This window comes from Amborella trichopoda, chromosome 10 (assembly GCF_054954075.1).
Source record: "Amborella trichopoda isolate Santa Cruz 75 chromosome 10, AtrichopodaSantaCruz75HAP2 v2.0, whole genome shotgun sequence".
Classification (NCBI taxonomy): domain Eukaryota; kingdom Viridiplantae; phylum Streptophyta; class Magnoliopsida; order Amborellales; family Amborellaceae; genus Amborella; species Amborella trichopoda.
The window spans coordinates 30,156,154-30,228,242 of NC_142345.1; the positions used below are offsets into that span (position 1 = coordinate 30,156,154).

The following is a 72,089-nucleotide window of genomic DNA, read 5'->3' on the forward strand; positions in this document are numbered from 1 at the left end:
GCCAACTGTGTGCCCTCCAAGACTCTTTTTCTAAAACTTGTTCTTTGTTTTTTTTTTTTAGTAATTCAGTAGGGAAAGCAAATCCTTATCCGTTTTCAAATAGTTTACGAGTTTGGTTTTTAAAAGTGTTCATATAGTTTATGTATGAATCCGCCCATAAGTATGCGGTCGCTCTCTTTTAAATATTTGTACTTAATTCAGGTCAAGAAGCTACGATTTGAATCCAAAACTACAATAGAAAAAATAGGGATAGTATAGAATCCAAGCATCTTTTAATAGTTCAGATTGAAGTTAGTATCACCAAGGTTATATAAATTTATGTATATAAAATTTAGGGTATAAATGTATTTTATATGATATACCAAATAAAAATAGTACAAAACATGTTAAATAAAAAAAGTTGACTATAATACCTTTGAAATATTTCAAAGGTATTTTGGTTTTTCTTTTTGGTTCGAAGTATTTTGCTTTACTATTTAAAAATATATTTATACCTTAAATTTTAAATAAATATGGAATTTTAAATAAATATGAAATTTTAAATAAAAATAAAAATAAGATACAAAAACTCCTTTGTAACTGTTGCATGTGGACGGTTGCTTATGCATCCTTCTGCTTTCCACATGGGACATGTGACATTCCAAAAAAAAAAAAAAACGTAGCCTTGGTATCAAAAGCTATTAGACTGGGATGGAACTTATTTTTCGCCCCGATTATAAAATTTGAAGCTATAGAGTTGGAGCATTTTTTTGTAAAGATATATGAATACTATATCATAGTGGATATATTAATTTAGGGCTTAAATTATTATCATATTTTTACTTCCATAATTGTTGAGATCGAGATTATCAATTGTGAGTTCTCCAACCCTATAACATCAATATATAGGGAGATTTGAAGTGCGAATTCACTTTTTCATGTACCCTGGCCCTTATGTTAAACATTACACATACACCCAGTAGATAGCACATCTAGTTGGATCTCTTAACACTACTAATTTTAGTTGTTTTTAGAAATTGGATCGAGCTAACATTTTGAGGATGCTTGTCCTTCACTCACACTCATGCAGATAAAAAATAATTTCATCAAAAGTAATAAAATAACCAAAATACTTCTACAATATTATAACGGTAGTTTGGTCAATTTATTTCCAAAAATTTATCAAAATATATCTCAGTTTTCAACTATTTAACATTTTACACTTTTTCTATTTTTTGTTTGAACTTACACTTTTTCTAGTACTCCTCCTACCTACAATAGAATTAGAATCTAGTGACCACGTATGCACCTTGCCAATAAGCACTTGTTATGTGTAGTTGTGTGTTGAGGGCTTGGGATTGGTAGATAAGAATATTAAGTCAACTTTAATTGAGAAAAGAAAAATGGGCCACTTACTCCACGATTGTATTAAGGGAAAGCTTTCTAGGTTCCCCTACACCATTAAAGTTCTATGTTCCCCCTTATCGGACCGTTTATTTTTTAATGGAGGGCTAAGATTGTCTCAATCACAATGTCATATTTGTACACTATTTTATTTTTATTTTTTTTCTATAAATTGTTTTGACACTAAATTTTGGACGTCCATTCCTTTATTAAACTCGCACTAACGAAAAATATAAAAATATATATATTTTTGATAAAATAAAATGATCAAATACCCCTGAAAGTTTCAAGGGGTATTTTGGTTATTTTTTTTTTCAAAAAATTATTGTTAATCTTTTTTATAGGTGAGTGCCAATGAGAAGATGGCACGTAGCAAATTTCATATTCAAAAAAAAATATTAAAAAATTAAAAATAAAATACTTTAAGACATCGGATCTAAGATCAAACAGTGAGTGGCTCTCTTGATCAAAAATGGATGGCTGGATGATAAGGAGAACATAAAACTTCTATTGTGTAGGGGAACATAGAAAGCTTTCCCTTGTATTAATTAGCAATCAGTGAGTGACTCCCCTCCTAAATCACTATTTTCCTTTCTTTCGCCGATGGGTCATACTTTAAGCGTGGGTGCTTGTTAGATGCGTTCAAGGACAAATATATTTTGAAAAACGGTTTGATAGGGTTGTAGTGCTATTAAAATAAGTAAACCTCACCTTATAACTCATCGAAATTTGTAATTCAAGTATTGGAAAACCTTTTATATTGATCATCTCGGTTTGAATATTATTGCAGAGAAAAAAATTAGGATTTTAAGTTCAAAAAATAGTATATATTATCACAAATATTCTAGACCATCCATTTCACCTTAAAATTAAGTGTTTATAGATCTGTAATATCTATATTATTTTTTGAGTTTCGAATTTTATTGTTGGTGTTGGAAATTGATTTCAGAGCCTTCATGAAGATTTCCATTGCCGAAAGTGCTTTCCAAAAAGGATTTTGAGTGAGGTTTTATTTTTTTCTCAAAAAGCCTAAGCCTTATAGAAACTTCATCCACATATTTCTTTTGTCCTTTTTAGGGTCTAGTGTACACAAGTAGACATTTTAAATAAGGATAGGTTTCTAGCTTACTCATAAGTACATATGCAACCTGTTGAGTTTATGTGGCCTTTAAAGGCCTTATGAAAGCTTGTATGAGCATTTTATATAATGAAACATAAACTCAGTGGGAGTATGGTCCTGTTGTGGACCATTCTAGGCAAATGTGATTTGTCGATACTCGGACTAGGCTCGACATGCTAGACCAGTCGAGTTTGAAAAAACCCAAAGTACCTGAGCATAGGGATCTACCGAAAAGGGTTTAGTGGGTTAGCCCTTGATGAGGTCGGAGTATGCCCAGAAGAGAGCCTATGGACTGTGTGGCCCTTGTGTGTGATGAATAACCTTTAGAGACAAGGCTAAAACTTCGTCGTTATACCATCACATGACATGTACATAGATAGTCGTTTTAAGATTCACCAATAAGAGTGAAGCATGTACATATGCGAGAGATTACCCCTATGCATCATAGAGTCATGGTTGCATCATGGTCTAGAGGACCATAATTTTTGTCTCTAGGGGAGAACCTGAAATCCATAAAATGTTATTGTGTTCCCTAGTCTATTAGCTGACTTTGGTGGTCCAATCATGAGCCCCTGCAGTAGACCGTGGGTCATGGGAACTACTGGGTCGGTTTGAGAAAGTTAGGTGGATCGTGGTTCGCAGTTGAAGGTGGAGTGCTCCCATATATTGATAAATTCCTAGATCTAACGGATCAAATTCCTATAAAAAATTAATTAGTTTTTAATTAATTTTATGATATATGATTTGTTAGAATGTTTATTTGAATTTTTGTGAATCTTTTTATATTTTATTTTTTGTCATTTGGATTTATAAATTAATATAAATTCATTTTTTAATATTTTAAATAAAATATAAGATTTAAAAATTCTAAATATGAAATAAAATATTTTCTAAAAATATATGGCCTCCATAAAATATGGGGCCCAAAATTTAAAAACTATGTGGATTAATGGTAGGGCCACATGGCCATCAAAAAGGTCGCACGCCCCACCCATTCACATATTCTTCTTAGAAAGAATGTTTATCCTTTGTTTTTGCTTATCTTTTGAGATAGCCAACTTACATGATAAGGTTGAATATTTGAAATATTTAATAAATCTTTAAATCAACATTGCTTGATCCAATAAATAAATATTGGATATTCTAAAATAGAAAATAAGATATATATTTTCTTTATTTAAAGATTTGATGGGAATAGATCTAAAAAATGGAAGATAAAGCTCTAGCTCATCTCTTTGAATCTTGATGGTGGATCAAACAGATGGATGGCTCAAATCTCTCACCCCACAAGTCTCTTTAGATCGACGATCAAGATTTAACCATACAAATTAAGACAAACTCCAAAGGCATAGAAAATCTATAAAATGAGGTATCTCACTTCATAAAATGATGTACATATTATCTCCTCTCTCTTTAATAATTCTATCTGTCTACCAAAATTTAATTCTCTCTCTAGATTACCAAAGGGGAGGCACGCCCCAATTTTGAGGCACACCCAAGTTTTATCTTCTATCTCTCTCAAGTTTTTTCTACAAGGGTACGTCAAAATCCAATTTCTCTCGTTGTTTCTAGATGGCACGCCCAAGCTAAGGTTAGCTTGTGGTGGTCTGATTTTTTAGTAGCAAAGGGGAAGATCCCCTTGTTAGTAGATCTCTCAATCTCTCTTTTATCTATCTCTCATCTCTCAAAAGATCGAGCTAATGGGGTTTGAGCAAGATTAAGGCATTGAGGCCTTAGGTAGTTGGTTCTAGATCGAGATCTATATATCATTGAGAGGGTTTTGCTATACGTATGAGAATCAAGTGACCGATTATATATCCCGAACACCATCCCATCGGAAGAAAGAGACTCGGTGTGGGGTGTACTAAGCCCGGTTAAGGTAATCTCTGACACTCTTTTTTTGTTTCTTACCATATTTAATTATAATATGTTTATATTCTCAAGCATAAGAATTGTGGATATTTTCTTTGTTTAAAGAAAATTGGTTTAATGGCATCAAGGTTTTTAAGATCTTAGATTTGTTAGTTTTATTTTCTTTGAAGCAATAGTTATTGTAATAAAACTACTTGTAAGTGATTTTGCCAAACAAAAAGAAAAAAAAAAAAAAAAAAGGGGTGAAAAAAGAAAAGATAAAAAAAATATATTCATCGACAAGATCACGTTAGTCTTTCTTTCACAGGCTTCCTCTGAAATTTATCTTAAAGATGCATTTTTTATTCAATACTTTTGGGATTCATCATCTAAGTCAACTTGATCATAAATATGAAAAAAAAAAAAATGGAACTTTAAAATGTGCATGTTTTTTTAGAGATATTTTTGACACCATCCATATCTGATTTGACCCTTTCACACAGTATCCAACTTTATGTTCATCTTAAAGATGGACGTTGCCCTTGCACTTGCATACTCATAAAGGAATTTTTTTTAAATAATCAAAACAAGGAGTATTTAAAGACGTAGTTAAAGTATTGAAAATTCTTACAACGGCCTAAATAAATTCGTTGTTATGAAAATTAATAGCCGAAAAATAATGTGGATTGAGCAAATTTTATAATTATTTAAAATTTTTAAAAATAGAAAGGCCATACAATGTCTCAAAAATACAACACTTTTAAGATTTGAAATCCGTCCCCATATCCATACATCGAGGTGGAGAAGATGAATTGTCCAGTGTAAAAAATAACCCTTTTGCGTAGGTTTTTGGGATAGTTGTCCCTTTCCTTGACATACAAATACAGGTGGCAATGGACCCGATTTATCCGGGACTCGACAGGTATATCCAATCCCGAGTATAGGTATAAGTCCAAATTTTGAACTCAAAAAAGTCAAGTTTGGGTCCAAAACTTGTACCCAAATATTGGACCCGACCCGTTTCCACCCTACATACAAGTTTTTCTAGCCTTAAGAGACTTAATTGCCTTACGGCTTGTATTTTGACTTTATCTCACTTAACCGACTTTTGCAACTTCTCTTTATTTTTCAACACGTATATCTCTACGCTCCACCAATCCAAAGAAGGACAGAACCCCTCATCACTTAAAAAATCACATCGAGACAACGCCCATGCTTGGTCCGCCCACTTCTTATGACTGAAGCAATGGTTTAAAAACCGGATCGGTGACCCGGATCGGGCTTTTCAAAAACCGATCCGGATCGGCGAATCGGCGATCCGGATCGGAATCGGGTGAATCGGTCAGAATAAAGCTTCAAAAAAATCCGAAAAAATTATTAAAATTCATTATAAATATTAGTTTTTAGGAATTCAATAAAAAATGAGGGTACTCCATTAAGAATTTTCATGTTTTTGAATGAATATGCGAATATTGATATGTTCTTTCCCTGCATGAACCGCCATTCAGCATTTAATTTACAGTATTTCGTGCTCATCCCTACACTGTTGCTGTTGGGACTCGATATGTGAATAATATGGCTGGGATAGGGTGGCCTCAGAATCATCATCTCTCTCGTTTTCTCTTTGAATTATATGGATTAAAAAAAAAAAAAAACAAATTTTCAAAAAAATCGATCATGGATTAAAAAAAAAATCACAAATTTTCAAAAAATTCTATCATGGATTACAAAAAAAAATTCGATCATGGATTAAACAAAAAAAATCACAAATTTTCAAAAAATTCAATCATGGATTACATAAAATTCGATCATGGATTACATAAAATTCGATCATGGATTACATAAAATTCGATCATGGATTACAAAAAAAAACAAACAAAAAAAACAAAAAATTCAATCGTGGATTACAAAAAAAGAAAAAAATAGTTCGATCATGGATTACAAAAAATTCAATCATGGATTACAAAAAACTCTATCATGGGTTACAAAAAAAGCAAAAAACAAAAAATTCAATCATGGATTAAAAAAAAACAAACAAACATTTCGATCATGGATTACAAAAAAAAACAAACATTTCGATCATATATTACAAAACATTCGATCATGGATTACAAAAAATTCTATCATGGGTTACAAAAAAAAAAAAAAAAACAAAAAAATCGATCATGGATTACAAGAAAAGAAAACAAACATTTCAATCATGGATTACAAAAAAAAAACAAACATTTCGATCATATATTACAAAACATTCGATCATGGATTACAAAAAATTCTATCATGGGTTACAAAAAAAAAAAAAAAAAACAAAAAAATCGATCATGGATTACAAGAAAAGAAAACAAACATTTCGATCATGGATTACAAAAAATTCTATTATGGGTTACAAAAAACCAAAAAATTTGATCATGGATTACAAAAAAATCTATCATAGATTACCAAAAAAAAAAAAAAAAAAAAAAAAAAAAAAAAAAAAAAAAAAAAAAAAAAAAAAAAAAAAAAAAAAAAAAAAAAAAAAAATCCGTACGGAATCGCAGATTCACTATTCGGACTCGCCGATTCCGTATAGTGAATCGGCGATTCACTGTACAGAATCGTCCGGTTCTCTCTAGAACCGGACGATTTCCGATTTTGGGCGATCCGGTTCCTTTTTCACTATTTCCGAGTCGAACCGGGCGAGTCCGGTTCGACTCGGCGTTTTTTAAAACGCTGGACTGAAGTGTAAATAAGTCGCTCTCAAAGCCTGTAACTGCAAAGATCGTCGTCTCTCCCTCTCTCTTTCTCTCTCTAAGTCATTTTACTCTCTCCTACTTATGTGTGGGTCGAGTCTTTTTTTTTTCTTTTTTTTCTTTCTTCTCTTTTTTTTTTTCTTATTATTATTATTATTATTATTATTTTTAACATTACGTTCTATAATGGGTAGAAACTAAAATATGTGGGAGAGGCATTTTTTTTCTCTATACACCATTTTTATTAAGACCTAGCTGGATGTCTGACAAAGTGGTTAGTGCTTTGGCAAATCTAATCTAATACAAATATCAAAGTTATCAAGACTGGTTTTGACCAGCTAACTATGTTTAAACAATATTGGGCATTTTTTATATTATGTTTTATTTTTAAATTTTAAACGTGTCAGTCTTATTTTATTTTTTTTAAATCCAATTCATGGGTTCAATCGATAATTTTGATTTGACCAAATTTCTAACTAACAAAAAAATCCCATTTTGATAAATTACTGTAAATTCAAAAAATCTTTACCACACATCAACAAAACAAATTTTAGATGTCTTGATTGTCATCGTCAAAACCTTTTTCTAATTAATTGAGGTCGACTACACAAATCATGATCCGTCATTCTACCCTATTAAGGATCATACTTTTAATGATGCAATAAATCCGTACATCTTTTTTCACTACTATCAACCATATTTTTTTAGGCCTACTATATTAGATGTCCTAATATGTCAAATATCATAACTTCTCATTTATGCTCTCTATTCCTTACAAAAAGGTCGTTTTGTCTGGGCTGACCTAAAAATAACATACAGAACACATTTTTTTCTATTTCAGTTTGCTCTGAAAAGGATAAGAGAACAAGAAAATCATGCATGTGTATTAAAAGTTAACAATAAAAATATAAAGACTAAAGAAGATGAAAACAAATAAAAGTTGAGGAGGCATCTATTTTACGTGCGGGCCCACCTCGTTTATGTTACCATCTATCATACAGCCCGTTCCCTCTTGTTCTCGACGACTCTTTAATATTCGTTTAGGCATTTTCTTATAATTGTAACTACCAACTAGATCACGCCACGTTATACCCGTCGTTACGCCTCAAGCCATCGATTGAGGGGAAATAGTTTTTATATAACGTTGATGCCCAAAAAATTCATTCGAACAGGTTGTTTATGGAAACCATCAATTCGATCATCTCGACCACTATGTAAAAACATAGATTTCAAATCTTTAAAATAATACATATTATAATATATTATCTAGTCTCTTATTTTTAAGATTTTCAAATATTCATAAATCTTTTTGATTTATACTATTTTTTAAGTTTAATTTTTTTCTAATACCATCATAAAGATTTGTAATACTGTAATAATATAGTTTGGCACAATTTGAATGTGCGTCCTACTTTGATGGTTTAGAGCGTGGTCTTATACAAATCACACCCAAAGTAATAAGTTTAAGCCAAAAATTATAAGATCCCACGGGAGCATAATGTACCTTTATTCCCTCGGGTAAACCCTAGCTACCACTGTCGTAGTTATCAAAACTGGAGCAGATTGTGATTATGCAATTAACCAGGCCTTGCCCCATTGACTTAATGTAAAAAATTAGTTTGGTCGAGAACTTTCAAAAAATCAATGTTTGACCGGTATTTATTTTTGTTCTATATTGTATATTTTAAACTATTTTTCATATTTTTGCTTATATTTTTAAAAATTAGTCGAACTGATTTTTTACTGAAATAGAGCCCTTGAGGTTTGGTGTAATGCTTTATCTTGATAACACTTATCACTATTTTTAGGGTCCCCAAATTTTGGATCCTCACGAACTTTAAATAAATAAATTTCTTTTTTTAAAAAAAAAAGTACAAGTTATATATTTTCTAGAAAAGTCCTATTATACTCATTTTTTACCGTCAGATTTGAATGCTTAGTAACTCATAACCCTTTTCCCTATTTTCCTGAAAATACTCATATCGTGATTTAAGTTGGATTTCGATACGTTAATAAAAATCTTCTTCCATGGGTCTTTCAGCCAAAGGAGTGAATGTATAATGTGCTCCTCGAAGTACAATATTCACTGTCTTTATTCAATCACCGCTTTATTCTCATATTTGTTATCGTCTTCCCTTTGGAGCTTAGAGAACTTATTCGAGTCGTAGGAATCTCATAAAACGGACCCAACACCCAAGAAACGGTTGTGATGATCTAAGGGCTGGAATGCACACAAGAGTCTCATGATTAAAAAATTATTAATAATAATAGTGGGATGAAGCCCTGATGGCTTGGGTTTGACTAGGACATTAGCTATCAATCTCCTTTGATCATTTGTATTTTGAGAAATAGTTAATAATAATTGTGTTTTCAAGTGTTTAATGTGATCAGGAAGATTCAATGGGATTGGTTCGGAAGGTGTAGCAGTTACTCGACAAAGGAGAGACGAAGCCGTAGCCATCACCGTAACCTTGTTATTCATGATGATGACAGTATTGAAGCTGTTAAGGGCCATAACATATAACAGGGTGGGGAGAGCACGAAGGATGGAGGAGTCTATGAGACTTTAGCCAAAGGGGTACCACAAGAAATGTTTCTGACTGGCGAGGAGGCACAATTGCGGCATTACAACTCCACAAGGCCTTACTCGGATTTTTCGCCTCGTAAACCGTGATAGTGAAACACATCAGTACTATGATCCCCCTCGCTACTCTCATTACAACTAGCTACTGTTAGTTGGATTTTGTAACTTCATTAAGTGAATTAATGTCAAAGTATAATTGTCTTGCATATCTCCATAGTATTCAAATATTAATTTATATAAAAAGTTGTTTCAATTTTTTTTTTGTAAGATAAATGTATGTAATATGATAATATACACTTCATCTAAGTTTTTCTATTTTTTTTTATTTTTTTGGGGGTTTTTGACCAATTTTTTTAAAAAAATCTACTTGACCAGTTAGTCAGGTTAACCATCCCGATTCGTCCGATACTAGTTCAAACCGCTCTCAGCCTCATGACCGGTTAACCGTTCCGGTTTGATTTTGCAAACACTGGCTACGAAGCACAAGTTCAGAGGCTCCAACTTGCATAAATATGTTTTTTTGGGTCGACCAGACTGGGGAATAGTATAGGTTGGATGGCTCATATTCAATCCTATCATACATAATGGCGAGCATATATTGTCACTCTTTCCTTTTCAATATTTTTATTAAAGAAAAAGTTTATATATGGTTGCAACCTTAAAATGTAGGAGTAAAGATGCACCTCAAAAATCTATCGAAAAAGGTTGTTTTAATGTTGAAAAAACCTTATAACTGATCATCTCGACATCGAGATGAATGAATATGAAAAAAAAAAAAAAATTATAATTAGATATCAAAATAGATTTTCAGTTAAACTTAAGAATTCCTTACACCAAAAATATATATTACAATACAATTTAGAGGCGCGCTTTAATTGGATTGTTTAACGTTGCGACCTTATAAAAACCACACCCTTTTATTAATCATTTAAACTCGAAATTTTGTGGAGTGTTTTGAGAATTGCGCGGATGAATTTTTTTTAAAAAGTCACAACATGCCCCCACCAGTTATGGGCCGACCTACCTATGCTGTAGCATCGCATGTACCTTAGCATTGGCGGGCCGGTCCATTAAATCCACTTCCCGAGTTTGTGCTCACTTGTACGAGGACCAATGTTCGCAAACTCAAACCGGAACGGTTAACTAGTCATGAGGCTGGGAGTGGTTTGAACCGGACCCGAACTAACCGGAGCAATTAACCGGTCAAGTAGATTTTTTTTAAAAAAATAAAAGGGTCAAAATCCCCAAAAAAATTAATATATATATATATATATATATATATATATATATATATATATATATATATAAACTTAGATTAAGTATACGCCATCATATTACATACATTTATCTTATAAAAAAAATTGAAACAACTTTTTATTTAATTTAATATTTGAATATTATGAAAATATGTAAGACAATTTATAATTTCACATAAATTCGATAGGTGAAGTTATAAAGTCCAACTAACAATAGATGATGCAACAATATATTCTTCTATAGTGTTTTAATGTTGATATTGAAAAATGGTGTTTTAATGTTGAAAGACCTTTTAATACAGTTTAGAATTGGGTTTGAGAGCGTATTTTTTTGTAGCATGATGTTCCCAATTTTCGAAGGGTTGTGAGTTAAGGTAGTAAGAGAGCACCTCATTTACTTAGTAACTTGTTTATCAAAGTGTGGGTCAAGGTATTAAGTGCTGCTTCAAATGGCCAAATGACATAGTTCAAAAAATATAGCCAAGTGCTGCTTCAAATGCCCAAATGACATATTTTCAAAAAATATAGCCAAGTTGACTTTCAAATGGCCAAATCGATTTTGAAATGGCCAAACCTCATTTACTCAATAATCTTTTGAGTTAGGTTTTAACATGAAAAAAAAAAAATTTATAAGACGGCAACTTTAAAATGTAAAATTAAGATGCATATTTTTTTAAGAAAAAACAAATTAAGTTTTTATCCATTTGAACTTGTGGAAACATGAGAGATGAGTAAAACACTTTTTAATTTCTACCTCTTTTCTTCATAGAGGCTAATAAACAGATTTAAGAAATATGAAGTTTCAACAAATGATAGATAGCTTGTAACAAATAAAAAAACAAATTAGAAGAAAATGTCACAACTAAACAAGAAGTTGAGAACACAGACATCAGTAACACACAACAAAAATAACCTTAAAAAGAAATAATTTTTTTCTTAAATTCATCACAAAAAAATATTTTTATAAAAAAAATATAACATTAAAAACAATTCAACGCGCTCACCAAAAATATATAACATTAAAAAGAAACAAATATTTTTTTCTCATATTCATCCCAAAAAAACACTTTTTTGTAAAAAAATATATAACATTAAAAACAATCGAACAAGCTCACCAATATATATATATATATATATATATATATATATATATATATATATATATATATATATATATATATATATATATATAAAAGAAGAATATATTCTTTTTTCTCATATTCATCACAAATTACATATTTTTATAAAAACAAAATGTAATTTTATTAAAAACACAAATTTTTTTGAAGAACCCTAAAATTGAGCCAAAGAACACAAAAACTTTAGAGCTGAAATCAACCCCAAATCTTTCATTTTTTGAACAAATTGACATGGGGATATGATAGATACTTCAATTAAGATTCCAATGCCTCAAATTTCATGAAAATTTATTTATTATTGAGATTTTTGTTCAAAAAATTATGGATTTTTCACTTCACGAAAATTTCAGGAAAAAACGCAAGAAAAAAAATCGATATAAAAACATTTAATCAAAAGTAAATCAAAATAACTAGTTTATTTCATAGATAAGGCCTCTATGATCAAACTTCAGTGATCATTTCGATAAAAATCGATCAATTGATCGATCAAAAAATCAATTTGTTTGGATAAAAACAGTTCTTCGAGCATCAGTACTTCGGGCCAAAAAATCCTCAAATCTTCATCGTTTTGGAAAAATTGAAATATGTAAACGTTGAATCATTCAATAATCAATCAAAGCCCTCCATTTTTATGAAAATATATGAGGTATTAAAGCTGCATTTGATAGAAAGGCGGAAATTTCTAATTTTCAAAAATTCTCATTTCAATCCGTCAAGAACTCTTTGTTTTTCGACTTTTGATTCAATAATCGATGATCTTACGGTGTATAACATCAATATTTGATAAAAAAAACAAAAAAAAACAACAAAATGAAAGAAAAAAAAAAGCTGCAAAATCTTCTTTTATGAAAAATAACGGGCATATGTCAAATAGCCGTCATTATTTGATGTGTTAAACAGAGCTATAACGGACGAAAACAACGGTAAACCAAAACGGTTAAGAAAACCGGCCTGTTTTTTAGAAAAAATGCCTGTTCGATATTGGGATATAATAGGCTGGTTCCGTGGTCCACTTTATATATAGTCTCATGCCATGACTCATGGAAAGATTTTTCTTCGCGAAAATAATATTATTGAGGTAAACTTAAAAGGTTTACGCTAAAATTTGAGGCCTAGGTGGGTTTTTACCTGAGGGAGTAAATGGACAATCTACTCCTACGAAGCATAATATGTATTAGGAATATCTTCTTCCCTGCAATTTCCACCAACAAAACCGTTAAAACCTTCGAGCCATGACCACGACGGCCTGAAGCTCTAGACCACCATGTTCTCCCCTTCTCCCTTTTCGTGCTCCTATCTCCCATTTCCGGCCATCCACCACGAACCAGCAAAGACTGAACTATTTTTCGGGCAAAAGTTTGGCCGGGATTCTTCAGATTCTGGCCAAAATGGCACTGGTCCATCATCGCTAGCCATGAGACGTTCCGGTTTTCTCTCTACTGTAAACTCTGTGATAGAAGAGGAAGAGTGCAGGAAAGCTAGGGCAGAGGTTAATAGGAAGGGAGAGGAGGTTGAGAATGTTCTGATAAAAGGAGTTTCAGTTGGTGGCCATGAAACCTGTGCAGTGGTTCCTAGCATGAATGTGGCTTTTGATATTGGAAGGTGCCCTGCTAAAGCTGTGCACCAAGATTTTCTCTTTATCACTCATGCTCACCTTGATCACATTGTGAGTTTGTTGATTGTTTTACTGTGAGTTCCTTACTTTACTTTTATAGTATCTATGGTTACGTGTGAACTCCTACTTTCTTTTCTCAAAGCATGACCTATCTAGTGAAACTGAATGGTTTATGGTGGAGTCAAAGATTTCTCCATTATTTTTGTTTTCTACCCTTATTTTTAATGGGATTTTTAGTGAGAGTATGACTCTTCATAAAGCAGAATAGCGGAACATGATTTGTATAATCGACCCAAATAGTTGTGATAAGGCTATAATGATGGTGATTGAATTGTTTTTTGTTGTTCCATGGTGATACCCTGGTCATATCATAGTGAAAACTGGTGTCTGAGCATGCTTAAACTAATTGCAGGGTGGGATTCCGATGTATGTTGCAACTTGTGGTTTTTACGGCTTAAAACGACCTACAGTCGTTGTACCTCAATGTATTAAGGAAGACGTAGAGCAGCTTTTTGAGATTCATAGGATTATGAGTTTCCTTACTTGCGATTGCTTTGTTCCATTTGTTGAAAACTTTTATAGTGTCTATGGTTACTTGTGAACTTCTACTTTCTTTTCTCAAACCATGACCTATCAAGTGAAACTTCTGGTAGAGTCAAAGGTTTATCCATTATTTTTATTTTCTACCGTTACTTTTAATTGGATTCTTAGAGAGGGTATGACTCTTGATAGAGTAAAATAGCCGAACATGATTCGTATAACAGACCCAAATAATTGCGATAAAGCTATGATGATGGTGATTGGATTGTTTTTTTGTTGCTCCATGGTGATACCCTATTCGGATCATAGTGAAAACTGGTGTCTGAGCATGCTTAAACTTATTGCAGGGTGGGTTTAGAATGAGTATGTCTTTTTTATATTTGTTATAGCTGAAAAAATAATTAAAAACAGGTAAAATTTGTCACGGTGTTAAGAGATATATTTTGAATTTTTAGATCTATTGAGATATAAAAACCAAAAATAAAAAGTACGACGATATTTCCCCTGTATTAAACGAATTCATGTGATACACTCTTTCTTAAAATAGATTAGAGGGCAAGCGTAAAGGTGTAATAAAGATTAGCATGTATGCTATGCTCCTGCTAGGGCAAAAGTCATAGTTGCTCCTTGGGCATGGGCCAAACTTTAAGGGAAACAAAAAGTTTGGGGTCCGCTTTAGGATCAAGTTTCTTTTTTTAAATAGCTCAAGTACATAAATGCCTAGATCAAACAACCATCGGAAGACCATTGTGCTACCCTAGGGCATGATTTTCTACATGCTCAACAGTAGATACAAATTCTTTTTGTGTGTGTTTGGTTGGTCCCTAGCCGAGTCACATGACTTATGCTTGGGGTTGTAAAAGTACTTTTAATTTCTATTTTGCCCAAGAAGATATATGCATTTTGTATATATTCTTTGAGAAGAATTTACGTTGCCCAAATAGAACAAGCATCATCTTGAGAAAGTTGTTTACTGTTGCCATGACAATTTTCATTTGGACTCGAGTCTTAGAATGGTTTTAGGTACTTGTTACATGGAAACCGACCACAAGTATTAGTGTAGACAAGTATCAAAAATCTATCTTACTTTGGTCTAAAAATCCGATACGAGATGGTAGAGTGGAAACCAGTGTTTAAAAATTTGGTGCACCGATCTGAAATCGGGCGATTCGGATCGAGCATCATTCAGACCGTCTCGGATCTGACGAAAAAAGGGGATTTGGCTGTTTTTATGTAAAGAATTGCTTGATGATGTCATAAATTGATCAAAACTCAGATACATCAATATGGAATGAGGCGATCTGAATCGGGTATCGTTCAGAACATCCTAGACTCGGCGAAAAACAAGATTTGACCACTTTTATGTAGAGAATCGCTTGATGACATCATAAATCGAATAAAACTTGGACAAATCGATATGGAATCGGGCAATCCGAAATGGGTATCGTCCAAACCGTCTCGGATCAGATGAAAAAACACGATTTGGCCATTTTTATATAGAGAATCGCTTGAAGACATCATAAATTGATCAAAACTCGGACACATCGATCTTGAATCGAGCGATCCAAATCGGGTATCGTCCATACTGTCCCGAATTCAGTGAAAAAATGAGATTTGACAGTTTTTATGTAGAGAATCGCTTGATGATGTCATAAATTCATCAAATTGAGGCGATTGGGATTGTCTACCAAGCGTATGTTTATTTTGTAAAAATGATGGAGAGACCATCGACCATCTTTTCTTTCAATGCCTTTTTGCATAAAGCCTTTGGGATTGGATGAGTGCAATATCTTGCAGGCAGACTCATTGGCCAGATAGTATTTCCGACTTGATGCAACAGATTTGGACTCCACTTTTTTCGTCTCTGTGTATTGCTCTGTGGCGTTTGGTGGTTGTTGCTCATCTTTGGAAAGAGAGGAATTAGTGAACGTTTGAGGGAAGATCTAGGGACTTGGTTTTTCTTATCGATTGTATCAAAGGATCGTCCATTATGTGGCCTTTTGTTGTTTTCCCGATACTCTCTTTCCCCAAAGACCTTCTATTCCCGCATTTTAGAGAGATAATCTTTTTGTAAAAGCTTTGTACTCGTCTCAATTGCTCTTGGTTAAAGCCCCTTTTGGTTGGTTTAAGTTAAATTTTGATGGGAGTGTTTGAGGCAATGTTAACGGTTATAGTAGACTACTGCACGATAACTCGGAATCTACTTTATGGTCCTACCATGGTAGACTGCATTCCTATGAAATCAATGAGGCAGAGCTATGGGCGCTTAAAATGGGAGTAGATCGTTTATCCGAGAATCACTCTTAGGTGATTATTGAAGGAGATTCGGTTAACGTCATTAAATGGTGCTCTTAGCGGGACATTATGCCGTGGCATCTAAGTGGAGTCATGGATTCCATCTTGATGCCCTTAAGGTCTTGCAAGAATACCTTTGCACATGTTAAGAGAGGTTTCATCCGTGAAGCTGACTGTCTTGCCAAAGCGGCAACTACTCACGCCCTGGCTGCTCTTTGTGTTGTTTTTTTTTCCTTTTCTTTTGCACTTCTTATTGTAATTTTTATTATCTTAATGAAATAGATACCGCATAAATTTTTCAAAAAAAAAAAAAATTGGACACATCGATATGGAATCGGGCAATCCGAATCGGGTATGCTTGAGACCATCATTGTCCCAGATTCAAAAAAAAAACAGGATTTGGCCGTTTGATGTGGAGAATCGCTTGATTACGTCATAAATCAATCAAAACTCAAACACATACACATCACCAGTTTACAGACATACACAATTTCAATTTATCCTGATTCCGACGTCATCAAAATTGGATTTTATAGAAGATGGGGCACTTCTGAAATTTCTTATAAAATAAAAGGTAAATTGTAGACTAGTCCCATTTCTTCACGAACTTTCGCATCTCCGTCTCTCTCCCTCGCACACCCCAAATCCTTCGTGAGAATATGCATCTACTGCAAGAGCAAAAGACATGTATGGCTTTCATTGTTTTGCATTTGACCCCTCCCCCCATCTTTTATGAATTTTATTAACTTGGACATAGCGAATTCTAAATTATTAAGTTTATAATTAGTAATTATATTAATTATATGGATAATTAAATCTTATACATTATTTATTTATGTATTTATATTATAAATTATATAATATATTACTATTTATTATAATTATAAATTAGATTATTTAAGCTAAGTGATATTATAAGACAAATTTCAAATTTATTTTTATTTTTATAGTAAAATGATTATAAAATATAAATCAATAATTTCAATTTCAATATATAATATTATAGTTAGATAGGTTGTGATAGTTTTGGACAAATAAAGAGAATTAATAAATATTCAATGTGATTAATTTCACTTTATATGAGAAATTATTTTTTTAATCTTACAATATGGAAGTGCTTTCTAATATTTTTAAATTATTTTGATGCAATATTATATTATGATTAATAATTATACAGACATCTAGATAGGAAAACAACGTCTCAGTATTCATTTTTACAAAGTAATGAAAGTACATAATGCGTCACTCGTAATTTCTTTTAAAAACTAAAAGAATACTATTTTTAAAGATTTATGGTGATTTTTTGAAAAATTTTAAGACAAAAATTGCCGATTTAGCCAATTCCCCGAACCGATCTATCGATCCACCAATCTGCCACGGGTATGGGTGTAACCGATTCGAGCCACCGATCCGCTTTTTTAAACATTGGTGGAAACAATATACTAAATGAAGTCATATGTCATCAATCATTAACCCAAAACACCAAACAAAAGGTGAAGTTTTGTACTAAGATTACACGGAGGCTTAACTTTGATGCGGTAGTTATTATTTGAGAGCTTCTCGTAGGACATGGATGATAATTACTTTTGTCTTGAATAAATTATCTTATCTAAAATAAAGTTAGATAATATTATTCTATTAGATATTTGGTACTTTTGTATTATATATAAGATTAATTTACTATTTAGATTTTTTTGTGATTTCTAGTTATTTTTAACTATTTTTGATAAAAAATACTAAATTAATTTTTTTTAAAAAGACAAAAATAAATAAGTAGGCAAGAACCTTATATTTACAAGCACAAATGATTAGGACCATGAGTCCAAATGTCCACCTTGGGCGGCGTGCAGGTCCACTATGCTCATACTTTAAATCTCCAAGGGCATCTCTGGAAGCTTCGCTTTTTGTGTTTTTTTTTTTTGGACAATACGTGAAATTTTATTGATAAGGAAAAACAATTATAAGATAAGAGTTTACATCCTCACAAATAACCAAAGACTCGAGTTCAGCACCTTTGTTGGCCAGAGAATCATCCACTTCATTTCCTTCCCAATCGATGTATTGAAGAGAGACTCCCAAGGAAAAAGATAATCAATAATCTGTAATCATATCTGGTGAAGCAGCCACGGCACCCTCTACTCCCTCTTGCACCACATATGGTTACAGACCTTAATACTTTTTAGACCTTGTAATAGTGATGTCATCTCAGCTCGGTTAGCAGTATTAAAGTGAAATATATATTATCTATAGGTAAATAAAAAAAGTATATATTGTAATCTATATATTTGGAAAGAGTAGATACAATATATTGTATTTATGGTAAGTCTCAATAGAGTATAGGAATATGTGACTTTCTATTTTCTCATCAGTAATTGGTCTATTTAAGACAAGTATGTATATTCACATAATTAATGGACGCTAAGGCTCTTCAAATAAACCTGAGACTTTTCACAAGCAGTAACCACTCCACACGGCACCTCCACAAGACCCCGCATAAGCAAATAGAAAAGACCCATTCTAGTCCCACGTATACCTATCACACCTGGGTTACCAAGAGAGCATCCATCAAAGTTTAATATGAAGGAACCTTCTGCAGAAGATCCCAAATAGTCCTCGGATGACTCTTTGTACTTCTCACCCAAAACAAATTTGATATATTAACATGTATATTAATTTCAATACCCCACCCTTCTTTAATAATTGAGAACCAACACCATGATGTATGAAGTGTGCTGCTCAAGGAGATAGGATAAGAGGAACCTTTTGATTAATGTTGTGCGTCGATACTTGATGACGTGACTTCACTCTACCACCTTGTCATCCACTTATAAAGGAGTAGAGCAAATTACGTTCAGACACTATTGAAGAGGGTCAACAATATTGAGGAGGGTCAACAATATTGAGGAGGGTCAATTAGCATTTGATATCTCTTTTGGCCCAAATTAGGATCACCACCCCCCAACCCCCCTATCCGGCGAAACAAATACCGGACTGGGGCTCTTCTTTCCTCTCAAGTGAAGTCCATTTTTTTTCTTAAAAACGCCTCCAGCTCCCTTCCATTTGCCCTTCAACCGCAAAATGATGAGTGTGAGGGAAAATCATGGCCATGGCAATAGTTTACTGAAGCTGACTAAAACACCCAGAACTATACAAAGGTTTTAGTGAGAGAAATGAGGTTCAAGAAACTCCCCACAACTGCCGACCCCCAAAGAAGGATCCAAACACCCTCAAATTGAATGGACTTTACGATAAAGCACGGTGTATATATTTTAAAAAAAATTCTTTTTTTTTATACCGGCAAGATCATTTACAATGTTCAATTACAATTAAACCACTCTTAAAAAAAAACAAAAATAAAATCAGTTCTCAATTGCTACCTCTTCAAATATAGTTCTTTTATTCAACAAACAAAACTAGACTTTTATTGCTTTAGGAGAAAAGAAGATCAAAACGTAAATAAATATTTAAAAAGGTAAAATTGCTGGAGATTACCTCAACCGGGCTTAGTATACCCCTCGCTGAGTCTCCTCTTTCTAATGGTGCTTGGGATCTGTGATCGGTATGTTGATTTCCTACTATGACAAAAATTCACACAATGGCTTAATCTTGATCAAGCCTCCTAACTTGATTTTAGATGGATGAGAGATGTATATCAAGAGAGAGGGAGAGATCTACTAGCAAGGGGTTCATTCCTTTACCACCCACAAAAACCACCACCTAGGCTTAGGCGTGCCACCCAAAGAGAATTCCCCAAAGAGAAAAAGACAGGGGTGTGCCTCAAAATTGGGGCGTGCCTCCCTTTGGTAATCTTTCTAGAGAGAGCTAAATTTTGGGGTAGTGAGAGAGAAAATATATACGTAATTTGTTAAAAGTGGAGACCTCTTTTTATAGATTTTCTATGGCATAAATTTTACTTCAATCCGTAGGGTCAAATCTCAACCGTCAATCTAATGAGACTTATGGGGTGAAAGATTTAAGCCATCCATCTCTTTGATCCACCATCAAGATTCAAAGAGATGAGCTAGAGTCGTATCCTCTATTTTCTAAATCTATTCTCATCAAATAAAGAAAGCTTATATTTAAATATATCAAATCCTTAATTATTGAATCAAGATTGTCATTGAATAAAAAAAACTTATATTTTAATGTATCCCATCCTTAATTATTAGATCAACCAATCTTGATTTAAAGATTTAGTAAATATCTCAAATATTCAACCTTATGATGGCTATACCCAAAAGATAAGCCAACAACAAGAGTTAAATATTATTTCCAATAAGAATACGTGAATGGGTAGGGCGTGCCACCCGTGTGGGCCCCATTTAATCCATATGTATTTAAATTTTGGGCCCCATATTTTATGAAGGTCCCATATTTTTTTCGAAAATATTTTATTTCATATTTAGAATTTTTTAAATCTTATAATTTATTTAAAACATTGAAATTTTAATTTCTCTTAATTTATAAATCCAAATGACAAAAATAAAATATCATAATATTCACAAAAATTCAAATAAACATTCTAAAAATCAGATAGCATTAAATTAATTAAAATTAATTAATTTTGATAGGAATCAGATCCGTTAGATCTAGAAAATTATTAATACATGGGAGCACTTCATCTTCAACTATGAATCACAATCCGCCTAGCTTTCTCAAACTGACTCAGCAGTTCCCATGACCCACAGTCCACTATAGGGGTGCATGATTAGACCACCAAAGTCAATCAATAGACTAAGAGATGCAATCCTAGTTTATGGATTTTAGGTTCTCCCCTAGAGACAAAAATCATGGTCCTTCAGACCATGATGCAACCATGACTCTATGGTGCATAGGGGTAATATCTCGCACATGTACATGCTTCACCCTTATTGACGAATCTCAAAACGACTATCTATGTACATGTCGTGTGATGATATAACGATGATGTTTTAGCCATGTCTCTAAAAGCTATTCATTACACGCAAGGGCCACACAGTCCTTTGGTTCTCATCTGGGCATACTCCGACCTCATCAATGGATAACCCACTAAACCCTTCTCGGTAGATCTCTATATCTAGGTATCTTGGGTTTTTCCAAACCTCGGCTGGCCTAACTCATCGAGCCTAGTCCGAGCATCAGCAAATAATATTTGCCAAGTACGGTCCATAATAGGACTACACTCCCACTAAGTTTATGTTTCATTTATTAAATATGTTTTACACAGTCTATCATAAAATCTTTAAAAGCTACATAAACCCATGAAGGCGAAGAGAGGCACATACAATCTTCGTTTGGGAAATGGCTTCTCCTTTTCAAAGCAATGGATTTCATGGTTTCCAACTAAAAACTCCTTGAAATAGCAGAATAACCGCTCGATTTTTTTCCTGAAAATCCTTCCAACTAGAATCACCAGCTTTCACCGTTTAACCAAAGATTTCAGTGGTTTCCACCATTAATGCTGCAAATTTGCAAAAAAACTCACTGATTTCTTCCGAAAACGATCAAATACGCTTGATTTTCAGGCATCTGATTCCTTTGATTTCAACCCTAAAACCCCACCCATTTAAAGTAACTTCGCTCCAAATTCCTCTTGATATTATTTCACTGAGTATCAACTGGCTTCCCCGTAAAATAACTCCTTTTAAAGCCGAATATTGATAGACTTCAAGCTAAAACGCCATGGATTTCTTAAAATCATCAGCAATGCCTTTATCTTTCTCTCTCTAACCTTCTCTCTCTTCCCTTAAGGAACGACATGTGGGGGATGGTCCGCGTAATTTTGGAAAAAAAAACCAAATGGTAATGGACTCTTCTCAATGTTCTTAAGTAATTTGCTCAAAATAGGGGAAACCATAGCGCATGTACCAAAACATATTTGTATATAATGAGGGAAAATATTCCTATACTTTTTATTTTTAGTTTTTATTTCACAATAGACCCAAAATTTTAAAAGATATATTGAGGCATAAAACTTGTTAGATTTTATTTCTTCTAACCCCCTAACTAATTTAAACTTGTTTTTTTAAGCTAAACAAATCTAAAAATACAGGTCTTTCCTAAAAGCCATCCTCTTAAACTTCTAGAGAAAGAAGTCTTCATGGAGGTGAGAGGTTATCGGGAGGAGAGAGAGAGAGGTGTTTGGAGAAACACAGGAGGAGAGAGAGTGAGAGAGACTCAAGAATAGAGAGAAAAGGAGAAATTTGGGATATATAAGTAAGAGAGAAAAAAGATTGGGTTTAAAAATAACATGTCTTTTTTACATTTGTTTAGGTTAAAAAATAGATTTAAAGTGGTCAGGGGGTTAGAAGATATTTTTTTAAACTTTGGGTTTATCAAGAAATGAAACTTAAAAAATACGAGACATAGAGGTATTTTTCCAATAAATAAATATAAAAATAAGTCTAACTTTAGATCAAAGTAATAAATACTTTTGATTCTTTTGGACACTGAATGCTTGATTTAGGTTTAATGTAACTATCTAGGTGGCTGTCACCCTAAAGACCATTGTAAGAGCAACTTCAATTGCTCGTTTGGGCACGTGGATTTTAGGTCATGGGTTTTTAATGTCATGGATATTACATGAAATTTATCGTTTCGTTTGCTCAATGGCTAAGATATTAAAATTCTATGAAAATTAAATCTTAAAAAATTACCTAACTTTTCCATGACTTTATTTCCATGCTAAAACCTATTTTTTGAATTTCTAAGGCCCATGGGATTTCACTTGTCGGTCCCCCTCAACTCTTAACATAGGGCAAATTGGTAGGTATGAAAATTTTAGAGTGAGAAAGTACCTAAGTTTTTCTAAAGAGAAATACTATCTCAAGAATTTTAGAGAGAGAAACTATTTCAAATTTTAACTTTAGAGAGAGAAAGTATGTTAAAGTTATAGAGAGAGAAACTATATTAAAATTTTGAGAGAGAGTACCCATTTTTTTTGAGAGATAGATTATCTCAAAATATTTAGATGAAGAAAGTACATGAAAATTTTTAGAGACAAAAATTCTCATATTTTTAGATAGAGCGACTATCTCAAATTTAAAGTTTTAGAGAGAAAGCATATTAAAATTTTAGAGAGATTGTATTAAAATTTAGAGAGTACCTAAAAATTTTGAGATATAGAAACTATCTCAAATTTTATGGAGAGAGAACTATTTCAAATCTTAAACGTTAGAGTAAGAAAATTTATTAAAATTTTAGAGATAAAAACTATATCAAATTTTATAGAGAGAAACTACCTAAAATTTTTTAGGGATAAATATCTCGAAGTTTTCAGAGAGAGAAACTATATCAATTTTTTTAGAGAGATAAATATCTCAAAGTTTTTAAAGAAATAAATTATATCAATTTTAAGTTTTAGAGAGAGAAACTACATTAAGTTTTAGAGATAAACACTACTTGAAAAATTTATCGAGAGAGAAACTATCTCAAAAATTTTAGAGAGATAAATTTCTCAAAGTTTTCAGAGAGAGAAACTATCTCAAGTTTTATGTCTTAGAGAGAGAAAGTATCTTAAATTTTAGAAAGAGAAATTTTATCAAGTTTTAGAGAAAGTACCTGAAATTTTTAAATAGAGAAATTATATCAAAATTCAGAAAAAAAAGAAAGAAAAATTACAAAAAACCCCCAAAATACACTATTTATGCTACTTAGCCCCATCCAAACCTTTTTTCTCACTTTTTTCTCAATAATATACTTTCTATGTAAATACTCCCCCAACAAAAAAAGTTCCTTTGTTTTTTAAGGAAATACACATCCCGTAAAAATAAAAAAAAAATTGGCGCTGATTATCGGACCCAAGTAGCATATTGCCGGAGCGCAATATGCAACTGTCGAAGCTCACTTTCTAGAACATATACTACCAGAGCGTCTTCAGATACTGTCGGAGCGCTGTGACTCTAGGACAAGTACGGTCCGAGCGCCCTATTCAGCTTTCGAAGCGCCTCGTCTCCAGAACAAGCACCGCCGGAGCGCGTTTTGCAAATGCCGGAGCAATGTTGTCTCCAGACATGCACTGCCGGAGCGCATGTGTCTCAAGTGCCGGAGCACCTTATGCAACTGCTGGAGCACTATGGCTCCAAAGCATGTATTGTCGGAATGCCCTTTGAGACTGACATAGGGCATTGTCTCTAGAACGTGTATTGTTGGAGCGCATGTCTTCAGTACCGGAGCGCCCTATGCAACTGCCGGAGCGCTGGGGCTCCAAAGCATGTATTGCCAGAGCGCCCTTTGAGACTGCCAGAGTGCATTTCTGTAAAACAAAATGGGCACTTTTTACAGGGCGGGTATTTTCGTAAAAAAAAAAAAGAACTTTTTTTGGTTGGAGGGGGGAGGAGGGGGTATTTACATGGAAAGTATACTTTTTGGAAAAAAGTGAGAAAATAAGTTGGGTTGGGGGTAAGTTGCATGGTCAGTGTATTTTTGGGGGTTTTTTTTGTAATTTTTCCAAAAAAAATACCTAAAAATTTCTAGAGATAGAAACTCTCTCAACATTTTTAAAGAGATAAACTATATGAAATCTTAAGTTTTACAGTGAGAGAAAGGTATTTTAAAAATTTTGGAGAGACAAACTATAATAAATTTTAGAAAGAAACTGCCAGAAAATTTTTAGATAGAGAAATATCTCAAATTATTAAGAGAAAGAAACTATCTCAAATTTTAATTAGAGAGAAAACATATTAAAATTTTAGAGATAGAAATTATATCAAATTTTAGAGAGTGAAACTACCTAAAATGTTTTAGAGAAAAACTATCTCAAAATTTTTAGAGAGAGAAACTACATCAAATTTTAAATAGAGAAAGTACGTGAAACTTTAAAAGAGATAAACTATCTCAAAATTTTTATAGAGAGAAATTATCTCAAATTTTAAATTTTAGAGAGAAAAATAATATTAAAATTTTAGAGAGATAAATTATATCAAATTGAGTTAATTACTTACGGACCCTAAAAAAGTACAGAAAATACAAGATACCCCCTTTTTAGGCAAAAATTACTAGAAAGGTCGGTCAACGCGCGCCTTTTTTTATTTTCAAGTTTGCCCCTGTGGTCCGAGGTTGAAATTCTCAGACCGCTTAATTCTTTAAAATTTTAAGTTGTGGTCCGAGGTTGAAATTATCGGACCGCTTTTATTTTTTAAAAACTGTGGTTCGAGGTTGAAATTCTCGGACCGCTTTATTTTTTCAAAACTGCGGTCCGAGGTTGAAATTCTCGTACCGCTTTATTTTTTCAAAAACTTTAGTTGCGATCCGAAGTTTAAATTCTCGAATCACTTCATTTTTCCAACGTTAAGTTGCGGTCCAAGGTTCAAATTCTCGCACCGCTTTTTTTTTCTTTTCAAAAGTCAATAGCGGTCCGAGGTTCAAATTAGAGGACCACTTTTGTTTAAAAAAACCTACCGTCAAGTATGTTCTCACATATGTATGTATGTGGAATCCATGTCATTCTTTCTGATAATTTGAGTAAAGCTTGGATTTGTATGTACGTGGATGCATGCATGTCATTTTTTGAATGTACGAGGATGTATATACATGTGGATGTATATGCATGTCAAATTCTCGGATCTCTTCCATGAGTGAGAATAAGACTTAGATTTGTAGGAACCAATGGTTTAAAAAACGGATCGGTGACCCGGATCGGGCTTCCAAAAAACCTATCCGGATCGGCGAATCGGCGATCCGGATCGGGAATCGGGTGAATCGGTCAGAATAAAGCTTAAAAAAAATTCGAAAAAATTATTAAAATTCATTATAAATATTGTTTTTTAGGAATTCAATAAAAAATGAGGGTACTCCATTAAGAATTTTCATGTTTTTGAATGAATATGCGAATATTGAAATGTTCTTTCCCTGCATGAACCGCCATTCAGCATTTAATTTACAGTATTTCGTGCTCATCCCTACACTGTTGTTGTTGGGACTCGATATGTGAATAATATGGCTGGGATAGGGTGGCCTCAGAATCATCATCTCTCTCATTTTCTCTTTGAATAATATGGATTAAAAAAAAAAAAAACAAATTTTCAAAAAAATCGATCATGGATTAAAAAAAAAATCACAAATTTTCAAAAAATTCTATCATGGATTACAAAAAAAATTCGATCATGGATTAAAAAAAAAAAATCACAAATTTTCAAAAAATTCAATCATGGATTACATAAAATTCGATCATGGATTACATAAAATTTGATCATGGATTACATAAAATTCGATCATGGATTACAAAAACAAACAAACAAAAAAAAACAAAAAATTCAATCGTGGATTACAAAAAAAGAAAAAAACAGTTCGATCATGGATTACAAAAAATTCAATCATGGATTACAAAAAACTCTATCATGGGTTACAAAAAAAGCAAAAACAAAAAATTCAATTATGGATTACAAAAAAAAAAACAAACATTTCGATCATGGATTACAAAAAAAAAACAAACATTTCGATCATGTATTACAAAACATACGATCATGGATTACAAAAAATTCTATCATGAGTTACAAAAAAAAAAAAAAAAAACAAAAAAATCGATCATGGATTACAAGAAAAGAAAACAAACATTTCGATCATGGATTACAAAAAATTCTATTATGGGTTACAAAAAACCAAAAAATTCGATCATGGATTACAAAAAAACAAAAACAATTCGATCATGGATTACAAAAAAATCGATCAAGTATTACAAAAAAATCTATCATGGATTACAACAAAAAAAAAAAAAAAAAAAACCGTATGGACTCTCCGATTCACTGTTCGGACTCGCCGATTCCGTACAGTGAATCGGCGAGTCACTGTGCGGAATCGTCCGATTCTCTCTAGAACCGAACGATTTCCGATTTTTCAATCGATCTAGTCCCTTTTCGCGAATTCCTAGTCGAACCGGGCGAGTCCGGTTCGACTCGGCGTTTTTTAAAACGCTGGTTGGAACATAAGTTTTTAAAGCGGTCCGAGAATTCGACCCTCGGACTGCAACTTAACTTTTGAAACAAAAACAAAGCGGTTTGAGAATTTAAACCTCGACCGCAACTTAAGTTTTTGAACCGCAAAACTTAAAAAATAAAACGGTCCGAGAATTTCAACCTCGAACCGCAACTTAAGTTTTGAAAAAAAAAAGTGGTCCGAGAATTTCAACTGTGGATCAATGGGGCAAACTTGAAACAAAAAACCCGCGCGTTGATCGACCTTTCTGGTAAATTTTTACTTAAAAGGGAGCATCATGTATTTTTCTTACTTTTTAAGGGTCCGTACGTAATAACTCTATCAAATTTTAAAGACAAACTATTTCAAAAAAATTTAAGAGAGAGAGACTATCCTAAATTTTGAAGTTTAGAGAGAAAAAATATACTAAAATTTTCGAGATTGAAATTACATCAAATTTTGTTACCAAACAATAGACATGAAAATAATTGTAAGGAATCTATGAATTTTGTACTGTATATCCAAATAAGAGATTAAAGAGCAAGAATTATTGATATTAGAAATCAATAGATTTTTTTGAATTTTAAAGATCTAAAATTTCTAATTTCACGGGTCCTAAAGTTGGCTCGGTACGAAGCGACGATTTCGATCGGGGACTCGCAAGTCGCAAGGAATTCAAAATATGAAAACCTTCTCCATTTAATGGCGCGCTCTCTCACCCTCTCTATTAGTGCCAGAAGTTTTTCTCTCTCTTTTAGAACCAGAAATCTCTCTCTCAAGAGTCAAGAATGGGTGTGGTCTCGAATGTTAGCGGTGAAGGCGGAGGGCTTGAGGTCTCGAACTTGTCTGAGACTATCGCCTTTCTCACGAAGGGGCTTTGCAGGGGGTGCACTGATGTTTTATCTGCCCGTATTAGGCAGACTCTTGGTGAGTGTTTGACTCCGTGAATTAGGTTTTCTTTATTTTTAGGGTTTCTTCTACTGGGTTTGGTTTCATTTCTCTGAGAATTGGTTTCTATTTTGCTTTGACTGATATGGTAAGGGTTTTCTGGGGGTTCCTTTGGCTGAGAACCGATTAGGAAATTGGGTTTTGTTTGGAACTGATATAGTTAGGGTTTTGTGGTAGTTTATGATTTTGCTTTTCTTTCTTTTCCCGTTTGTTTAGAGAGTGAATCTCAAGCTATAGACTCTTTCTTTTCTTTTTTACAAGAACATTGAATGCTAAGGTCTTTCAGGCACTAGCAGATCAATTTGTTTGAGCTTTTTACTATGAGTTCGTAGCCTAGGGACTTCTAACATTGACTTTTAATAGTGTTATCAGGGATCTAGTTATGCTTCATGAATATTAGCTGATTCCATCCGTCCAAGAAATGGGTTAGTATTCATAATTCATTTTTCTTACGATTTCTTACGATTAGGTTGCTTCAATTTCTATTAGTACGGGCATTGCTCCAAAAGGCGGAATGCCCAACGGCAATATTTGAGGTTTTTTTTTTTTTTAAGAAGAAAAAGAGGGGAAAATAGTGGGTTTTTAGGTTGATTTCAAACTAGAAAAACCTCGTGATTTCCATGATTTCCCTAGATTTTAGGGGTTCTTTCTAGTTGGTCCAGTGCGCTGCCTAGGTCTGGGTGGCCTGGATCCCCGGCCGCCTAGGCACTGCTGAGCTTTTTCGGAAGACAGGGGAAAATCATAAACACAAAATTTATATATATTTTTACGATTTTTTTGGAATTTTTTGAAATCTGTTTATGAACCCCGAGTTGAATGCAGAAGTTGGGGTTAACTCGGGCCAAGTCCTAGAGGAATCGAGCGAGTCCCATGACATTGGAACTATGCACATAAAGAAGTTGGTTTCATACTAAAAGAGCACTACTAGTTTTTGTACAAAGTTTCATGTTCAATAGATGTTCTCTGACACAATACTTTTTGTGGTGTGGATGTGATAAGACAGTGCAAAACTTACATGTTTAACACAAAGGTTCATTTTTCCTTTGATATGAAGCGTCATGTTTTACTTTGTCAATTTACCTATCTATAGTGAAAACTGAATTCACTTTCAAGGATTATGACTAGGTAGGAGCAGTAATTGTAGTCTATAGAAATAAAAAATAATCCCACTTCTGCGTGGCCGCCTTATTCGTGATTTTACTTTATGCGTTCCAGATGGTTGATCATTCTGTATATTTTGTAGGTAATAGTGATCACTTTTATAGGTAGTAGTGATCATGGTCCTTCACAAATTTCTTCATAATCTTCTGATGTTTATCTGTTTTTTGGTTAATTTATTTCTTTCTCTAAATTTTACAGGTATCATGGATCCAGATTCCTCAAATGGAGGAAGCAAATTTCATGAGACTTCGATGTCAAGAGATGAGAGAGAGCGTATTCGTTTTATGCAAGTGCAGAGGAAGAAGGCCTATGTATGCCTAGAGAGGGTCAATGGGAGACTGGTTAACATTCTCCAGGGACTTGAGCTGCACACCGGTGTTTTCAGTGTTGCTGAACAGAAGAAGATTGTTAATTATGTTTATAACCTTCAAGAGATGGGGAGGAAAAAACAACTTAAAGGTAGGACTTTTACTTACTTGTTTTGGTGTAGATAGTTTTGATTATGGTAGTATGGCATTATTTGGTAATATATCTCATGATATGTGTAGTTTTAAGTGTTTCATGTCTTTCCAATATTTTTTATGTTGGAGCAGCCACTTCAATAGCCTTTTATTCTCCTGCACCATAGAGCCACATCATACATATTGATGAATTCAGCATCATAAACTTAAGGCATAATGGTGGCAACCATCCAACAAAAAAGTGTTACATATAATCAATTGAATATATCTTTAGTGTTCGTCAAAAGATTCTATTTTCCAGCGGGAGTATTTCCTTCATTCAATCCTCAAGTGAAACCCAATTTAGGAGTATTTTTATGCCCCACATTTTGGATATATAACCTTTTGAGAACGACAACCATCATTAAACAGGAAAAAAGGAAATAGAAAAAAGAAAAAACCACACTCTCTATGTGCCTGAAAAAGGTAACCTTCTAATATTGAGCATAGATCACGGTCATATATGGGTGTTTAAGAACTCACAAATAATTCTTTTTTAATGGGAGATAGTCGTCTGGTGTTTTTTAGGTGGATCGCAAAATTTCTGATTTTAAAAAAAAGTCCTCCTAGGTAGCTCTTTCGCTTGTGGGAGTAAGTGTACAGTAAATCTCCAGTGGGGGTAATCTTATATACGTTTTTATGGTTTTATGCTTTCTCATTTAACTATGTATGATTGCACCTGCTGCATGTTAATGTATACATTTCTTTGGTTGCAAGAATTGTTCCTTGTGTTCAAGTAAGAAAAGCGATGTATCCCATATTTAAGACTTATTAGTGTTGTGCTTTTGTGTTATACACAGATTATTGTACACTGTTTTTCTTCATTCTTTTTTGTGTGCCTATGTGGAGCATATGAGAATTCCACTGTAAGTTGCCTCTTGTTCATAACAATCATCACACTGTTCACTATAGTCCACTGACCCCCCTTGTCATAATTTTTTCACCGGGAAACAACACGGTTAAAAATAAATAAAAGTACAACAGGAAATTCTTCTAAGATGCTTGAAAGAATTGAATCGGCAATTGATTATTTGTTCATGCCTTGTTTTTTTATGCCCAGGTCCCCCCTTCACTTTTCAAGAAATATTCCAAATACCAGATCATTCCTGAATGCTCTTTTGGTCGTCTCTCCCGCACCGATGTTTTCCTGCTCCCCAGTTTGTCATTACACTTGATCTCTAGATTTTTCTTGTGGACTTAGTCGTTTTTTGTTATTTCTATAGCCAACTTCTTATAGAAATCCTATGGCATCTTGCTGGTAATAACTTTAGGTTCTGGAGCAGTATCTTAAAACTTGCCAAGTCTGAATCTGAATCGGTTGAGTCACTCGGTTCTGGATGCCATGTCTGTATGAAGATCTTGAGAAACAGTCGTGTCCATCAATCCTTCTTTCTTGAAAACTCAGCCTTATCTTATTTCGAATTGGCCTATTCTACCTTGCTCGGACCTGGGCCGCTTGCTCCAAGGTGAAGTTTGTATGTTTAGAAAAAGCATTGCTCTGATGCAACATTTTTCTGCTTTACCCATGTTCTGTTGGCACTTGAAAACAAGTGTGACGACGATTAACAGGGCTCTGGGCACATAGAACATTCAACATGCATAGTAGGATTTGTAATCTTGAAAGCTACCAAGTAATTGATGATTCATCTTACAAAATGATATAGGGCTTGATTATCTCTCCATCATATGCATATTTTTGTTTTTCTAATTGTTGATTTGGTCGTGAGATTCAGATACTTCTACAACTTAAATGAACTCATTTAACTCTGGAATTGTGTCTAGGAGATGCCATCCAATTTTTCTCTGTTATGGATTTTGGTTTGATATCCCATAGAGGGCTTAGCACCATATTTCATGCTAATGTCTAGTGTAAAAACTTTGCCAACAAAGAGCAGAAATTTCGTATACTACTACAGTTAATGTACTTGGTCTGATTTTTGGAATTTCATTTAAGTTGTGGATTTTCTTATCTATGCACTACCCTTGAAATTTTACTTCTGATACTTGCTTTTTCTCCTAAGTGCATTGATTGGTATTCTTAATGGGTTAAAGCAGTGGCTATAATTTGTTTGATATGCATTAAGCCATTTATATTTTGTATGTGCAGTGCGAACATATTCCGAACCACGGAAATGGATGCCTGGGAAGGGACGTGTGACCATTCAATTTGGTTGCTGCTATAACTATGCCGTGGTAAATATTGATTCAAAATTGGAAACGTTTCTCCTTTTTTTATTTTATATTCTTAAACAAATAATTAAGGAAAATACGAGTCATTAGAAACTCTGACATGTTATGAATCTTCTTTGAACAGGATAAGAATGGGAACCCACCAGGCAGCATTCGAGATGAGAAAGTAGACCCCATTCCTCCCATCTTCAAAACAATGATCAAGAGAATGGTTAGGTGGCGCATCCTCCCTACAACTTGTGTTCCCGACAGCTGCATTGTGAACATTTATGATAAAGGAGACTGTATACCACCCCATATCGATCACCTTGACTTTGTCCGCCCTTTCTGCATGGTGTCGTTCCTCAGTGAGTGCAGCATACTTTTCGGTTCTAACCTGAAAATCTTGGGACCTGGAGAATTTGGCGGTTCATTTTCAATCCCTTTGCCTGTCGGGTATGCATACAATTCCTTCCATTTTTTCCTTAGCCTTCTTAGGAAACAAAAGAGTGTGTTATGTGTTCTTGGATTCCTTTTCATCTTATATTTATCTTTTGATAGATTTTCTTGTTATTCTTCTTTTCAATTTGGATACATAGAAATCGAGGCTTTCACATTATACTCGGTGCCCTGGTATGTGGCCCAACAGTGAATGTTGTGCTCATTAGGGGTATAAACAAACGATTTTTGTTTTTTTGCAATATGTGATGTTATTTGGCAATTGCTTTCTGTTTGGTGTGTAAAAAAAATTGTTCCTGACACTTCAGTTGTTAGTCTTGTAACTGGTCATTATGATTAAGCCTCATGCTCTTAGGGTGCACAATGTTAGATCTCATGCTGTATACCCGTTTATTCTGACTCATTTCCTACTGTTATTTGGGAGACAAGTATTACTTCAAGTGCTTAGAACTTGGAGACGTTACTGTTTTTTTGTTCTCCTTTTGATTTCAAGAGTTAGAATTGTGGTAATCTGCCAATCCCTGTTATTTTCCATTTATGGTTCAGTTTCTTCACATAGAAGGTGGTGGTTGAGCAGTCTATTCACTATATGGTCTGTAGGAGGATTGCAACTTCTTGGATTCCTTTCCATCTTAGCATTTCTCAATTTGCTTCTGTTTCCTTCTACAGGTCAGTGTTGATCTTGAATGGCAATGGCACTAATTTGGCAAAACATTCGGTGCCAGGTGTTCCAGCAAAGAGGTAATATTTCTTGAAGTAAGACATTGTTAAGAAATTGACATTTTGGAACTCAGCTATTCGATTTTGAAACCTAAACTGTCTAATTCAATAGATTTCACAAATTTGTTGAATTGTACTAAGCATGAGACCCTAACAACCCAATATTTTAATTATACAGGACCTCTATCACGTTTCGGAAGATGGATAGAAGGAAGCTCCCATATAACTTCTCGCATGATCCAGAGCTTGAGGGTATTTTTCCTTATGACCCAAATCAGTCATTGCCTCAGTCCCCATCTTGGCATCCCAGTGAGCCTCGATTCAATGACTTGTCAGAAGGAAGGGGAGAGTCAGATGCAAACACAAGGCCACTAAAAAGAAGAGCGTACTAACTCCTATTTAATGCAACGTTATGAGCAGTCCCTTTGGTTGTGTATTTTATATTGTAAAGTTCATTTAATTAAGGGAAATTCATTTCTCTTATTCATGTTGAGCAGTCCCTTTTTGTTGGCTGTATATTTTTTATTGTAAAATCATTCAATTAAGGGAAATTCAATTCTTTTTTAATGTGCCAAGGGTTGCTGTTTATTTTTTATTGTAAATTTTATTCAATTAATGGAAATTCAATTTTTCCTGTGTCTTGGATGGGATGATGAAGATTATTTATTTATTTTGAAACCTGGGAATGGTGATGTCACTGCATATAAATGGGATTCTAAAAAAAAAATATACAGTTAGGTTGGTTTGGTTCAGAATTTCACATCAAATCCTATGGGTGGATGTTAAAACATTAATAATGGATAAAGTTGAATTTTGCACTTATCCATGTGGTTAAATATTTGTGTTGATTAATGGTGTCCCATTAAATACGAGCTATACCATACAGAGCTTAAGAAGGTAGGGTATACAGCGCCCACCGTTCATCTCACTGATGAATGATAGAGATCAACCATAATTCATGTGATGGACATATGATGATTGATCTCCGGTAGATAAATAGAGCGCAATTTCCATTTTTTGGTTTGTTTTGTGCATTGGACTACATACGCACATATATGCCATGCACAACATACGCTAGCGATGCGTTGGGGCATAGATCTTTGATGGTTTGTTTTCAAAAGTTACATACCATCCAACGTCAAAGAACCAACGAACCTTTTGAGCACGAAGCCCAAGTTTTCCAACTTGTGCCAACCGGACTGGGGAATAATATAGGTTGGATGGCTCAGATTCAATCCCATGGTATGTAATGGCCAGCATATATTACCAATCTTTATTTTTTCAATATTTTTATTAAGGAAAAAGTTTATACAAGATTGCAATCTTTAAATGTAGAAGTAAAAATGCACCTAAAAAATCTATCGGAAAAGGTTGTTTTAATGTTGAAAAACCCTCTAATTGATCATCTCGATATCGAGATGAATGAATATGACAAAAAAAAAATTTAAGTCCTAGAAATAGTATTTCTTACAACACATTATCTAGACCGTCCATTTTCAAGATTTTCATAAGTTTTTTTTTTTGTTTTTGAGAAACCTCAATATTTTTATAAGTTTATAGATCTAATTGATTTTATAGATCTAATTGATTGAAATCATTCTTTTAGTTTAAATTTTTATAATTAGATATGAAAATCGATTTTTAGATAATCCTAAGACTAAAATTACATATTACGCTACAATTTAGAGGCACACTTTAATTGGATTGTTTACGGTTACAACCTCATAGAAACCACACCCTTTTATTAATTATTTAAACTCGAAATTTTGTGGAGTGGTTTGAGAATTGGGCGCATGAAATTGTTTTGAAAAATGGCAACAAAAAGAAAGGAACTAAACTGCCCCCACCAGTTTAGGTTAACATGGGCCGCCTGGATCTATAAATATGGGCCGACCTGCCTATACTGTAGCATCGCATGTACCTGAGCATTGGCGGGCCGGTCCATTAAATCCACTTCCCGAGTTTGTGCTCACTCATGCGAGGACACAAGCCAATGTATGAATTTCCATCATGTTAAATAATTGGGCTATGATAGGCTGGTTCCGTGGATCGCTTTGTATATGGTCTCACGCCATGACTCATGGAAAGATTTTTCCTCGAAAATGATATTATTGAGGTTAATCTATTCGTTGAAACTTGAAAGGTTTGCGCTACAATTTGAGGTCGTTGGTGGGTTTTTACCATAGTTAACATGTCGGGGAATAATAAAAATTCGACAAGCCAAAACATTGGTAATGAATCGATTTTGTTTTAAAAAGTCGATGGAAAAAATCAAGTAGAAAATACTGATCGTCAAAAATAAGGTAAATTATAAAGTAGTGAATAATTTGGTTTTGTCTAAAAAATGGAGTGACAAAATTGGATATGTAAAGATGACATTAATACAGGATTATGATTTGCGGTTATTGTATAGATATATTAAAGCCATTAAACAATAATTTTATCACCTGACCTAGTGTCGTTAGAGTGATACTTGACAATATACCAAACTTTCAATAAGTCTAATAATAGTACTTACTCTATTGTCACAACACGAAACGTATCATAGATTTATTTGGAGCATAAAACGGAATATAAATAATACTTAACACAATAACTATATTAGTAGATAACAAGAACTGTAAACTAAGATGTAGGATTATTGTTTGAATAAGAAAAAAATACAAAAAAGACCCTCATAATATGATATCAATTAACTAAACAAAATACATACCCAAATACGTAAAATAGTAGTCCATCCAAAACGCTATGTTATATGCACCAATGAAATAAAAAATAAAAGAATACAATCAATCAAACTTCTCTATATATAAAGAAAGCAACAACATGTTTAAGCAAATTAGAATCTCATGCTGACTTCCTAACTGCTTGAATCTTTAGTATACAAAATCTTTAAGCAAATTCTAATCTCACACAAAATGCTCTTATAAAAAGCACTGGGTTTAAAGAGAAAACAAAAACATTTATCATTGGGTTACTCTTCTAACTCTGCCTATTATTTGGAGATATACAACTGTTCTAATATTTTTAAGGAATATTTTGTTTGTAATTTTTTATAAATTTTTTTAAGAGAAATTATTGGTGAAACGTTTTATGGAATTTTTCTTTAAATCAAGATTATTAATTTACTCCTACCACTAATTGGCTTATCTTTAAATAAAAATTTAATGATATGAAGCTAATGAATAAATAAAGTTCAAAGGAAGAAGATTTTTTGAAAAAAGATAAAAATAAGGGTTTAGATGGGTTCCATGAAAAAAGGCGATTTTTTTGAAAATCCTTCAAAAAAAAAATCAAAGATTTTTTTTTAAAAAGTTGTGTTTTAAACGGAGACTTGGTTTTTACCCGAGTGAGTAAATGGACAATCTACTCCTACGGAACATGATATGTATTCGGATTTATCTTCTTGCCCGCAATTTCGAAAAAATAGCCAACTAAACCCTTAAAACCCTCAATTCATGACCACGACGGCCTGAAATTCTAGACCACCATGTTCTCCCCTTCTCCCGTTTCGTGCTCCTATCTCCCATTTCCGGCCATCCACCACGAACCAGCAAAGACTGAACAATTTTCCCCGCGAAAGTTTGGCCGGGATTATGCAGATTCCGGCCAAAATGGCACTGGTCCATCATTGCTAGCCATGAGACGTTCGGGTTTTCTCTCTGCTGTAAACTCTGCAATAGAAGAGGAAGAGTACAGGAAAGCTAGGGCAGAGGTTAATAGGAAGGGAGTGGAGGTTGAGAATGTTCTGATAGAAGGAGTTTCAGTTGGTGGCCATGAAACCTGTGTAGTGGTTCCTAGCATGAATGTGGCTTTTGATATTGGAAGGTGCCCTGCTAAAGCTGTGCACCAAGATTTTCTCTTTATCACTCATGCTCACCTTGATCACATTGTGAGTTTGTTGATTGTTTTACTGTGAGTTTCCTTACTTGTGATTGCTTTGTGCCATTGCTTTTATAGTATCTATGGTTACTTGTGGACTCCTACTTTCTTTTTTCAAAGCATGACCTATCTAGGGAAACTGAATGGTTTCTGGTGGAGTCAAAGATTTCTCCATTATTTTTGTTTTCTACCCTTACTTTTAATTGGATTGGCGGAACAGGATTTGTATAATCGACCCAAATTGTTGTGATAAGGCTATGATGATGGTGATTGGATTGTTTTTTTGTTGTTCCATGGTGATACCCTGGTCAGATCATAGTGAAAACTGGTGTCTGAGCATGCTTAAACTAATTGCAGGGTGGGCTTCCGATGTATGTTGCAACTCGTGGTCTTTACGGCTTAAAACCACCTACAGTCGTTGTACCTCCATGTATTAAGGAAGACGTAGAGAAGCTTTTTGAGATTCATAGGATTATGAGTCGGGACCAACTCAAACTTGATTTGGTTGCATTAGATGTGGGTATGCATTTCTTGTTAATCAATCACTCTTTGTTAATTTGCGTGCCCCTCTAAAATTGAAGCTTAAAGCTGCAACTCTCACTTCAGGCGAAACGTACGAAATAAGAAATGATCTTGTTGTAAGGCCATTCAGAACATATCATGTCATACCCAGCCAGGTATATCCTTTGACTCTTGAACAATGAGCTGTGATTTCATGGGGATTTTGTTTAATCTCTTCTCTCTTTTGCTGCCTCTGTTTAGTGGTAACTCATGATGATCCTCTTCATTTTTGGTTTTGTTTGGTTAAGGGGTATGTTGTCTACTCAGTGAGGAATAAGCTAAAGAAGCAATATCTTCACTTGAAAGGGCATCAGATCAAGAATTTGAAATTTTCTGGCGTCGAGGTTAGTGACATAAGCTTATTAGTTAGGAGATATTCTATTAAGTGCCTAAGTAATTATAGCCTATGGACCTTTCTTCTAATTCTGTATGGATGTTTCTTATAGATTCATTGGACTTTATGATTATATTTTAGATCACAGATACCATACTGTCTCCAGAGGTGGCTTTCACAGGTGATACAATGTCTGATTTTATACTTGAGCCACGCAATTCAGATGCCCTTAGATCAAAGATTCTCATAACTGAGGTAGTTTAATTATCTTGTTTACATTTTGTATTTATGGCCTGTTCCACTCCGCCAATTACCAGTAATGATTTTCTGTTACAACAAAAATACTGTTGATAAAGATGTTGATTGTTTGGCAGTATCCCTTTATAACATTATTGATGTTAAACTTGTTTTCTCTATAACTTAAATTTCTTTTGCAGTTGTTTTTACTTTACTCGCATCTCACTGTAACTTTGTCCTTTTGTTGGGTTTTTGAGCAGGGAGAATGAGATAGGACTCTCTCTCTCTCTCTCTCTCTCTCTCTCTCTCTCTAGTCTCTTTTAACCCTGAAGGCAGAGTCTCCCTAGAAAAAGCCGGGATCTTCCCAGAATCTCACTAGAAAATCCCTCTTGTCGAAATGCAGTTGCAGAACTAATGGAATCACCTCAATTGGCAGATGAAGCAGCCTTTTTTTTTGGGAACATTTCTCAATTTCGATGCTACATAATTAGCCATCGGCCCAAATGAAGAGCTGTAAAAGTCCAGAGATTTGATAAAAATTGAACCCTAGATTTTGCCAAATTCCAAAGATTTCAGCTACAAAAGGTCTTCACGGCTACACAATGATCTTTAAGACTTGATAATGGTTATTGTATGAACTGTAAAGCGAAAGCTTGAAATGGGGGATCTAAGGCGTCAAAATCTAAGTGGATAAAACCATAAGCTTGAAAGTGGGATCTAAGGCTTCAAGATCCATTGTCATCAAAGTTTCAAACTTCACCAAACTCTAATTCTCTATGTAGAAGCCTTTGCAACTCTGCTTCAAAGCCCTAAATCTTGTTCAGGAGGGAACCTTGCCAATGCAGGTTCATTTTTCCATTTGATGGAGATGTCTGGAGCTCCAGATACAATGGTTGTCTCCAAATCTCTGCACCAATATTACTGTTCTCTAATGTAAACCATGATTGCTTTGAGAAAGTAAGAGATATCTAGAGAAGTCAGGTTCCTTTCTTTGAATCAGAAAGCCTAATACCTTTGAGAGCAATTTGTGTGTGTGTGTGTGTGTGTGAGCGAGAGAGAGAGAGAGAGAGAGAGAGCTCCTAAGCCCCTAAGCCTATGCCAAGGGGATGCTGATGAGCTATCTTTGTCTTGCTTCTTGCTTAAATGCAATGGTCTCTCACCTCGACACGCATGCAATGATGATAACCAATAACAAATCCATTACTTTTGTTGTCTTATCCTTTGAATCTTCTTTGGCCAGTGATAATCTCCAAATATTTTTGGAAAACATGGACCAATCCAAGAAACAGTTTGTGAACAAGGAAATTCAAGCAGAATTTCCTGAGAATTTCATCATCATCGTCGGAGCCTTTTCCCAACTAATTGGGGTCGGCTACACGAATTCTAGTTTGCCATTCTGATCTCAGTGAGGTCATAAGATTGCACATCTTTTCTCACTACTTCCAACCATGTCCTTTTAGACCTACCCTTTGCCCTTTTTGAGCCTTCCACTTGAACTAGTTTGCACCTCTTAACAGGTGTTGTACTAAGTCTACATTACACATGACCAGCCCACCTAAGTCTACTTTCTCTCATTTCTAAATTCTATCGAATGTATTCAATTTGAATTCTATCTTTTCTTGTCTTGCCACTACTCTTATCAACATTCTCATCTCAACTACACTCATTCTATGGGTATGTTGTTTTTTGACCGCCCAACCATCCGCCTCATAAAGCAAAGCTGGTCTCACAGCTGCAATTTAGAACTTGCCCTTCGGCTCCATAGGTATGCGGCGGTCACATATAACTCTGGCTGCACATCTCCACTTTGCCACCCAACTCTAATTCTATGTGCGGTATCTTCCTTAATCTCTCAATTTTCTTGGATTATCTACCCAAGATACTGAAAGTGTGATCTTTTCAGTATTTCTTGGCCATCAATCTTAATTACTTCGTTATCTCTACTTGTATTATTAATAAACTTGCATTTCACATACTGTCTTAATCTGGCGAGTTTTAAAACTTTTAGATTCTAAATCATCCCTCCAAAGTTACTTGTGTTGACACTGTTTCAAGTCTCATCGATCAGAACTATGTCCTCTGCGAACAACATGCACCACGGTACCTCATCTTGTAGGTGTCAAGTTAAGTCTTCTATAACTAAGACATAGGTATTGGCCTAATGCTGACACTTGATGTAGACCTATTGTCACTAAAATCTCACTTGTCTCTCCACTAGTTGTTCATACACCAGTTCGTGCTTCCTCGTACAGTTTCCTGAGAATCTGATGGCTTTAAACAATAAGTTGTCTTCTAGTGGCATAAAGAAATGGATAAGGGTCGAAACGGTGGCTTGTCATTGGTCCAGGAGAGTACACAAGCTCTTGCCCTTTAAAGTTTTGGGATAAGAACCCAAGAAAAGCCTGAATTTGTGTCAAATTTATTAGGTTTTGTGAAAGCTCGCTCTTTGAAACAAAGGGCGAGCTTTCATTGATATTGTACTAGAGAATTAGAAGAAGAGTGATTTAATTACAGTGGTTGTTTTGACCCAAAAATTTTCCATTCCCAATCCAGCAGGTCTGATAAGCATCTAAATCTCCTGAAAAATATATAATGAGTAGCTTGAGTCTCTATGTCATATGATTAGTACTTTTTTTGTTTCTGCCCCAAAAAAAATGATTTTGAACATGGAGGTTTAGGCTGAGTTTCCCTAGAAATTTATGATTGGAAAGCATGGGCTTTTACTTTGTTGCAGGTGGCTAGTTTTTCCTGTTGTGTATGTGCTCCACTCTATTGAAGGAAGTTCTGAGTTTCCTTAAAGAAATTTTTGATGTTAACGGCATCTATGGCCCCTCAAACCCACCCTATTGAATCTCACACTCCTCAGGAAATGATCTACTGCTTCTATTATTATAGACCCAGACCAGATTAAGTACCATTTCTCTGGTTATCAAAATGGAGCCTGAAGACAACGATTTTGAATCCTTTGCTCTGGCGTGAAGGTCTCAATTGCCTCAAAAAGTTTGGGTAAAGTTAAGTATGGAGCTACTGAATTGCATATCAAGAATCAGTGGGGATTTCTTCCAAGACTCGATGTGCTTGAAGCTTTTGTCTTTGGAATGGGTTTTGATGGCTAAGTTTTACTTCATTGATGTGAGTGCCCCTATCTTACAGCCTTTCCCAATCATCTTCCGGGTCTGCAGGTCCTGCATCAAACAACCAGAAGTGGAAAATACGCTAATATAATTTTGTTTGACAAGTTGACCATCAAAAATTTGATTGGTTGATAGATTAGGTACATATAAAACATTAGAAAGAGATAAAGGAGGATAGTTAGGGGGTTGAATGAGCTGTGAACCAACTTTGTCGACAGGAAGTAACTGACCATTAGCAATATGAGCACTTTGAGTGCCCTTATATGGAACAATTCGTTTCAAAGATGTCAAGTTGCCTGTCATATGATTGGTAGCACCATAATATAATGCTCAAGAAGTTTGGAAATCAAGTTTACCAAAACCAGAAACATGGAGAGCTTGTAGGACTTGTTGAAGGCATAATTTAGCTTTGCAAACCGCGCTCGAGGTGCTTGTTTCAACCTATAGATTGCTTTTTGTAATTTACACACCATTTGAGTTGACGAAGTAGGGTACCCAGGTGGTGGTTGCATATAAACGGTTTCATATAGATTCTCATGTAGAAAAGCATTTTTTACATCCATCTGGAATATATCTGAATTTCGAATGGCAGCAACAACAATCAAAGTTCGGACAGTAGTCATTTTAGCAACTGGTATAAAAGTCTCATCATAATCGAGGCCATGCTCCTGATTATAGCCTTTTGCGACAAGTCTAGCTTTATATCGATCTAATGTGCCATCCGACTTAAGTTTGACAGTATAAATCCATTTGCTACCGACCACAATATGACCTCTGAGAAGTGGGACCAAATCCCATGTGTGGTTAGCTTCCAATGCCTCCATTTCTGTCTGCATTGCTTGACTCCACTCTGCACTATTTGTTGCCTTTTTGTAAGAACTAGGAATGGAAAGTGGTTCAAGTGTTGAAAGTAAAGAAAGACAAACAACTGGTTTAGGAACTCGAGTGGAGCATCTTAAAGCCAATGTGGAAGGGGGAGGATGTGGAGTAGGTACAATACCTGTTTTCGGTGGTGGTGGTGCATAAGTAATCGGGGAAGCTCTCGTCTGTTGTTCAAACTGCTGCAAAGGGTTAGGAAATACAGACAAGATGGAAGTAGTGGATGACGGAGTCAAGGACACTGATTGAGATGAACACAAGGTTTTAGAAAATTATGGAACATTTTCTAAAAAGATCACATTTCAGGATATTCTCAATTTCTTAGCTTCCCAATCATAGCAGCGATATCCTTTGTGTCTCCCTGTATCCAAGAAACGTGCATTTGACAGACCTTGCATCTAGCTTAGATCTACTAATTGAAGGTAAGAGAACAAAACATGTGCATCCGAAAATTCGAAGTAAAGAGTAATTAGGCGGATGCCCAAATAATTTCTCAAGTGGTGAAGTATTATTTAATACAAGAGAGGGCAATCTATTAATTAAATATACTCCAGTTAAGAATACTTCTGCCCAAAATATTTTAAGCATATTTGTATGAAGAAGAAGTGCCCTAGCTATTTCTTGAATGTGTCTATTCTTTCTTTCTGCAGCACCATTTTGTTGTGGTGTATGAGGACAACTTCGTTGATGTAGAATGCCTTCTTTAGCCAAGAAATTATGAAAATACTTTAACATATATTCTCCCCCTAAGTCTGTGCAATAGATTCACCTTCTTGTTAAATTAGGTGACTACCATTGCATGAAATTCTCGAAACACTTGTAAAACCTCTTACTTTCGATGCAAAAAATATATCCAAGAATATTTAGAGCAATCATCTATAAAAGAAATGAAATGATATTTTTTAGTTAAGGAAGCAATGGGTGTTAGACCCCATACATCACTATGAATTACATCAAAGGCACCAACAACACGACTCATACTTGAACTGAAAGGTAATGTCACAGCTTTGGCACGGAGACAATCTTCACATGATTTATCTAGCACATTCTTGGTATTAATTTTATTCAGTAACACACCCGAAGAAAACAATAAAGTCAAATTCAAATTATGAGGATGACCCAAACGATAATGCTAGAGCCTCCAAAGTTTATTGCCATAATTTATTTCAGAGACTGAAGGAGCAAAAAAACATTGACTAGAGGATGAGTCAGTTCCGAAGTCCAAGACAGCGAGTTCCCCTTTGTTACGACCTTTCCCAAGCACCTTCCCGATCTGTAGGTCATATATCAAACAACTAGAAGTGGAAAATGAGACAATATAATTTTGTTTGACAAGTTGACCAACATAAATTAGATTGGCTGGTAGATTAGGTACATATAAAACCACTGTTTCAAAAGCAGGCGGCCCAACGCCTGAGCGGCCGCCTAGGCGGATATCCCTGGGCGCCTGCTTGAACCCGCCTAGGCGGCCGCCTAGGGCCTGCACCCTACCCAAGGGTGGAAATGCAGCTCCTTGAGGGTATTTTTGGGTCATTTTTTAATACTAAGGGGGCAAATTTGTGGGTTTTAGGTTCATTTGAAACCTAAAACCCATTAGAGGCTATTTTAGAGAGAGAAAACCCAAAAAAAATTTGTTTACGTAGCTGCCCAGGTTCTGGGCCCCCGCCTAGGAGCTGGGCGGCCTGGAACCCCTCGACCTCCTAGTTGCCGCCTAGCGCTTTTTGAAAAACTATATAAAACATTAGAAAGAGATAAAGGAGGAGAGTTAGGGGGTTGAATGGGCAGTGAACCAACTTTGTCCACACGAAGTGACTGACCATTAACAAAATGAACACTTTGAGTGCCCTTATATGGAACAACTTGTTTCAAAGATGTCAAGTTGCTTGTCATATGATTAGAAACACCAAAATCTAGTACCCAAGAAGTTTGGAAATCAACCTTTTACTAAAACCAGAAGCGTAGAGAGTTTGTATGACTTGTTGAAGAAATTCAGGTGTAAAGGAAGCTGACTGACTTTGAGAGGGAATGGATGGTAGTGCATGCATAACAAAAGGTGGTGTCGGAGCAATGAAGGTCGTGTCTGAAGTAGACATGACTACAACATATGCTTGAGGAGGTTTCTTTTTATTTTGGGGTCGCTTTCTGCACTCTGTGATTAAATGTCTGGTCTCCTTGCAGTAATTGCAGACCTTTCTCTTCTTGGAATTATTCGCCAAGTGTCTCATCTCTTGACAATTATAATACTGGACTTTGCTCATATCCCGTTCTTTTCTAATATCTGAAGCAGCCAAAAGAGCAGAATCCTTGGAATAATCACCATGGATTGAAAGTGACTTTAAGCGAGTCTCTTCTGCAAGTAGTTCAGGAAGAATTTTATTAATATCATGGCTACCTTCTTGTTTGAGAATAGCAGGTTGCACATGCTCAAACTTAGGACATAGTTTTATTAAAAATTGACGAGAGCGCGATGTTTTCCTAAGTTTCAGAGCTGTATCCATTGCCCCTATAGGAATCTCTACATTTATCATATCCATTTCAATCCAGATCAGCATCATTGTAGAATAAAATTCCTGAATATTTTTTGATCCTTGATTTTGAGAGTTCAATTCTTTCTCAAGCTGATATATTATTGCTTCAATAGATTGCTGATATACACGCTTCAGGTATTCCCACATAGCCTTTATAGTGTGCAAAAGACTCAAATTGAGGTCAATAGAGGTTTCAACTGAATCCATGATCCATGTCTTTACTTTTGCATTATTGGTTGTCCATTTGGAATGAACAACTCCATTTGACGGTTCAACAATAAAACCATCAATGTAACCCCATAATTCTCGTCCTTCCAAAATTTTTTGTAGATAATAGACCCACAAAAAATAGTTTTCGCCATTAAGCTTGATGGCCAAAATATAGGAATCCATTGTTGGTAACAAATAATACTGGGAAATAACTAATCCCCAAAACTGACCCAAAGAGCGTCAGCAGATGTCTCCCAAATGTTTAATATTACCCAAGTCAATTAAACCATAGGAAAACAAGATTTTTATGTGCCAAAAAGAAAACCCAAATAAACCACAGTGGCAGGAACCAAGAATGCATGCAGCAAGAACCTAAGTACCACTGTGCATAGCGAACTAGCAACACGAACTAACAAACTAGCACCACAAGCTAGTACATAAGACTAGCACTAACCAATACCCACAAGAGAGAGCAGCTGTATGAGAGAGTAGGCGTATCAGCCACACAAAAAAAACAACAGAAAGAGAGCGAAACGGCACTGTCTTAGGGCAAATTTAATGGAGAGAAGCCATCCAGAACAATGCTAAGAGGGTGTAGAAGAAATACGAGAACAACTCTTGTTACAAGAAAGGGTTGTTCCTTGGAAACTCCTTTGAGAGAGAGAGAAAATTCAGACCACTAAAATCAGAGATAGAAAGGAAGCATGAAAGGGCTTTGCTTAGGCAAATCCTGACAGAGAGAGGAAGCAACACGAGGCGATTTGAAATGGAAAGGATGATAAAGCACTTGAAGGAATCTTGAGAGAGAGCAACCAAAGAACGGCTAAATAAAAGATCACAAAGATTTCAAGGCAAAATCTCTGATGTTACCACTATCAAGCCAAGTCAAGTGCTCTCCAGGTTCAGTGAGAGAGACAGAGAGAGAGTGAGGCGCACTTGTATGTGCAGTGTCCCTTGGGCCAAGATAGATGCACCTGTGTGTGCAGTCTCCGTTGGTACGAGATATAGGGAGGAGAAGCAAACCGAGAGAAAGGCCTAGAGAGAGAAAGTGGACACACGGAAACAAACAAGAGAGTACAAAGGAGAAACTAGAGAGAAAAAAACAGAAAACAATGCTTTGTTAGATTCAACCTAAGCTCTGATACCTCTGCCAGGGATCTGTTTGGCGAGCTTGTTGTGAGTGCTTATTTGTTTGACGAGCTTGTTGAGAGTGCTTATCTGTTTTGGAGTGCTTGCTGAGAAGCTTCTCTCTCTAGAAAAAGAAAATAAATATGCACATTAAGTGCTCTAATGATACCATGTTAACAGACGAATTATCGTATTTTCCTCTGTATTACTTTGGGAAAACCCTACATACTTATACAACATTTCTTAGATGTGTATAAATGAGGAACTAAGTTGGGTAGAGTTGTTACCCCTTATCCTATTCAACAAACAACCTTATTCTGTTCAACAAACAAAGATACCCAAATATTTACAATTCTTATCCCAGTATTATTTGTTACCAACAATGGATTCTCATATTTTGGCCGTCAAGCTCAATGGCCAAAACTATTTTTTGTGGGCCTCGTATCTACCAATTTTTTTGGATGGATAAGAATTATGGGGTTACATTGATGGTTCTGTTGTTGAACCGTCACATGGAGTTGTTGATTCCAAATGGATAGCCAATAATGCAAAAGTTAAGACATGGATCATGGATTCAGTGAAACCTCTATTACCCTCAATTTGAGTCCTTTGCACACTGCAAAGGCTATATGGGAATACCTAAAACGTGTATATCAGCAATCTAATGAAGCAAGAATGTATCAGCTTGAGAAGGAATTGAACTCCTTGAATTAAAGATAAAAAATATTCAGGAATTTTATTCTGCAATGATGCTGATCTAGAATGAAATGGATATGATAGATGTTGAGATTCCTGCAGGGACTATGGATACAGTTTCGAAACTTAGGAATAAATGACGCTCTCGTCAATTTTTAATGAAACTATGTTTTGAGTTTAAGCATGTGCGAGTTGTTATTCTCAATCGAGAAGGTAGTCATGATATTGATAAAATTCTTCCTGAACTACTTGCTTAAAGTCGCTTTCAATCCATGGTGATTATTCCAAGGATTCTGCCCTTTTGGTTGCTTCAAATATTGGGAAAGGATGGGATCAGAGCAAAGTCTAGTGCCATAATTGTTGAGCGATTAGACACTTGACGAATAATTGCAAGAAGAGAAAGGTCTGCAATTACTGCAAGGAGACCAGACACTTAATCACAGAGTGTAGAAAGCGGCCCCAAAATCGGAAGAAACGTCCTCAAGTATATGCTGCAGTCATGTCTACTTCAGACACGACCACCGTTGCTCCGACTTCACCTTCTGTTATGCTTGCACTACCATCCATCTCCCCTCAAAGTCAATCGGCTTCCCTTACACTTGAATTTCTATAACAAGTCATACGAGCTCTCCATGTTTCTGGTTTTGGTAAGGCTGATTTCCAAACTTCTTGCGTATTAGATTCTGGTGCTTCCAATCATATGACAAGCAACTTGACATCTTTGAAACAAGTTGTTCCATGTAAGGGCACTCAAAGTGTTCATATTGCTAATGGTCAGTTACTTCTTATAAACAAAGTTGATTCACTACTCATTCAACCTCCTAACTCTCCTCCTTTATCTCTTTCTAATGTTATATGTACCTAATCTATCAGCCAATCTAATTTCTGTTAGTCAATTTGTCAAACAAAATTATATTTTCTCATTTTCCATTCCTGGTTATTTGTTACAGGAGTTGCGGACCGGGAAGGTGATTGAACTCTTTGTCTTGGACTTCGGAACTGACTCATCTGCTAATCAATGTTTTTTTGCTCCTTCTGTCTTTGAAATAAATTATGCAAATAAACTTTGGAGCCTCTGGTATTATCATTTGGGTCATCCTCATAATTTGAATTTGACTTTATTGTTTTCTTTGGGTGTGTTATTGAATAGAATTAATACCTAGAATGTGCTAGATAAATTATGTGAAGATTGTTTTCGTGTCAAAGCTGTGACATTACCTTTCAGTTCTAGTATGAGTCGTGTCGTTGGTGCCTTTGATTTAATTCATAGTGATGTATGGGGTCCAACACCAGTTGCTTCCTTAACTGAAAAATATTATTTCATTTCTTTTATAGATTATTGGTCTAGATATTCTTGGATATATTTTTTGCATCGCAAGTCTGAGGTTTTACAAGTGTTTCTAGAATTTCATGTAATGGTAGTCATCCAATTTAACAAGAAGGTGAAAATTTTGTGCACAAACTCAGGGGGAGAATATATGTCAAAGCATTTTCATTATTTCTTGGCTAAAGAAGGCCCTCTACATCAATGAAGTTATCCTCATACACCACAACAAAATGGTGTTGCAAAAAGAAAGAATAGACACATTCAAGAAACAACTAGGGCACTTCTCCATACAAATATGCTTAAAGTATTTTGGGCAGAAGCCTTCTTTACTGAACTATATTTAATTAATGGATTGCCCACTCCTGTATTAAATAATACTTCACCACTTGAGAAATTATTTGGGCATCCGCCTAATTACTCTTTACTTCTAATTTTCTGATGCACATGTTTTGTTCTCTTACCTTCAATTAGTAGATCTAAGCTAGATGCAAGGTCTGTCAAATGCATGTTTCTCGGATACGGGGAGACACAAAAAGGATATTGCTGCTATGATTGGGAAGCTAAGAAATTGAGAATATCTCGAAGTGTGATCTTTTTAGAAAAGTTCCATATGTTTCTAAAAAGTTGTGTTCATCTCAATCAGTGTCCTTGACTCCATCATCCATTGCTTCCATCTTGTCTTTATTTCCTAACCCTTTGCAGCTGTTTGAACAACAAACGAGAGCTTCCCAATTACGCCTGCGCCATCACCACTGGAAACAGGTATTGTACATACTCCACTTCCTCCTTCTTCCACATTGGCTTTAAGATGCTGCACTCGAGTTCCTGAACCACTTGTTCATCTTTCTTTATTTTCAATACTTGAACCACCTTTCATTTCTAGTTCTTACAAATAGGCAGTAGATAGTGCAGAGTGGAGTCAAGAAATGTAGACAGAAATTGAAGCATTGGAAGCTAACCACACCTGGGATTTGGTCCCACTTCCCAAAGGTCATGCTGTGGCCAGTAGCATATGGATTTATACTGTCAAACTTAAGTCGGATGGCACATTGGATCGATATAGAGCTAGACTCGTCGCAAAAAGGTTATAATCAGGAGCATGGCCTTGACTATGATGAGACTTTTGCACGAGTTGCTAAAATGACTATTGTCCTCACTTTGATTGTTGTTGCTGCCATTCGAAATTGGGATATATTCCAGATGGACGTAAAAAGTGCCTTTATACATGGGGATCTATATGAAACTGTTTATATGCGACCGCCACTTGGGTACCCTACTTCGCCAACTCGAATGGTGTGTAAATTACAAAAAGCAATCTATGGGTTGAAACAAGCACCTCGAACGTGGTTTGCAAAGCTAAAGAATACTCTTTTGGGTGCGGGATACCGACAAAATAGCAATGACTACTCCTTGTTCAGTTCCTCCTCTAAAGGCAGTATCTTTGTATTGGTTTATGTCGATGATATTTTAATTACAAGAGATGATCATCAAGGTATACGAGTCTTGAAAAAGGTCCTCCAAGGTTCTTTCCAGATGAAGGACTTGGGTCACATTACATATTTCTTAGGACTTGAAATCTCCTGATCACCTGAAGGCTATCAGGTTAGTCAAAGAAAATACACCTAGGACCTCATAGCATTCGTAGGACTCACAGACGAAAAGACGATAGACACACCATTGGAGATGAATGTCAAATATGGAAGGTCTGACAGCGACCCAATCATTGATCCAACTATGTATAGGAAAATGTGGGTAGCTTGGTCTATCTAACTGTGACACGACCTGATATAGCTCATGCAGTTTAGCTTGTCAGTTAATTTGTTTCCGATCCTCAACGACTTCATCTTATTGCAGTTTATCGCATTATTCGGTACCTGTGATCCACACCTGATCTCAGCCTTTCATATAATAGATCGTCGTCCTTGACCTTAAGAGTGTATTCTGATGCTGATTTTGTTGGTGGTCCGGATACACGTCGCTCGACTACCGGCTAGTGTGTCTTTCACGGGGCATCCCTGATTTCTTGGAAATCCAAGTCTTCTACTGAATCAAAATATCGGGCTATGTCTTCCGCATATGGTGAAATTATCTTGCTCAAATGACTAGTCACAGTTTTTGGTGTTATCTCAAATTCTCCAACCCCATTGGTTTGCAACAATCAAAGTGCAGTCAAAATTGCCAGCAACCCGGTTTTCCATGAACGGACTACGCATATTGAGATAGATTGCCATCTTGTTTAGGAAAAATTGAACGAGGAGAAATCACACTACCTCATGTTTCTTCCAAGGATCGGATTGTTGATATTTTCACCAAGTCCTCGACTAAAGGGCGCCATGATTATTTGATGAACAAACTGATGTTGGTACATCCACATCAGTTTGAGGGGGAGTATTAGAATATATCTTGTAGATAACCATTGTAAATATTTGAGTATCTTTGTTTGTTGAATAGGGATAAGATTCTCTATTGAATAGGCTAAGGGGTAACAACTCTACCAACTTAGTTCCTCATTTGTAGTCTCCAATGCGTACATACACGTCTAAGAAATGTTGCTATAAGTATGTGGGGTTTTCCCAAAGTAATACAAAGGAAAATACGATTATTCATGTGTTAACATTTCATGTATATTACTGTTTCAGATTTGTCTCAGGATAGCTAAGGTTTCGAATTTGTCTGGTATGAATTAGGGTCTAGATATTTTGTCTGTAGCTTGCCCCTCTCACAGTCGATAGTTCATTCTAATAATGTACTGTTATACGCTTATCGAAATTCTCACAGATTCATTGTGTTCGGAGATTTCATTTCAAACTATCCATGCGTAGTTGCTCCCGTCTGAAAATTTTAGAATCTGACTATGTTTGTTTTTTCTGTATCTGATATCTTGTCAAAGAAAGTAAACCTAGCTGATCATTTATAAAGGTTTTCTCATTCTTGTTAATGGAGGTTACTTACCTGAAGCTTTCTTTCTTCCAGGCCACTTTTCTTGATGAGGTGATGAGCGTTGAGCATGCTCGAGAACATGGCCATACCCATTTGTTTGAAGTGAGCACAGGACCCAATTTGATAGATTATATCCTCTTGATGATTTCTAAGCACTTGCAATTGCTACTATATACTTACTTTCTGCTTGAAATCCTTCAACTAACAATGACTGACCTCTCCATGAACACATCAAATTCTTCCTGATGAATTTGGAAGTGTGAAATTCCCTCCCTTGTTCTGTAAATGACCTTTACATCTATGGGTTTATTATAAGAAGTTAATACTGATCAATTACTAAGATAATCAAATACATGCTTCTGAACTCAATTCATCTCCCGCCTTGTTGGTGAGGAAGACTATATCTCCATAAGCGCATGGATAACTCCATAGGACTATGTAGTTTGGATTATTGAAAATAATATTGGCGTTATTAATGATACACTGTGGATATGTGGAAAAGGGCAAGGAAGCTAAGTACCCTGAACCCAACCTATAAGGTGTAAATGAGACAAGTATTTACCATTGGTACTGAATTTAATGATGAAAGATGAAATCTGGTGTTTCGTGTGTACATAACCATTATGTGATTCTTACTCCTCTATTTGGATGAATTCTTGTTTCTTGGTCCTCTCTTAACCATGAGTTGTATATCTACAGGAAAACTTTTCTTGTAAATTGAGGAGGAGCAATTTTCTGGTTTCTTGAGATAATTTGGTGGCTTATTAGTTATGGAAATTAGCCGATCATTTTGGTTCCCAGAAATTCAATATGTGATTTCAGTCATCTCATCTATTTCTTGTCAACATGAAACAACTACTAGCAAAATGCTCTTTGCTGTTGCCTTGGGGAGGGGTTGTTGTTTAAGAAGATTATAGGGTTGATACACTCATTTTGAAGATGTTAACTAGATTTGGTTACTTGGCCTGGACCATATCATGTTCATCTAAATATGTTTGCCTTTCTCTTAAGTTTTATTCTTGTGGCTTGAATGGCCCAATTATTCCTTGTGGTGAGCTAACGACATGGGCCGATCCAAATTATATGGAAATGGTTTTATTGCAATTTTACATTTATGGTTGTCTTTTTATTGTAGTTTTTTGTTTAAACAAAGAAACTGATTAGCAGTTGATAAATGCAGCTCATAGAACAGGCGAAATGGTTTAGGAATAAGGCGATTGTGCTCACACATTTCTCGTCTCGCTACAAATTAGAGGTGATTGATTGATTGACTAATTGAGATCTATGTATTGTGAATATGTTTTTCCATTTTAAATTTTCTGTTCTATATGGTCTTTCATATATGCTTTTTTATTCAATCTCATTTTTCAGGACATCCGTGAAGCTGCATCGAAGCTGCAAAGTAAGGCTTCTGCGAAGGTGGTTGCTCTTACAGAAGGCTTCAAATCAATGTATACCTAATTTTGTCCACTATTAGCTTCTCAATTTTCCTATGTAAAATATCAATTGTTATATATATGTAACCCAATTTTTAAGAGAGAATGAAAATGTAAGATGGAATTTGAGATGAATGCATCGCCTCGAATTTTCAAGATTTTGTCTCTTCTGCTTTTGCTTACAGTGGGTCTCCATTAAGTTTACAAAGTCTTTGGTTTGAATCCTTCCTAGTTGGTGCAAGACTGAATGAAATTTTTAGTTGATTTTTGTTTTCATATTCAACCATTTGATCTTAAATCTACTTGATATGCTGGCACCACTATGTTTTCTGGAATAAATGAAGCTGCATTGTTGTCTTGCCTATCACGCAACTGTCCTTATTGTCTTGTTTGGGGGCTTGTTGGGGCTTGAAGCAAAATCCCTTTTCTGGAAAAGTGGCTCCACCCCACGGCCGATATGTGCCTTTTCGAGCAGGCAGGGAACTGTTCATATTGGGAAGGGAAGATCTTGACATTAAACATCGTGTGTGATCTGCCTTGTGTGGTGCTTATATGCACACCCAAACAGGGCCGATATTTTGATGGATAACACATATATAGGGGGCGAGTTTTAGTCCCTCTATCTGGATTGTCCAAAATAAATTTCAGAGAAACAACATAATAAGGAGCACAATAAGTCAGCATTGATTTTTTTCTTTCATGTTGTATGTTTTTGTTAACCTACTATCGAAGATATATGTCATGATTTCTATTGAAACTAGTTCATGATTTTCGAGCCATTTGGACCCAAATTTGGTTGGACCCTCGAGAATTGGGCGATTCAAGGACATAGACTAGCATCACCCACTAGCCGATCCTGTTGAACCATGCAATTCTAATTTATCACAGCATTTTTTGAAACATTGTACCTGATTGTCTCTGTGATGCCCTGAAGGCACACAATGATTCCTAGTTGAAGATTTGTTGAAGATGGAAGCCACAACCTTGACAATTCCTATGTTCGAGTGGTTTAGAGTGATCCTTAAACCCATATATGGAAGCCATTCCTATGTTCTAAGTGGTTTGGAGTGATCCTAAAGCCCATATATGGAAGCCTTTGGAGTTTGGTGCGGATTGGTAGGTCAGTGACCGGTAACTCGAGCATAGATTATAACCATTGTATTTTTGTGTGCCTCTCATTGTTTTCTTTATTGGGTGCGAATCAGTGTTCACTTGCACGAAATATATTTAAAGTGCAATTAAATAAAATACGTTTAAATGAAGTTGAAAAGTAGTGAAAAATGGATTTATTTGTACACAAGGGTATATATATATATATATATATATATATGAGTAATGATCTTATGAGACCCTCTTACACCCATGTGTGTAAGATTACACCCATGTGTGTAAGATCTCAAATGATTACCATTAAATTTGACACATATCTCTAGAAAAGTTATAACATGAGTATGTCAAATTTAATAGTGATCTTTAGAGATCCTACACACATGGGTATGGGAGGGTGTCACATTTTCATATATATATATATATATGATTTTTTAAAAAATATTCGGCTAGTGGCCGGTTCTGGTTTACCCTGCTAGTTCCGAGTCAACCTAGCCGGGTTATCGTACATTGGTGTGTGCACATGCATGCTTACTGTGAAAATGTCTTAAAAGGATTCAAATTGAAAGAGATCTGCGCTAAAGGTTTTAATGCAGTGCCCTTCTACAAGGAGACAAGGAGGTGGGCGATCGTCGCTGACTTGGGTTCTTCCTCTAGCAGTAGAACTCCTTGATTTCTGGTTCAGCACTTGACCGCTTTATGTTGAATTTTATTTGCTGCTACCATGCGGATGATATGAAACAATGTTAAAAAAATCGGCTCGGTCAAAGGCAGGTTCAATCTATTTTTTTTTAAAAAATAAATATAAAATATAGTTATATATTTTTTTTTAAAAATAAACATAAAATATAGTTATTATATAGTGCAAGTGCCGCTTTTTATCATTCAAGCAAATAAGGGCGTGTCGGTTATTGTTTCCTCAATTAATCGACCTCGGAACAAGAGGTTAAACGGGAGTGGAACCCAAAGGTTTTAATATACTTAAACTAAAAATAATAAATGGTGCGCAACCAACTCACACAAAATTTGTCTCGCTCTGAGTCCAAGTTACCGGCCGAGTTTCAGAACGCTAATATGAAATGAATGGAGATTGAGAATGAGAACCTTCAGAGCTCAATCGAAAATTCCAGTGATTGTTGCTGATCTTTACTTACTGAAAAGAATGCAAAGATGTGCCATGTTGGACACATTGAACAAGGACACCATCAAACAAAAAGCAAGGAAAATGAGGTCAAGTTGCAGACAAGTGCCCTCATGGACATAATCAAACAAAAAGCAAGGAAAATGAGGTCAAGTTGCATAAAAGTGCCCTCAAGGATATCATCAAACAAAAAGCAAAGAAAATGAGGTCAAGTTGCAGGCAAGTGCCCCCAACAATGGCCTCCATTAAGCTAAAGTTTGATCAAAGCTCAATAGAAATCTAGGTCTAGTAGGTATAAGAGGCATAGGGGTGGCAATGGACCGGGGACCCGACAACAGGACCCAACCCAGGTTCGTGCATGGGTCCAAAAATTGGACCCAACGGGTCGGGTCTGAGTACATGTAGATCCAACTTGGACTAGACACCCAACCTGAACTAGACCCAAATAGTATTATTACTTCAATAATTTTATATTATTATTATTTTAATAATAGTATTATTATTTTAATATATAATAGTTTAATAATATTTGAATAGATATAACTATATATATTTATTTGTTTATTTATTTTTAGGTCGAGTCCAATTGGGTCTAGAGCTAGGTCAAGGTCTAGGTTTGGGTCCAATAAATTCGGATCCAATCGAGTCTAGGTCCGGGTCCGGGTCCCAAAAATTTTTTCGGGTGTCGAGTCTGTGTTCAGACGCAGACCCAGACCCAACCCGATCCGTGGCCAGCCCTTTAGGGCATGATAAAGATCATACCACGAAATGCACTGTGATCTTTTTTGGCCCCTCCATCAGGAAGACAGGTTGTCGCTTGAGAATTAGGGTAAGATCTTAATGAAGGGGAACTCATTAAACATCACATATGATGGAGGGGGTTAACTAGCGGACCTTCCACATTAACCAAATTTAAGCGAGATAAAGAAGCATTTAAATAGAAGAGAATAGAGCGCACACGAAATAGAGTCTGGCAAAATAAGGAGCAGTGACTCATATTCTGATTGTTGATCGTGGTGGTGGTTGCTATACTCAGGTCTTTTTGGACTGTATTTGTCATAAAAAAAGGTGCAATCCGACGAGTGTTTGAGAAAATCAGATCGTGGGGCTCATAGTTCACCCAAAAATTTGTGTTGAATCGATGGATAACATATCTAGATAGGGTCTGGATTGGTCTTAATTGGTGATTCAAAAAGTATTAAAAATAAAAATAAAAATAAGAATTTATGGGGTGGGGATTTAAGAGGATTTAAGAAAACATTACATAAAATTACAAAAAAAGGAAAAATATAATGGGCGGTTTTAAGGGGGAACCGGATCTGACACTTTACCATCCAAAAATTGATTCTGTCCTTACTGATTCCGATCCGGATTGGAAATCTGTTTTCTTTGAACTTTGCATCCAAATAGTAACACATCTTTAACCACCCGACTTCATATCCAACAGTCAATAATGATTGTGATATTTTTTTCTTTTTTTTTTCCTTTCTCAAATCTAATAATTGAAATGGGGCTATAAGAAGCCTTAGGTTGGTGGAAAGTTTCATCTATCAAGTTGTCCATCGAATTTCTATAGTAAATAGCCTTTCTTTTTACTATATTTGAGAAATCCGCCATTCTTGGGTTTTGAGCTTCAATTTATGACCAAATTATTTGAAGTTTGGTTCTAAATGTAAATAATTGAAAATTCCACAAGAAACTTGTTTTGATTAATGTGATTAAACAACTAATTTTGGCCCATTTTGGCCTAAAATTTATCATTATTTCTAGAATATTGAAATCCATAAAAAAAATTAGAAGGCTTTTTTATGTATATCAAGATCTAGTTGCTACGAACTTTTAATTTTATTTTTAGAGATGTGGGTAGACTTTTTTTTATTATTAAGATTAATTGTTAAAAATAGGATTTTTAGATTAGTTTGACAAAATCCATTTTTTAGCAAGTTTGTTTTTTCAAGATAATAAGAGTCCATTGTCTTTAGGAAAAATAAACTTTTTTTTAGGTACATTTTTATTTCTTTATTTGCAACATTTTTTTAAGAAGGTTTCTATTAGATTGGTTTTATTATTGGGAAAAGTTTATAGAGCCGTGGCTCTAAACAATCAAATTAGATACAAGAAAAAAATGGATTTCAAGTTTTGAAAATAGCGTATTTTTTAACGCAGTTTTGGACCGTTAATTTTCAAGATTTTCAAGTTTTCATAGATTTGTCGATTTAGATTATTTTTTGGAGCTCAAACTTTATAAATAAACATGAAGATATATTTTAAGGCTATCACAATAATTTTTAGTATTGAAACCACATTTCTCGACATTATTTGAAGGTATGCTCTAATTTGATTGTTTAGAACCTGGGCTCGATACAAACCACACCATTTATTATTTGGGTTGGGATGTGGATGGATTTTTGGGTTGAATGGAAAAAGCTTTCTAGGGATAGAGAATGGGGGAGCCCTTTTTGTGAGTTTTTCTTTTCTGTACTCTGATGATGCGTGGTGGAGAACTCGGACTTCTACGTCTATGTTCTTTTTTCACTAATTTCTTCTCAGTTTTTTTTATTTCACTCTTTAAAACACAATTGTTTTGCTGGTTATTAGCGGCCAGTAAATTCAACTGTGTCAGGTGGTATAAGGGCATCAGTCGATTCTTGTGGATTGTGGTGTTCATTGAAATACATCTTAGCTTATGGAAATGGTCTATGAGACATTTAGATAAAAGAATTGAGAAGGCAAGTTGAGGAATTGGCCCGTTGCTTGGTGCATAACTTAATACCGACACCTTATGATGAGGGTAGTGAGTTAGAAACTATGAGAGTAGTGAGTTAGAAATTATCTTCGAGTACCCATTTTAATACGTTCTCTTCCTCACACCTCTTTGTTTTATCTAATTACAAAGAGATCTGCGTTTTTCTTTTAACCCTTAAATCTTGATGAACCCCCAATTGCAATAATATATATTGAATCTCAGATAAATGGTATAAATTACTAAAATACCCATATACTGATATATATATATATATATATCAAGTTTCCGAGCCTCAAGCCCTAGGGGCCTTCGGCTCTTCAGTCTTTTACCGGCCCTCCGGAGTCATCTTTTTGACTCCACATTGACAAATATATTTCTTCATAATACAAGACATCAATTCTCAACAGATACGTGGATATATACAACCTTTTGTTTCTCATTGCGTTTATAAATTATCAAGACAATTCAACGCAACAATGTGATGAACGGAAAGAATAACACCATTTTTTATTTTCATATTAGTTTGTATTTCAATAATTGTATATTCTATTTTGAACCATATATTCATATCAATGATAATTGTATATTCTTTTTTTATTATAATGTGAATGTAATTGTCAATCCACATTCAAACTAGGAAATAACATTTCAACATTTCGTATGTTTGCAAAATATTGAAAGTACATATCTTTTTTGGATACTTAAACAACCATATTTATTAAAAATTTAATGAGCCTTTGAAATATTTTTTTAAGGCCGGACCTAATTGTCGATTCACCGATCCAGATTGCAGATCGACTGATCTGGAGCAGTTTTCTAATAGGCAATCCGTGTCGCTCATATGTTTTTCAAATACGACAAGTACTTGCATTATTGAGATGATGGTCGAGATTTTCAATGAAGTTAAAATATTCTTCTACCAAGATTTCAACAAAAACAAATTACCCAAAAAAATGTTTCACCAAAAATAAAATGTTTAAATTTCTATAGAATCAACATTAAAAAAGAAGAAGAAAGAATCTATTTAAATGAAGTTAAAGTATTCTTCTACCAAGATTTCATCCAAAATAAAATGTTTAAATTTGTATAGAATGAACATTAAAAAAAACAAAAAGAAAAAAGAATCATGAGCGTCAAACTGCCCCACAAACGATAATGAGGAGTGGGCAGGGTAAGAGGCAGAAATTTAACCGTGCAAGTGGGGCATATATAAATCTCAACCTAACGGGACGCGGTAGTTACGAAATTCTAAACATTTTTCTAATAGTCCACATAAAAATTTCGAAAATGTTTTCGTAGGGCTGCAGCTTTATTTAAATAAGTAAAGCCTCAATTCAAAACTCACCAAAAATTGCAGTTTCAGGATAAAAAAAACTTCAAATTGATCATCAAAACTTACAACTATAGTTTCGGCATTAGAAAATGATCAAATTGATCATCCCGACCTTGACTATTATGGTTGTGAAAAACAAAAAAGAATTTCAAACGCTAAAAATTATATCTATTGTAACACATTATTTAGATAGTGTATTTCACCCTAAAAATAAGTATTCACTAATATATAAGATTTGTAATTTTTGGGATTGTATACGATTTTTGATACAAGGCGGTCACAAATACTTACAAGCATCTTATGTGAAACTTGATAGCTTGGTTGTGTCACAAAGTTTGAAAACATCTATTTTGAAGTTTGAGCTTGGTTAGTGGAATAATTGTAGTCACCCAATTTCACCTTCTATGGTCAAGATTAACTACATCCAAAATTCCCATCCCCTAAAAAATCGGTGAAAATACTAATTCCGATTGTATTCTCACTTTTCAGTATGGATGGATTAGAAGGAAAATTGTTTCATGCGGGCTAAACTACATTTCTACATTATGCCGTCCAGAGGTATAAAGATGCAAATTTGTGGTCCATCTTAAAACAAGTGTAACTAAGTGTCTAAATGTTTACATAATATAATTATTATTTCTAGTTTTTTAAAGTTTTTTTTTTCATATTCATGATCCGCATATTAAAATTTATATATTCTCTAAAAATTAGGATCAAATTATATTTTAAAAAATATATTTATTGCCAAGCCCTCATTTTTACAATATATAAAGTTGCAACAGTAAAATATAAAATTACAAATGCACCTCAAAAATCCATTGAAAAATATTGTTTTAATGTTGAAATACCCTTTAAGTAATCATCTCAACAACGAGATGTATGAATATGAAAAAAAATGAAATAAAAATTTGAAGTCTTAAAACTAATGCAACTTGCACCACATTATCGAGACCGTCCATTTTTAAGATTTTCATATGTTTATAAATCTACTTCATCTTAACCATTTTTAAATTTTAAACTTTTATAATTAGATATAAGAATCGATTTTGAGGTAATCCTAAAAATTTTTTACACTAAAATTAAATGTTATGATAAAATTTGGAAGTGCATTATTTGGAATGTTTATGATTAAAACCTCTAAAAACCGCACCCTTACCAGAAACGGGGTTACGATTATAGTGAATGGTAGGTGATCATGCTCTCCTTTTCCCGCTACTCTCTACCCCCTCTCCCTATTTATAAATCTCCCTCTCTCTAAATATTTTCTCTCGAACGGAAGTGACTCCTCTCGTGCTATTGGCTGCTTTCTCTCTCTACAAATTAATGGCTCTCTCTCTCTGCAAAAGTTGCTCTGGAAATTTTCCTTCCTGAATTCCTTCCTGAAATTATTTGGCAGATAAACAAAGTGGTTTAGAGGTGTGATTTGAATCTCAAAACAGAGAGAGGAGAAGCTCTTATTGTGAAGCTTTCAAGTGGCTCGGAAACTCTGAAACTCCCTACATTTTTCCTTTGAAGAAATGACGTTGAAATCCTTCATTGATGTTCATCCTGACTCCCATTTCTCTCTTCAAAACTTGCCCTATGGTGTTTTCAAGCCTGGAAAAGAGCAGAAAGCTCGGATTGGTGTGGCGATAGGGGAATATGTATTGGACCTATCAGCCATTGCAGGAGCAGGGCTCTTTAATGAACCGCTTCTAAAGGATTCTGAGTGCTTCTTCCAGGTTCTTTTATCTCGCTTTTTAGCTTGCATTTTCTGTTTGTTCGAGTCTGATTCTCTCTGTTTTGTGATGGAAGGTTCATTGATTTGATTTTGGCTATTTGTGAATTTGTTATGAGAGTTGTTGTGGATTTGCTTCTGCAACTTTGGAGATGCAAGTGAATTTGTCTAAACTCACAAGAAGTTTCTGTTTAATTGGTTTACTTTTTTGGGCTTGTTTATGCAAAATTTGGACTTTCAAGTGAAATTTTATGAGAGTTGGAATGAAAATGCTCTATAGTTGTGTTGCTATTTTTTCTTTCTTTTCTGAATGTTGTTTTCTGTGATGAAGATGCATGTAGAGTGTGTCGGTATTGATAAACTTAGACTCTCTCTTCAGGAATTTTAGTGAAATATAATTCTTTGAAATATTGAAGTCAATTATCGAAATACATGAAAAATTGGATTTATAGATGAACGATGAAAAAGATATTCTGTTGATTGTATTTGAGTAGCTGGTAATTTCTTCTGTTGGATTTATAGATGAACAATGAAAAACCTATTCTGTTGATTGTATTTGAGTAGCTGGTAATTTCTTCTGTTGTGTTCTCTGTCTTACTACCATTTGTTTTTTTGTTTTTTTTGTTTTTCTGAATGTGTCTTACCATTATTTGTTTCAGTGTGAAATGGAAGATCCTTATGAGTATTGAAGTGAATTAGCATTTATCGTGTCTATATGTGCTCCCCATTATTGATTTTGGTCATGATATTTAGTTCTATTAGTGGACTATGTTAGTTCCGTGAGCAACTTTGATTGCTTTCTTAGTGGTTTTGTTCATTGTGGTATTTGGATTTACTTCTTTGTGGGCCAAAGATTTGTATTAGCATCATTCTCTTTATCTGTCTTCATGCTAGTGGCCTCTTGTTAGTTTTACTGTTTTCTTTGATAGTTTACTTAATTCAATCTTCCTAAAAGTCAACAGTGTGAATCTATTTTGCTTTGCCTAGTGGCTTTGTCACTCTTTATATACCTAATATCATGGTTCTTCTTTGCAGAATTCTTTAAACATGTTCTTGGCACTGGGACGTCCTGCATGGAAGGAGGCACGTGCTACTATACAAAGACTACTTTCTGGTATTTGGTATCTAATCTTATGAGAAATGAGACTTATATGTGTTGTAGTTTAAAAAAAATTCCTTGGAGGATACTCCCATATGTTAATGTACATGATTATTTCAAATAGTTTGTTTACCAGGCAAAAACTTTTTAGGAGAATTGTCTCAATGATTTTAACCTCTTAGCTATAGAGAATTGTCTCAATGAGTTTAACCTCTTAGCTATAGATAGCTGAAGTGTTCAACATTACATAGCCAAAAAACTATAGATACTTCTAGCCAAAACAAAAACAGTTAACTATGGATATTCTCATATATTTGACTAGCACCAACTATCCACCCATGGGAATACATAAATTAAAAGCATGAGGACTGTGGTGAGATGTCATAAATCACAGATACAAATAACAATAGGGGAATTAAACAATCATGCCAGTAATTTAGTAGCCAGAATGAAATAAGCATAATGGAGCTGGTAAAACCCCACAACTGTATGCTAGTGAGAAATAGGCACATTTTTTCTTTTCCAGTGATGGGTAGCTGATTAATTTTGGCTGCAACCTTCTATATGTGGGAGGGGGGGGGGGAGGGCTAACACCTATCTGTGTTTCAGTGGCCAGAATTGAAATAAGCATAATGGAGCCAGTAAAACCCTACAACTGTATGCTAGTGAGAAATATGATACATTTGCTCTTTTCCAGTGATGGATGGCTGATTAGTTCATATGTAATTGTCTTGTTTTCAAACTTAAAATTTGATTTTGTATTCACACTATTCCTCTTGCTTTCTGGTCTCCTGCCAAGCAGTTTGCAATTTATGATTTTATGGTCTTTAAATGTTTATTTTGACCTGGGTTATTACATTAATGGCATCTTTGTTGTGGAGTGTAAGTTAATATCTATACTCTCATGATTGGAGAGCTAGTGCTAGTACACTTATTTGGAGTGAAATACAATTGGCTTCATTCTTCCATGCGTTGTCAGCCCTAGCTTGTCCCAAATATCTACCACCATCTTATCATTGGATATTGTAGATCCACTTTAAAATCAGATGCAGAATTTTCTTGAGCAACCTTAGAATCAGAACAATCTAAAAGGATATTTGCTCTCTCCTGACTCATACTTGGTCAAATTACTTGCCCTTGAAACTCATGTAGCTTGAGAATATTCAAGAGAGCACTATTGACCCTAATGTATAAAGAAGTTGAGTTGTGCTCTTCATCACTAAGTATACATACTGCACGTCATCAAATTTTATGATCTTAACAAAACACATCCTGTTTATTGAACCTTACCATTATAGGGACTGCTCTTGTTCGAGTTGCAGAGAAGATAGCTGCTGTTTTACTATTTTGGTAGAAAATTGATGCTTATAGCCATCTAAAAACATGTCAGGGAAGCAACTCGGTTTTATTTAGCTCAAACTCACAAGAAGTTATTCCTGCCCACTGTAGAAAATTTTCCTTTTGCAGTTGTCGGCATTTTCTTTACATGTAAACTTGAACTCATGAAAGCTTCACCTGTAAATTTGTCTTGAAAGAACTCATTGTTATTGCCTTCAAAATACAGCTGATGAGCCAACGTTACGAGACAATGCAAGCTTAAGGGAAAGGTCACTTTTCTCAATGGTAAGATAAACATTGATAATATATATCTTTTTGGGGCTATAGTATCTATCTCTTGATTTACTGAGTCATAACTAATGTAATAAGAACGTAAATATATTATCTGCTGAACAGGATCAAGTAGAACTGCTTCTACCTGCTGCAATTGGGGACTACACTGACTTCTTTTCTTCTATGCATCACGCAAAGAATTGTGGAACCATATTTCGTGGACCAGAAAACCCAATTCCTGTTAATTGGTATGCTCATCGCAAATAATGGAATGCTACTTATTTCTAATGATTGCTTTGTCCATTTACTGCAACAGCTATTCCGGCAATTGAATCAGACGTGTATCGAAAATAGTTAATCTCTTACAGATGTGTCCTAATTTTTATATGCTCAAATTTCATATTCGACTTTCTTCCGCCTGATGTTATGAACTTTTTGGCATGTATCCTTTGATGATAAGTTTGATGTTAACTGTTTCAAATGCTCTGAAAAAGCTGGTGAGTTTGGCAACATGTAAATTTTCTTACTGCAAGATAGTGCTCATTTGAATTTTACAATGGGGTTTGTCATTTGTTACTCTTTCGAACTTTATTGTCGTGCTTTGGAGTATCTTTTTCCTTTTGCCCCTTGTCTGTCGTTAGTGTGCAATTCCTTTGCGAGGGAAATTGTTGTCATTTTCATTTCCCCCTTTTGTTGGTAATAGCCTTCATACTGTATATAAATTTGTATGCTTGCCAATGAGTTTGAAATGATGTGGTTCAGCAAAGTAGATGTGATCTAAAGATAATATTGTGAAAAACTGAGACATGTGGCATGAAAATGGCCGATAGAATATAAGGCCTGTCAAATTATGCATTTTAAGCATAGTCAGGACTCATTATACATGTATTTTCACACACTGCATACAACATTGTTCTTAACAATTGTTAGAGCATTTTACTGATTTTGTAATCCATGGACTATATAGACTTGTCGGTCTTTGTTAGTTTTTTGAAGGCGTTATAGTACTTAATGGAATGCTTGAAATCATTAAATTAGTGCTTTTACTAATGTAATAGACTAATAGTGCAATTACACTTCCCATAGAATTTGTTTTTGCTGTAAATCCTCATTAGTATATGTCACACCCCAAGAATTTACAGTACTGTTATTCCTGAGATGTGACGGACAAAACATATATACATCTATTGATAGGACAAATTTACAATGGTGAGGTCTTACAAAGTAAATAAAGAAAGCTAGCACAACAACAGTATCTTCCAAGGTTGATCTTGACTAGCACTCAAAATGAATCCGCAGTTATCCTGAAAAATGTTTACCATAGTTTGATGAGTTTGGCTACTCAGTAAGTGATCATCATAATCCTGAAAATAATCATGATTGAAAGATATCAATATTTTCCAAAATGAGATCTATTAACAGAAATACATCAACAGTTTCACTTTCAATAAATGCATAATTAAGTATAATCCGAGTAATTGAAATGCTTATAACACTTTTAACGGCAGTACATAATTCAAAGGATTTCACAAAATACCCTACTGGCGTCCCAAGTAGGTCACCTATATACCCCATCAGCGTCCTGATGGGTCCACTTAATCCCTATCGGCGTCCCAGATAGGTCCACTTAATCCCTGCAGGTCCATTTATACCTCACCGGCGTACCGGATGAGTCCACTTAATCCCTTCTGGCGTCCCAGATAGGTCCACTTATACCTCACCGGCGAACCGGATGAGTCCACTTGCATACTTAAATTATTTCTAAATCTCTTTAAACATTCGAAAGCAGCAATATCATGTACTCAACATATCACTGAAACCATTAATATGAATTTCACTTAAACCATTAATAACAGTCACTCTCTATAATATTTCAAAAATAACCAATCAAATATTTTGGGCTCAAATTTAGAAAGGTAGCAGTTTGTAAAGGCATTCTAGCATAATTGCCAATTTAATATGTATAGAAAAACTCTTATAAAAATTCAAGAATACGGAATTATCACAATTTATGGAATATCAATTCACAAATAAACATTTCACAACAATACTATAATCAATTGCAAAAATGTCAATTTTTAAATAATAAGGCAGTCATTTGCACATGAATTTTACAATGTCTAAATATTCAAAACAGTAGAAAGAAATATCACAATTTTACTAAAAGCAGAAATATCACATTTATTTCTACCAATAGACAAGAAAAATAAATAAATTTATTTTTCTAATTTACAGCATTCAAATTTTCTAACATAGATAAAATATCACAATTTTTATTAAAAAGATTATTTTTCAAGATAATGGGGTCACGTGCGCATAAAATTTATCGCGCCTAAAATTCATGATAATAAGCAGAAATAATTATTTCATTTCATTTTTAAAAAGAATGGATTATTTTTCGAGACAATGGGGTCACTTACACATAAAACTTATAAAATAAAGATCCTGGACGGAAATATCACTATTTATTAAAAACAAACTATTTTTCAGGAAGACGATGTCACTTACACACAAAACTGATAAAATAAAGATCCTAGACGGAAATATCACTATTTATTAAAAATAGACTATTTTTCAGAAAGACGATGTCACTTACACACAAAACTTATAAAATAATATTAAAAACAGACTATTTTTCAGGAAGACGATGTCACTTACCCACAAATGTTTGAGAGGGAGCTTCCAATAAAAAATTCGGTTCGAGATAGGAGTTCACTGTGTTTCGACCAGAGAGAGAGAGATCTCAAAAGTTTGTTTTAGGGTGGGAGTGCTCACATCCCCTATTTAAATTCTTATAACGTATTATTATATTATTTTATTACGCTCTACCTCATACCTGAGGTGTCGCGTTAAAAGTCAGTTTTTAACGTACGAAAACCACGTCCGCTAAAGGACGTTGCCAGCTGCAAGCAGCAGGAGGCAAAAGCAGGCCAAAGAAAAAGTAAAGGCAAAGGCAAAAGCAAAACCTTTTGAAAATAGTGATGGTCCTCAAGGACCATCATACTCAAACAGAACAGCACCTATTTAAAAGCATATTTTCTTTTTCTTTTTCTTTTTTTTTTTTTTTTTTTTTTTTTTTTTTTTGAAATTTTAGGATTGTTACAGTATAATTTCATTTGCTTTATATAACGTCTCAATTTTTAAGTTGGGGAAAACTTCACAGGTTCCACCTTCCAATTGCGTACCATGGACGAGCTTCGTCAATCCTTCTCTCTGGCACTGATATTATTAGACCAAGGTGAACTAGTAAAAAATTAGATTTTTTATTTTCTTGTGTGTGTATTATGTTTTTATTTTTTATTGGTTTATTTATTTATTTTGGTTGGTTTTGCTGGTTTGGGGGGGCAGGGGGGGGGGGGGGGGGGGGGGGGGGGTTTATCTTGGTAGATATAATTTCCTATGTCAACATTGTTGGTTCTGTTTCTGATTTTTTTGTAAGTATTGCTACAAAGTTCTCACTCAGATGTTCTACAATTTGTGAAATTGGTCAAAAAGTAACGCATTTCTATATTTACTCTTTACCCTTCAACAAAAAGATGAAAATCCTATAAATGAACATTGTAAATGAGAATATAGAACACTTCCCTAAGAATATAGAAGTATCAATGTGGACCAGTGCCTATGAAATTTGATCATGATGGTGGTACATATGCTTTCACAACTGTCTCACAAGCACAAAGATCTCTAGTCAGTACTTTGTTTTCTACATTACCCATGGAGGGCATTTTCATCAGTTTAAAAATATACACTTGTTTATGGTATACCTAGAATTTGGTCCCAGTTCCCTGCATTATCACTAGTCAGATTCAATTTTTTAATGTTTCTGAAACATTTTAATTTCTAATGGCCATTGGAAAAACCATGCATATAAGTGATGAGATCTACCTATATTTGAATGAGTGGTTGTACAATTGCTCATGGTTGATCTATACATAGTACTCTGACAGAAGTTCTATTTCATCTCTGGGTCCCGCTTCGATTCTGCTCCAAGATTGTATTATTTTACTTACATCCTGTCGTGCAAAATCTTCTAGCAAATTGATGGAATACACAAAGATACTGGTTCTCAAAGAAATTTCCTCAATTCTACGTAAAATAACATTAAATCAGCATTGTCCTTCATCTTGACATACTAAGAAAGTTAAATGTTACAATTTCTTTCTTATCATGCTTGTGTTACCCACACATACATAAGTGGTACAACCATGTGAATGAATGAATTTCTCAAAACTTCCCTAAAAAAATAGATGTTGGTAAAGAAATGCCAGAAAATAAGTGGTGATTACACAACATATACCTTTGGCCCTTGCTTTAACCCATATGTGGCTTTTCTTGACTTGCACTTTTGTTAGGGTGTGAAAAAGTATATCATTATCATCATCATCATAGCCTTTTCCCAATTAATTGGAGGTTGGCTACACAGATCCTAGTTTGCCATTCTGCTCTATTTAAGGCCACACCCTTTGTGAGGCTATAAGTCCCCATATCTTTTCCGACTACTTCCAACCATGTCTTTTTGGATTTATCCCTTGCCCTTTTCAATCCTTTCACTTGAACTAACTCGCACCTCCTAATAGGTGATGTACTGGGTCGATGCCACACATGGTCAGCCCACCTAAGTCTACTCTCTCTCATCTTATAGTGTGTTGGTGCCACACCTAAACTTTCCCGATTGGATTCATTTCGGATTCTATTCCTTCTTGTCTTGTCACTCATCCATCTCAACATTCTCATCTCCGCTACACTCATTTTATGAGTATATTTTTTTTTCCACCCAACATTCCGCCCCATAAAGCACAACTGGTCTTACAACTGTCCTATAGAACTTACCTTTTAGCTTCATTGGTATGCGACGATCACAAAAAATTCCAGCGGGACATCTCTACTTCACTCACCCAGCTCTAATATTATGTGTGATATCTTCCTCAATCTCTCTATTTTCTTGGATTATCAGCCCAAGATATCGAAAGTACGGTCTTTTTTATACTTTATGGCTGTCAATCTTAACTACTTCCTCTTCTCTTCTCTTATTATTACTAAACTTACATTTCATATACTCTGTCTTGGTCTAAGAAAGGTGATGGCTTTAAAATTTTCCTTAACCCGTCCCATACCTAGTACAAAGGCTGGGTTGTGTTAGGTAGGCAGCCAACGTAAAATTTTGGTAAAACTCATAATGTGTGAAAAAGTATATATATATATATATATATAAAACAAATGTAGAAAGTGAAAATTTTTATAGATCACACCTATCTCTTTCCTTCCTCTGGAACTTTCAAGGGAGAGGCTAACATGGTGTTCTCAGTTTTGGAAGAACCCCAAGAATGAGGAGGGCTCGACTCTGTCAACATTTGGTTGTTCTCAAGTATTAAGTTATTTTACCTGATGGCTCAAATAAGATGACCATAGGGGACGAGTTCTAGAGTTTTCTATCTTAGATCCTTTTGAGTAAACTTGGCTTCATACTATGGATTTAGATGATCTTTTGATTGCTTTATCTGGTGCATCCTAGTGTCCCCACATCTGCTACTTGTGTTATTGTGGTGAGCAAATTGTGGCCTTCTCTTCAATTTCCTCCCTTGCTGGGGATGTGTTGAGCATTTCCATGGATCCTCCTGACTTAAATTTGGTTTATTCTGTCCTCTGTAGTTACACTTTTTATGTTTTTGGTACTTACAAGTCCATACCACATTGCACATTTATGCTCTGTCATTCTGCTATTTAGAGATGGTTTTCATGCTGGTATGAATGACCTTTTTGTGCCTTTGGGTTGTGTGGCTCTGTAAAAGTAGGAGTGAGGGATTGGCTGGTTTGAGGTTGTTTGTCCTTGTTCTCTTGCTTGTGACTTATGGGGAGAGGGACGCTCACTTAGAGTTATTCAGTGGGCCCAGAATGACCATTGGAGAAGCACAGACCTGTTGGATGAGATTTTGCCTCTCGGTTTCTCTATGATGTCCTCCTGTCATGTTATTAGGGAGCCCAATGATGTTTTTTCAGTTTGCGAAGGGCGCTGAGTCAATTACTCCAAACATAGAGGACTCCATTTATCTTGGCTAGATTTGTTTGTTCTCGCTGTCCCGTCTGCTCCCTACCTTTTCCTCTCTTTTCTTACCCCCTTCACCTCTTTCATTTTCCTTGTATACTTTTTCTGTTGGTCTTTATTCTTTTAGTAAAACTTAAAAATATCATCTTCTCTGTAAATGAATGGTCACTTACAGAAGAAAGGAAAACAGGTCCAGTTATTCTATTACAGAAAATGCAAGTGGGTTGGCATGAGGTTTGTCTCAAGCAAATTTAAGTAGCTAGATGGAATTCTGACAAAGGGCTGTGTACTCTGAAAATGTAGCACACAAATGGGATGCTATATACTACCTCAACTGTCCATTATCAACAAAGGGTTTATATGATACACGTAACATACAAACAGTATGCTGTGTCTTTATTAGGTTTCCCTTCCTTTTCAGACTTGTTCCCATGTTTTATTCATTTCTTGGAAAATGATCTTGTATTTGTGTTGATAGCTTGTTGAATGGATTGCTTGTGTTTGATGTTCAAGGATTTCATGACTTGTGCTCTCTTTTTTCTTTTTTGTAGCCTATTGTCTATTCTGTTTTGAATGGAGTGAATAAATAGGAGTTACATAGTCACAGTCCTTTTATTGCTTGATGTAAGACAGATAATGGATTTATTTGTCTTTTGTTGAATCTTTTTAAGCTATATAAATGGATGAACTATAGTATCTTAGTATGCTTTCCTCTCATGTCGGTTACTTCAATTCGTGTTCAGATGTTTTATTTATATAAGATCATTTCAACATTATTGCCCATTTTTATTATGTTTTATTACATGATTAACCATTTTAGTTGTTTTCTTGAGATATCATTTTTCTAGAAATCAAAATGAAAATTTAACTGATTGTATTGTTTTTATATCCCAGAGGCCAATCTTTTCCCGTTGGAAATTCTCCACCTTACTTTGGACCATCGTTAAAGCTTGATTTTGAGCTTGAAATGGTTTGTTCTTTATTGATTCCTGAAATTCTTATTATTATGGCATCATTGAGATGTTTTTTCCGGACACATAAGCGGTCATGAAACTGATGACCACTTTATTCTTTGCTTTGTAAGTTCTAGTAATGATTGCATTGTTGCTTTCTTTAATTACGATTACTTTTAAAAAATCAGTACTTCAGTCTTAACTGCTTCATTCATTTGTGTAATTCTTTTCTGATAAAGATTGTTATTATTTTAACAGGCTGCTATAGTCGGTCCAGGTAATGAATTGGGTAAACCTGTGGATATTGACAAAGCAGAAGATCTTATCTTTGGACTGGTGCTGATGAATGACTGGAGTGGTAATTATGGTTTTCTCTAAGTTCTGATCGTGTTGGGTTTAATTTTTCTTCTACTGTGGCACTTTATTTAAAGGATAATTAATTTTGGCAGCTAGGGATATCCAAGCATGGGAATATCAACCTCTTGGGCCTTTTCTAGGGAAGAGTTTTGGTAAGCATGCTTTGCACCTTTACTTCAGATGTGCTTGGTTCAATCTTAACCTATTTTGTGCCAGAGACCAAAATACTAATTATAGCTCTCTTTTATAACCCTGTTTTATACTAATTATAACTCTCTTTTGTGCTACAGTCTTCACCTTGTTATAATGCTCTTTTATTCTCTGAAGCCTCTGATATTCCAAATTCGAATGATACAGGTACGACAATATCACCCTGGATTGTGACCCTAGAAGCACTGGAACCTTTTGCTTGTGATGCTCCAAAACAGGTAGAAAAAGTACTGAGTCACTTTATGAGCTCTCATACTCAATTTCCATTAAATTAGTGAAAATTGTGCTTATATTTTGTCCAAATCATGTATTTTTTAAATTTGCTTTGTGAAATATTAGTTTCTGCGTTTTCGAAGTTTATGACGCCAGCAAGCTACATCTCCCCCCCCCCCCCTCCGGTTGGACTTTTGGCTAGAGTTAATAAACTATTTTCTGGTGGTTCACTTTTAATAGGGTCAGTCGTCAGTCACATTCTGAGATTCTAGAAACACATGCTTGTTTGGGCCAGTAAAATTTTAATTCTTCATTCGCCGATCCCAAATAGCTGGGAAAAGGCTTTGATGATGATGATTTGGTGAAAAGTAAAATTTTATTAGAACTGTTGGTTTTAGGTCTTCTCTTGCATTTGTAAATGGTGTTTTACAATTCTAATGTACCATGATGGTATGCATGATACCATCTTGTCTTTGAATCAGGAAGTGGGCTTCGAAACCAACCCCCACCGCTTCTTTTTCCTCCCCCCCCTTCACTCTCTCTCAGCTCTCTTGTTATCTTATTGGTTATTTTTTTTCTTTTCTTTGCTTGTCTTATTTTACGTGCATCTTCTAACTCAGCCACTAGGTCTCATCTGTCCATTATTATATCAATTTTGAATAAATATGATGAATATGCCAACTTAAATTTCCTGCTAGAGAACATGTATGGTTCTGATCAACAATTTAAAAAGATTGCTTCTTAAATTATTGTGTTCAAATGTTAAGTTTCTTAGTTATGTTTTGCGATTGATTTATGCGTTGTTTCTTTTTCTTTTCAGGAACCTCATCCTCTGCCTTATCTGACTGAAAAGAAATCTAAGAACTATGACATTGCCTTGGAGGTATGTTATTTTGTTTGTAGTCGGGATC

The 72,089-nt window shown here is 34.8% G+C and overlaps 3 protein-coding genes across 12 annotated transcripts in view; all 3 read left to right on the forward strand.

Moving 5' to 3' along the window:
- The first annotated feature begins 28,102 nt into the window (after window positions 1-28,102).
- LOC18429743 (RNA demethylase ALKBH9B) lies at window positions 28,103-33,996 on the forward strand. 4 transcript variants are annotated; one of them, XM_020664591.2, is made up of 7 exons: window positions 28,126-28,326; window positions 28,711-28,772; window positions 29,707-29,967; window positions 32,116-32,201; window positions 32,323-32,633; window positions 33,306-33,377; window positions 33,535-33,996. In XM_020664591.2, exons 2-7 carry the CDS (start codon window positions 28,769-28,771, stop codon window positions 33,746-33,748), a joined length of 948 nt encoding a protein of 315 aa, XP_020520250.1. In that variant the 5' UTR covers window positions 28,126-28,326; window positions 28,711-28,768; the 3' UTR covers window positions 33,749-33,996. The 4 variants fall into 4 exon arrangements, with proteins under 4 accessions (XP_006839089.1, XP_020520250.1, XP_020520251.1 ...); XM_020664592.2 differs by having other exon boundaries at window positions 28,720-28,772; XM_006839026.3 differs by lacking the exon at window positions 28,711-28,772 and having other exon boundaries at window positions 28,103-28,326.
- A 2,778-nt stretch (window positions 33,997-36,774) lies between these two features.
- Window positions 36,775-52,804, forward strand: CPZ (Metallo-hydrolase/oxidoreductase superfamily protein). 7 transcript variants are annotated; one of them, XM_020664605.2, is made up of 10 exons: window positions 36,776-37,248; window positions 37,596-37,758; window positions 37,845-37,915; window positions 38,048-38,143; window positions 38,275-38,388; window positions 47,896-47,913; window positions 48,975-49,034; window positions 51,246-51,314; window positions 52,393-52,467; window positions 52,584-52,804. In XM_020664605.2, exons 1-10 carry the CDS (start codon window positions 36,847-36,849, stop codon window positions 52,671-52,673), a joined length of 1,158 nt encoding a protein of 385 aa, XP_020520264.1. In that variant the 5' UTR covers window positions 36,776-36,846; the 3' UTR covers window positions 52,674-52,804. The 7 variants fall into 7 exon arrangements, 5 of the variants coding, with proteins under 5 accessions (XP_006839090.1, XP_020520264.1, XP_020520265.1 ...); XM_088849569.1 differs by having other exon boundaries at window positions 37,109-37,248; window positions 37,596-37,754; XM_006839027.4 differs by lacking the exons at window positions 47,896-47,913; window positions 48,975-49,034 and having other exon boundaries at window positions 36,775-37,248.
- A 7,438-nt stretch (window positions 52,805-60,242) lies between these two features.
- The window catches only part of LOC18429746 (fumarylacetoacetase), a 21,912-nt gene continuing 10,065 nt past the window's right edge, over window positions 60,243-72,089 (forward strand). The window contains exons 1-10 of the mRNA XM_006839029.4: window positions 60,243-60,696; window positions 61,728-61,806; window positions 63,356-63,414; window positions 63,526-63,650; window positions 66,566-66,640; window positions 70,340-70,415; window positions 70,657-70,756; window positions 70,848-70,907; window positions 71,113-71,183; window positions 71,999-72,061. Of these exons, the coding sequence (XP_006839092.1) occupies window positions 60,493-60,696; window positions 61,728-61,806; window positions 63,356-63,414; window positions 63,526-63,650; window positions 66,566-66,640; window positions 70,340-70,415; window positions 70,657-70,756; window positions 70,848-70,907; window positions 71,113-71,183; window positions 71,999-72,061 (912 nt within the window). The 5' untranslated portion in view covers window positions 60,243-60,492. The remainder of the gene's footprint in view (window positions 60,697-61,727; window positions 61,807-63,355; window positions 63,415-63,525; window positions 63,651-66,565; window positions 66,641-70,339; window positions 70,416-70,656; window positions 70,757-70,847; window positions 70,908-71,112; window positions 71,184-71,998; window positions 72,062-72,089) is intronic.

Bases quoted from the DNA above. Each gene is read 5' to 3' on its own strand.
- LOC18429743 (XM_006839026.3), top strand. From the start codon at position 28,188: ATGGGTGTGGTCTCGAATGTTAGCGGTGAAGGCGGAGGGCTTGAGGTC. The intron at 28,327-29,706 runs GTGAGTGTTTGA...TAAATTTTACAG, and splicing joins CCGTATTAGGCAGACTCTTG to GTATCATGGATCCAGATTCC. The intron at 32,202-32,322 runs GTAAATATTGAT...TTCTTTGAACAG, and splicing joins GCTGCTATAACTATGCCGTG to GATAAGAATGGGAACCCACC.
- CPZ (XM_020664605.2), top strand. From the start codon at position 36,847: ATGTTCTCCCCTTCTCCCGTTTCGTGCTCCTATCTCCCATTTCCGGCC. The intron at 49,035-51,245 runs GTATTGTACATA...TCTTTCTTCCAG, and splicing joins GCCATCACCACTGGAAACAG to GCCACTTTTCTTGATGAGGT. The intron at 52,468-52,583 runs GTGATTGATTGA...CTCATTTTTCAG, and splicing joins CGTCTCGCTACAAATTAGAG to GACATCCGTGAAGCTGCATC.